This window comes from Melopsittacus undulatus, chromosome 8 (assembly GCF_012275295.1).
Source record: "Melopsittacus undulatus isolate bMelUnd1 chromosome 8, bMelUnd1.mat.Z, whole genome shotgun sequence".
Lineage (NCBI taxonomy): Eukaryota > Metazoa > Chordata > Aves > Psittaciformes > Psittaculidae > Melopsittacus > Melopsittacus undulatus.
In genome coordinates, this window is record NC_047534.1 from 51,161,825 (window position 1) to 51,233,913 (window position 72,089).

Consider the following 72,089-nt stretch of genomic DNA (forward strand, 5'->3'; position numbering starts at 1 on the left):
CACCAGCCACCAACCCATGACTCACCCCACCCTGCCTGACCGAGCACCGACCGATACCTCCTTCATCCCCCCCAGATCTCCAGCCCTTCCGGGTAACTCTCGGTTACCTCCTGGGTATGACGTGCTATGGTATGGAATACGTCTTTGGCTAGCCTGGATCAGGTGTCCTGTTTCTCTTTCTTCCTGGCCTCCCCTACTCCCTGGCAGAGCATGAGCTCAGAAAAGGCCTTGGACAAACCAAACATTTTGAGCAGTAACTCAAAACATTGGTGCTATCAGCAACCGTTCTCAGCCCGAAAGTCAAAACACAGCACTGCACCAGCTACCAAGAAGGAGAAAAAATGACTGCTACTGCTGAACCCAGGACAACTCATCAGCCTGGACAAGTTCCTGTGTGATGTACTCTAGGTTTCCCTGCTCTTGCGGGGGGGTTGGACTAGATGATCTTTCGAGGTCCCTTCCAACCGTTGGGATTCTGTGATTCTGTGATCAGTGAATCTCTGAGACATGAAGATTGATTTATAGGTTGGACATCTTATTCTGCAGCCCCAAACTAGGAGAATATTATTCAAGAATGTTCTAAGGTACACAGCTTAGTTGATTGTTGAATGCATTTTGCATCATACACAAAGTGTCAGTGTTTAGAGTCATTGTGGATCTGTGTTAAAGCTGAAGCTGAGTTTCTGACTTTCAGTGAGGCCTGGGTTACCAAACAATGTTTTAGGTCACCTTCTTCCCCCAGAAGAATAATCTCTAGAGTTCTGCTCGAGTTTTGAATGCCCATGGCAGGGGGGTTGGAACTAGATGATCTTGAGTTCCTTTCCAATCCTAACTATTGTATGATTTTGTTACAGACATTTCATTGTGTTACACAGATCAGGTTGTATTTCCCCCTTCTTACCTTTCTCTCTTTGTTTGTTTTTTGTGTTTTTTTTTTTTAAATTCCAACTGCAAATTGGAACTTTGATCTAAAATTTCCTGATGTGGGATTTTTTTTAATCCCATGTAGCATGAGAATCCTGGGAATTTAGTCCAGCAGGTTGCTGTTTTTCCCATTTCTTTTCTTTCTGTCACACTGACAAATTCTAGGAAAGTTTAGCTTCGATCTTCAGTCCTGAACCTGTCAACAGAGAAGATCTGTGAAAGGAAGTGTGCATCCTGCTGTGGGCATTTTATTAGTAGCTGTAGCATAGAAAGAAATCTGAAGTTATAAAGGTTTGTATGTTGTGGTCTCTTTTTTTGGCTTGAAATTATGATAAAATGGGAATAAGTAAGTGTATGCCTGAAGTTTAAGCTTCGTTAAGTTTTTACAACAAATAGCATGAAGCCAGGCAGCTATTTATTCCTCATCCAGGGAAACTCTATTTCACAAAAAGCATTCATGGAAAAGTCAGTGCACTTCAGTCTTAGCCATGATGCAAAACCCTGCTTGGTTTGTTGATGTCAGTGTTTTTGTGGTGGTGGTTTGTGAGGTTTTTTGCCTTGCACAGGGCAGAGTTTCTGAACAGAGAGACAGCCTACAATTTCAGATCTACATTTTGGTGGCATTCAGTTGAAATCTGAACTTCTATTTTCATTATGGTTTAAAGTCTTTTAGCTTGTGAATATTCCTGCCTCGGTAAGGAAAGAGGGAAAGCAGAGGAAATTAGGTTTTTTGCTGACAGTTAAACTTAAAACACGAGCTTTTGATGAAATGGTGAAGCAAACACCTTTGCAGAGGAGCTGAAAATCAAAATGCCTTGATAAAATGTGCATGGGGATACTGTGCTGGTATCTCTGTGCTGCTACTGACCTGATTACTTCTTTGTGACTGGAGATGCCACTGGAGGCATTTTCATCTTAGAGCAGAAAGTATCAATTTCTCGAACTGAGAAAGATGTAAATGTATAAACTTCATGCTTCAATATTCTTTTGGGGTTGTGTTGCCCAGGGGCTGGTTGCTGTGTGACCATAGTACTTCCTTTGACTCTGGGACTGTCACTTAGACGCTGTACATCAAAAAGGTGTGATCAGGATGACTACTCTGATAGTCTAACAGTTCAGAATAAATGTTAACATCAAGGACTGTCTGCGTACATAAGTGAAACCCAGGTCTCCGTACAGTCCTTAATATAGTAGAAGTTGCTGATAGTTAAAAGATAGTAAGTGATCAGAAGTTACCTAACAAATGCTGCTGCTTCTCCATTAGTGAAACCTTCATCAAAAGTGATAGTGAGAGGGAGAATTGCCTTCTATTGGCAGTGGAGGATATAAACACGGGACAAAGATTTAACCTTATAGTAAAAACATTTTTAAAGTAAAAAAAGCATTAAAATAGCTATCAAACATGTTAATGAAATTCAGTCTTTAGTAAGTGGAGAATTGTTTTGTATCTGTGATTGTTTGGCAGTCTGATTGTCTGGTATGCCCTGTAGCAAGCGACTGGGCTAGAACCCAGAAGTTACTTAAAGGAAAATAAAGGTTTTGTAAACTCCTGTAAAGGCCCCTGCTATTCCAGGGTTTACTGCTCCTTTTATTACTGGGGTATTTTGAGGTTTGTTTGTTTGTTTCTTAAGACTTCTGTAGTTCATTCCTATAATTTGTCAGGAATACAATATAGTTTGTGTGTCTCTTTAAGCTAGTTGAGAAGAGCTGTCTAAAAAAGCCATCAGTGTCAAAACCCATATAATTAGTGTTATGTCAGCCCATTTTCAAGCGTTGTCAATATAATTTCTGCCCTTTTGCTGACAGCATTTATGCTTTAAGACAACAGCAGAATGACTGGCTACTGTGAGGTAATAACAACAAGTCTCCAGAGAAAAAGTTTTTCTGTTTTATTAAACAGTGATACTCACAGCTGGGATGCAGAGGTTTCTTGTCTTTTCATTTATCTACTTATTTAAATGATGGCAGGTGTAATATAGGTTTTTATGAAATAATTTTAAAAGCAGGTCTGTATTGTACAAGCACGTAAAATGTATTTTCTGCCAGGGTATCTTCAGGATTTGGAGGTTCAAATGCAGATGTGTCATAACAGTATCTTAGGTCTTACATTTTCATTTGATGCATGCATTTATATTAGAAGATAACATAAATAATAGCAAAATTACAAGATCTTTTCTTCTGCCTTTCATTTCACAGATAATCTAAGATAATAATCTAAGCCAAAATGTTCTGTCAGTTAATGACAGAACTTGAAATAAATAAATAAGCAAGCTCACAATTACACTAAGATACCACTTCCTGGATTGAAAAATTGAATTGCAGGCTCGTAGCTCCCTGGAGTGTTTGGAAAGAGAATAGCAGCTCTTAATAACAGAACACTTTCCTGTGAGAGGTGGATGTATGTGTCATTACCAATTCTCTGGCAACTTTTCAACCACCAGCAGCAAAAGTTTTCACTGATTGCCTCCTACAGTAAGTCAGTGATGATACTGCTGTCTCTTTCTTTAATGAACTGCAGGAATTGGAGAAAATGAGGGAAGCTGGAGATATTATATATGGATAAAATACAGTGCAGACTGAGCTATTTGCTATGTCACTGCATGAGGTCTAGCAGGCTAATTTTTATACATCTGCACTAAATATAGAAAATAGGTTTTCCAGTTGAACAGTGGAGAATCCTAAGTTAAGGAGTTGCATACTTGCTATAGAAAGCAAGAATGTGCTGTGGGCACCTTTTCTCTGAAAATCAGACTGCTCTTGCCATGACCCATGTAGAGGGGTTGCTGTTGTTGATCAAGAAGGCTTTGTGCAATTATTATTGGGTCTGGGGTTACCATTTTGTCAATTGTTGCAATCCAGTGAATGGTGAGGGAAGACAAAAGCTATCTGTGAGAAATATTGGTACATACTTCGTTTGAGTGTGTTTGCCCTATGAAGATGGCTCAAGCGTAGGAAGTAGATGGCTGTAGTTGTGGTTATTAGCATTAGGATTGCACTGAGCTGTCAGAAAGTGATCCCTGATGTCTGACTCGGTCTATTTATAATTGACAGGAAGACTCCTTTTCATTTTGATGGTGCAGAATCAAGTGCAGCTGGAGGGAAGGAAATGGGGAAACTTGAGACAAAGTAGTAATGGAACATAGGAGTTTGTGCATATACAAACCTTTGTCATAAATCAACAGTTAATTGTTTTTCATTCATTTTCATGAGTTGGGATTGTGAAAATTTAGTACTTTATATTTATTAAGGAAGCAGAATAGGGATATAAATCTATGTCTTAATATAGGAAGTGCATTATGATGCTGATCATCTCTTTGACTAAGATAATGAATTTAACCTTATTTGTCTTTACCTTTAAGGATGCTTTCATCTTATCAAGTATGCATAAAAATTCTGCAGATAAGAGTCTTGTCATTAATTTTTTTTTGTGGAACAAAGATATTTAGTTGTCAGTGCCTTGTTCTCCAAATTACTGCTATACTGTTTACCTTGCATATGAGCTCAGTGCTGTTGGAGTAAATATATGTGAAAGCTAATTAAAGTATAACGAGTTTAGAGCACTTGTAAATCTCAAAATCAGAAAATCCTCAATTAATACTGTAGTGACATACAACTAGTGTGTTCATTTTTAGCACAGAACAGTGACACGTACATAGATGGTCTTCTCTGGCTTCTCATTATCACAGTCTGGGTATACATAACACTTAAACAGATTCTAGAAGGCACATAGAGGGTGTGCACAGACAGTGAATAGAAAAACAGTACTTTTAAAATTAGAAATAGAACAGCGGACTGAGTTCACCTTATTGTCTTGTCATCTCTTGTAATATAATGCAGAATAATTCCACTTGCCAGAAGTACAAGCAACGTGAATGAACCTGGAATGCGTTGAGTTGTAGGAGTTCGTTGAAAGGAGTTGAAAATAAAAGAAAGTAAAAGAAAAAAAGAAAAAAAAAGAACCTTATCTACCACTATTGTAGTAATAGTGACCCAGTGGCTGCAGATCCTGGAGCTTGAAGTTTAATCAAGATGGTATTCCAACACTTATACTCAATTTTGCATTTCTTCTTGATAATCTTATCCATTTTCTGGAAGCCTGTATGACACAAGAAAAAGGAGAGGACCATTTAAAATGTAAAATGAACCTTTGATTACTTGAATCTCTTATTTGGGTGTTTAGCAGTGCTAGGTTGGCTCCTAGTCCTATCCAGTTCCTGATGGGGGAATACATTATCATCATCATCATCATGGCTTACTTCGTGAACAAAGATTTGGGAAGGGCTTTACCCATGCATACTACAAGCACACTGATGACTAAAAAGGCCAATGTGGGATAGGCAAATCTGGTTGCAAAAAGCCCAGTGAAAGGTCTCCTTGGGTGGTATAAGCAGGGTGCAATTCTTTCTATGTTGTCTTTTCTCCTTGAGACTAATTCTGTGCGAGTTCTCAAAGGAGACAATGGGGTTATGGAATGACCAATGTCCTGAACTGCCTGCATGCAGGGCTGGGTCTGCAGCTTCCAGTGCACCTTATCACCTGCCGTTTTGTCCCTTGCCTCTTGCTACAGGGCTTTGCAAGTGTGGTAAACCCTTCGGGCCTGCACAGTGGCTTTTTTAGGTGAGGCACAGCGTGTGCAGAACTGGCCCCAGCCTTTACACCTGAGGTTTATCTGCCAGGGCTTAGCGAGCTTGGAACGTGACAGCAAAGTCCTCAGGTTTGGTTAGAGTATCCTTCTCTTAGATGGATGGCCTTATAGAGCTAAATGAGCTCCATCTGCCTGGGTTTGAAGTTAGAGTTGTCCTTCTCCTAGGATGGTTGCCCAGAGGCTAGTGAGCTCATCCTGCCCATGGGCACACTTTGTCTGACCCTTCAGCTGAGACCTGTCTGGCATGGGAGACCCCACCGAAGGCATATTGCACCACCAGCATAGCTCCCAATCTCAAAAGGGCATGCAAGCTCTTTCCCCGTGACAAGGGGGTGTCCGTGAAAGAGACATTATGGTAATGTAATAGTACAGTAATGTAATGTTTAGTAATACATGTTATTCATTACTATTCCAATTTACCTTTAAAAAAAATAATTAAAATGGTACCTAGGATTGTACAAGATGCTTCCAGAGCAATCTCAATAGAGATGCTTCCTGGTTTCTTATGTTGAAACTGCTGAAACCTTGTCTATCTCCAAAGACTCAGCTACTGTTTTTAAAAGTTAATTTATCTTATTCTTAGTGTTCATTTTGGTTTAGATAGATTCACACTGAATGAAGTGCTATTCAGTAACAAAAATGTGATTTGCATTATGTCATGCAAAAATGAAAAAATAATTGTAAAAATATTTCCAATTAAACTTCTATATTTAATTTGGGAAAGGCTGCATAGTTTATGCTTGGGGTCTCAGTTTGAACCTGGCATTAATCCTGTTTCTTTTATTGTGAGACACTAATATCGATGTCTTGGCATTATGGATTTGTGGATTGATGTTTCTTTTATGTTTACAGCATGGGCTTTATGATCCTGCAGATGACTTGAGCTGAAAAGTATGGAAAGCCTCTTATATGGAAGTTACAGTGTTTCCTTTTCCTTCTTATAAACAGACTGAGTCAGTTCCAGGTAGTCCTGATGGTTGTTCTAGCTTAACTATTTAAAGAAATGATTGAAATACAGTTGTGTGTGCATACACATGTGTATTTTCTTAAATTACTAACTATCATCTTTTTTAGGATCTTATTTTAGTCTTGATACATACATAACTATGTACATACACACTTTCAAACTTCCCATGTTGAAAGTGAAGATTTTTAGCTGTCACCCACTGTAAGCAAGCCCAAACAAACCCTCAAGCTTTGCAGCTTTTAGCATGGGCACTCTTTGTATGATCGTTTCTCCGATGCTTGTAAACTCAGGATTAGTTGTTGGAGGAAAATACAAAGAGATCAGAGGAAATACAGACATATGGAACATGATAAATCATATCTGGACAAAGATGAATTGGAGTGGTATAAAAATGAAGTGTTACGTCTTTTGTGCTGCCTTGTAAACACCCTTAATTCCATCCAGAGGTAAATAAATTCTATTAAATATTTATTAATTTAATTTGCGCTGCAATACAGCAGTCCATTTCCTTGTCTTACATTTCAGCTCTGCACTCATACAGAGCAAAATTATACATAGCTATTTTCATGCAATTAAGCCATAATTTAAAAAAGGAGTATCTAATCACATAAATAAGGAGGGGCAACAGAATCAGGATCTGAGGGATTTTCAGAAACACCTGCAGTCTCTTACAAAAGCTTTCCATGCAGTGGAAAGTAGTTTATTTCTACAAGGGATGGTTTAAGTTTAGTAACACTGGTATTTACAACAATGAAGCATCAAAATCTGGCCTTCTTACTGAAGTAAAAAAAGACAAACAAACAAACAATAAGAAAATAAGACAAAGTAAGATTTTCTAAAACTTACCTAGAAGTATGGGCTCTAAAAAGCAAGTTGTAGGCACAGGTTTGACCTTGTCTGACCTGGGCATCAGTGAACTAGGAGGTAAGAGTTTGAGTAGAAGCATTGTCCCATTCATTCTCTGGTAGATACTGTGCTGTACAGATTTGTCATTCTTGAGTCAAAAAAGGATAATCTCACAAATCCAACTGAAATATTTTCTTTTTGACAAATTTAGGGTCTCTCTTTGATCCTGACATTTTTGAAGTTTATGTTCAAAATGCCTGATACAGGAAGCAAACTTTTTTTGTCTATGGAATCATAGAATCAATGAGGTTGGAAAAGACCATTATCTGCGCTGTTTTATCCTTCTTTTGGCTTTACCAGGTCTATCTTATTAATGTGTTATGAAATTCTTTCTCATTTTCCTTACTAGCTGATTAATACAGGTTGTTGACTGAGAGGGTTTTTTTTTGTCTAATATTTGTATCTACTTAATTTCTGTGGTTTCAGTCTAAAATTCAGGGTGGTTTTCAATATGAGCATGGGAATCTTGTGAGCAAAATCACAAGAGAGGCAATTAACTTTAAACAGACCAGTGTAACAGGTCTGGAATATATTCTAGTTAAGTATTGTTTCTGCTTACCATCACTTTGTAAGGACCGGTTCCTTCTGGAAGTATCATATTCTGTCAAACACATGTGTTTCACTGATACTGCTGCTATTGAAATTCATTCTGTAATTCTCTAACAATTGTGCTACAAAAAGAGGTAAAATTTAGCAATTACCCTGTTCCAAAATTGTGGAACTAAACTCTACAGCATTCCTTCTCCAGTCTGCTCTAACCTAGGGTCTGGACAAGCAGCTTTATAAAAGAGGAATTAATTTCATTTTCACTTTAGTACAGTTCTCTGGTACATATCACATCTGCTACGATTTCTGTAATGATCAGCTTAAAAGTAACACACTTAAAAATAAATAACATCATGCTGCTGAGCCATGTTAATGGCTTGCTGGTTAATCGTGTGCCAGTTCTTCTATTTGTCAGTGTTGGAGTGACTCTCAGATGTACTAGGAGTTACACATAGGCACTAATGCTGCAGCCTAAACCCAGTGAGGTAGTGGCAGAATTTGACTTGACTTCTCTGTATAAAACCAGGAGAAATTGTTAATGGTGTGTGTGCAGGAAGCAGTCTCCCCTTAGTGGTGGTTATACCCCTAGTGCAGTCGGTGAGGCTGTCATACCCTGGTGCTTGGCTGTGCTAGGCACATAGAGGGAGGAGTGCAGTACATGTAGGGTCCCACCACCACTGATGCTGTGTCCCTGCCTGGCACATGCTGTCTCATGCCGTGACTGTGTGGTCAGCCAAGGAGCTCCCTTGGAGAGAGGTGGTGAGTGGAACTGGGTAGCACAAGCTGTTCTTCAGCCTGTAGTTTCTGACACTGAAACTCCCTGGCTTGGAAAAGGAAACTGTCAGCTTGTGCTCTGCCATGAGCTGCAGGTACAAGCTGAGCTCCAAAGCCCTTCCTTGTGGATGGGTCCCTTTCAGTGATGTTCAAATAGCTTTTCAGGGTGCTTTGTTTAAACCATGGATGTTTTGCCTTGGTGAATATTAGTTCTTTGGGTGGGTATGTCAAGTGATGTGCAACTTGGAAAGTGATGTCTGTTGGAAATAGTTCTTCTCTGATGACCCTGTAAATGAGTCCCAGTGCAGTGAGGAGTTCTTAGTTTAAAATTCTGCTGCTGAACCAAAGGAAAGGTTGGAGTAATTTGCTGTGTAATGTGGAGGTTGTTCTCTCTGTTAAACCATCTCTGACTGAAGAAACATTAATGTAAATGTTGGCAAAAACAATTTTATTCTTATGGGATGGGTCAGCCTGTATTTGATGGTGGATATTGTTTTGAATACATTGCAGCGTGTTCAACCCGCACAGTGTTGTTCCTAGCCACGCTGTTTCATGCTACCTTTCCATTAAGTGATAGTGATTTTTCTAAATTATTGACTTTTTGGTTTATGAAGGCGAGTTTATTTCTTAATTCTGCAGGGGCTATAAAAGGGCATTAAGTGGGCAAGTCCTTTAATTTAAAATATACAATTGCATTGCTGCTCTTGTTTTGTGATGAATCAAACATTGGGTATATTGATACTAGTAATGGAACATAATGACTACATGTCAAAAGTAAAGGTAATTATTTCAGGAATACAAAACTAACCTTGACAGATAATTGCTTGTTGAAATCTGATGCGGTGCAACAAATGGGGGTTATTAACATCAGACTCCCATGTTCATCAATTATTTCATTAAATCCTGTATGCTACAATGATAGGGCTATCATTGCATTAAAAGCATACCCCTTTTCTGGGAGATGCATGTTGATCCTTGATTAAGGATTTTTGATTGCATGAGAGCTGTTCTGCCCTTAATAAATCATTGTGTTGTCATTCAAAATGCTGGGAAGCTCTGAGTAGATTTTGTCAGATGTGGGTTATATGGGTGTATATTACTTGTTGTATAAAAACCAACCCTTGTTCCATTTCTGTGTTTCTGACTTTTTTAATCGTATGTTCCCTTAAACTCACAAAGCAGGTGTGTTTTTTTAGGCATTGAGAGATTTGTAAAGATTTTTTCCTTTACTAGGAAAAAGTGTGACTTTTGACACGAACTGGTGAAAAGAAAGTGGAAGGGAGCAAGCATGCAGGCTAGGGAGAGTCTTCAGATTACATGAGTAATGAAACCCAAAAGAACTTTGAAGAGATATGTCAGATTTCAGTCAGTTGAAGTCTTTAAATCAAGAGCAAGCCTTTTTGTTCAAATATATGGTGTACCTTAAATCAAGCAGCAGTCATTTAAACTTTGGGTTTTTGCTATGAACTACGTAAGACATCTGTTTATTTAGCTTGAGGAAAATGATTTGGCTGAGAACCTTGAATATGAGGAGTGCAGTGCTTTCAGTGTCTGTGATTTTAGCTCTTAGGTTTTCAGTTCCAGGTTCAAGAGTGAGCTAGCTGCTACGTTTTACTGACCAGCAGTTCACTTGCTGCTACAACCTGCACTGACTTCTCTTCAAGTCACAGATGGATCTTTTGTCTTGTGGACCAGGGTGATGGGATGCTTCTGACCAGTGACATTGCTATGTGCTGCTTGTCCTCTCTTCTCACTCTCTCTAATGTGCTTTGAGACTCTGTAAGTGATACACATAGACCTGAAATGGTTTTCTAAGGACTTCCCTAAGCATATCATTTCCCAGAGCAAATCTGACTGGGATAATTCCCTCCGAAACAGGTTTTCAGAAGTCTGCAATTGTACTTTGAAAGATGGTTGCAAACATTGACTGGGAGAATGTCTTACAGTGATGTCTTCCTTTACACTAAAAATATAAAAGTTCAATATCACTTCATTTTGTGACTAAAAAGCTGAACTACATTTTTCATCATTGTGGTTGATGGTAAGAGTATAATGTTACTACAGTCAGTTTAACAGTTTTCATCAAGAGTAGTCCACCAATGCTACTCAAGGCTATGGTGGCAAGGATAAAAAGCACTAAAACATGGAAGTTTTCTACAACAAATTTTATTAAAAAAAAATCTATCAAAAAGGGATTATTTACCTAATCATCCATGACTGAAAAGAAGCACATGAAAATTTGCCTTCTTTCAAATGACAGTGAAGTATTCAAAGAATATATAGTGTCATTTCTCCACTCTCATCTGCTTTCTCTCTCTGACCTGGAAAACTGCTGTCATAGCTGTATCTATTTCCTGTAGGAGCTATTAGTCAGTAGCATTACATCTGCCTAAACATGATCACTTTTCTGTATGTTACTGATGCGCTGTTATTGCACAATACTTTTCATCCATCAGAGGTTGCTGAGTTCTCTTGCTGATTGTAGAACAAAGCACTGAATGTCCTCTTGAAGTCCAGAGATACCAAAACATTTTAGTAGCTCTCTATTTCTGCCATGTAGCTCATGAATGTTACAGAGGACAACCTTCTTGTGGTATATTTCCGGGTTGTAACATGAAATGCTTCTCTGCTTTCAATTCCTAAGCAAAAGTACTTCAGCCATCAATTTTGAGCGTAACCAGCTCAATTCCTCTTTATTTAAATGGCAGATTCAATAGAAAACTCCATCTGGCTTCCATAGGAAACTTGCACAAGTCCTTTTTATTTTTTCAGGACACAAGGAACTGTGGCCAGGATTAGAACCTCTTCCTCCTGCAGCATACTTGCCAGATGACAAGGTTATTGAATCTGGTTTTAACTTACTATGGCTTAAAGGAATGAACACAGCTTAGGGAAGTGGGTGCTACTTTTCTACTTCAAAGGTCTCCTACAAAATCAGCCTCCAAAGATTTACATGCAGAGTGTGGTTTTGACTTGGGCAGTCTGTTGCATACCTCTCATTTCTTTCAGTGCTTGAAATAGAGTTAGAGAGTGCCACAAACCGCTTTACAAAATCCCAGCAAGTTCAAGATCAGCAGCATTGGGTGAACGTTGTTACAAAATCCCAGCAATTTCAAGATCTACAGCGCTGGGTGAATCTTGTTACATGGCTAAATTCAATTTATATTTTTTCTTTTACAATTGAAGCTTCTACAATGTTGTAAAGTCTCTTCAAATGCTTGTTTTCTAAGTAAAACATGAAAGTATTTCAAATCCACTGGTGTCACTTAAAATCATCCTCATGTGTTGTCCTCAATGAAATATGCACTGTGCTAAAAACTGTCACTTTTGATGAACAGAATTCAGTTTCATCAGCTTTCAGGTTTGAACTGGGGAGAAACGATCATGCTTCTACTTTAAATTTCTTAAAGTGGCTTCTACTAATTTGTTAAAGTGGCTTTTCTATTTGTAAAGATCATTTCTTGTTATTCAGTGAGGCAAATTCTAAGTTATTTTATGAAGGAGTCCTCCTTTTTCAAAATGTAGATCATTGTTTTGCATTTCTGTTATCTACAGAGATACCAGATTTTAATATTACAGTATTTTTTTCCCTTTCTTTTTCCCCAAGAACAGAAGACTGCTCCTGTGAGCTGATGCCAAAGTATTTCAGATTCTGCAGTGTAAATATTAGCCTTAATCTTTCAGATGCAGAGCAGTCAGGATGCTGACCTCTGCTGAGGTGTAGCTGTATGCAAAGTCTCAGACATTCAGGTGGCAATGCCTGTCATAATTATGCATGTACTTCATTAAGCCGACTGCGTACATAATAGCATGCAGTGTGGGCCCAGATTTGTAAAGCAAAGCATATAAAAATTAACACAGTTGTGTAAGATGAGGAAATAAATAATTCCAACTTAAAATATCCCGGGTTCCTGTTTTCCACTTTCACACTTTAGCTATACCTACTATTTATATACACTCTGTGTTCTATTTGCTCATTTTACTGGAGGTGATTTCATGTCTCTGCCACTGTGCCAGTTCTTGCACTGCATGATCTGTTTGTGATGCTAAGGACACAGCCTTACTGGCATTACAACTTTTCACACCGGTCTTAGAAATAAGGAAATATTTCTCTGTCGTGTAACCAGCTTTATATGAACCTCATTTCTTTGCATCAGTGGGTTAAAGGTAATTTTTTAGTCTTGAGCAGTGAATTTTCAGTGCTGGATATGTTGTGAGGAAGTTTTCATAATTCTAGAATCAGGTTTTTATGTAAAATAGTGTGAGGAAATTTATTTGCTTGCACTGGGAGTGGGCTTGCTATTTGGGTATCCCTTTATTCCTCTTGTTGACAAAACAGTTTGTTGGAACTTCTAGCAGTGAATATTTGCCAGGCTTGCCTTCACTTCAAAACAGACAGAGGGACTAGGAAACTATTTAGAATTTATTATGGATGCTCAGGAAACTTAACTCACAAAAAAAAGATGGTGATAGCAGCAGAATCTGAAGTAATAGTTTTCTTGGAGACAGGGGTCATCAGGACTTAATGCTTTTCTATAACTCCCCAAAAGATTATTGTTGGCTTTCCTTTGAATGAACTAAGTTGGAGCAAACTCACCTACTGTATTACTTTAGCACTTTATTAAAAGTTTATTGCAAAATATATATAGAAAAAATAATGGGCCTCTGTAAATCTCATGGATGTAATTGCATCTAGGGGTACTGATGTCATGAAACATTACAAGGTACAGTGTTTCTGTGGTATTTCCAAATGAAATTAGAGGTCTCTTGTTTACAGTTTGTTTGTGGTCCTATCCATTCAGTAAACCAGTGTATGGATCCAATAATAATAATAAAGAGTAAATATGTGCTATAGCCTGATGCTATTTTGAAGAACCTTTGGTATTATATCCCTAATTTTACTGCTGTATTACCATCATTTCCAGTTGTCTCTGGCTTGATTTATGATATTCTTGTATTAGTAACATATGGAAATTATTGTTATTTTCATTTGTTCAGCAGATGTGTAAATCTTTTATATGCCTTCCTCCTTATCAAATCAGATTAAATGATTCAAAATTCTGCACTATGCAAGTATTCTTTTCTACTTGAGTACTGACTGTTAATGCAGGTGAAGCTCAACAGCAACAGTTGCGGTATTTCATTTCTTGTGAGTGCAACAAATATCACTTTGTACCTTTCTTACTTATCAAGCATTCTACTGTGATCATATTTGCAAGCAGTAGAATTGGAAGGGAAATACTGGAAAGGGGGAGAGAGACGATTGAAAGTGACCTGGTAAGATGAGATCATCTGAAGAAACAGGCATCTAAATCACAGTTGAACCCTACTAGATGTAAATGTCAGAGGGTGGAAGGAATTTGAGAGAAGCAATGGGTCAGTCACAGCCAATGTATTAAAAGTAAATGTATGTTTCCCAACCCAGTTCAGGCAAGTCAGTTCTCTGCCTTCTCCTCTGTCATATTCAAAATACTTATAAGACTTTTATATCAATTTTATTTAAACATTTCCCATTTTCAGAACCAAAAGTATTGTACTGTTTAGAAAGGGAGGGAGCCACAAAAGGACTCTTAAGTAAGAGAGGTTTTATGTAATCCAACGAAATGTGTGCAAGGCATTGCTATATTGCTGTGTTTTCTCTCAACAGAGAGTGCATTTAGGCTTTTAAAGTATGATTTCAATAAAAGGTTTTTCCTTCTTTGAATATGATCTGTGAGATAATGGAATTACATCTGAGAGCTCCAAATATGAACTTAAGTACAATTTGACAAGCAGAGCTTCATTGATGGGGCTTTGAGCAGCATGGTCTAGTGGAGGGTGTTCCCTCCACTTCTCATGGCAGGGGGGTTGGAATTAGGTGATCTTTAAGGTCCCTTCCAATCCAAACCATTCTGTGATTCTGTGATTAAGAGTTCTGCTTGAAATAAGCCATGTTTACAGCAAAGCAGTTTAGTTTTCATATGATTTTGTAACTTGAACATAAACAAGAGGCCAAATTTTTGGTGGCTGTGCTCATGACTTGAGTGCAGTACAACTGTATTTATATACACCACGTGAGGATCTGCCTTCTTCCACATCTTTTTTAACACTTTCTTAGTCTTTGGAGAATGAACCCCTTGGATATTTGGAAATGCATCTTTTAAGAAAACGCCAGCACAAGAATCTTTTAACTGTGAGCACCTCTCCTCTTGTGTGCTTTGCTTTGCAGCTGCCTTTGGTCTCTACTTCCCCAGGAAAGAATACTTGGAAAATGTTTACATTGATGAACCAGCAGGTACACCACTTCTGCGCATCCACACCTTGAGGGATTCACATGGAGAGGTGGCCCACTTTCATCTGTGCCAGAACCTCATCATTTCTCGAGCAAGATCACATGAAAACAATTGGTTTCAAATCAGAGAAAAAACAGGACTTCTCTACCTCAGTAAAAGCCTGGATAGAGAAGACTTCAACATGCTGTGTAAGTATGAGAAGACTATCTTTTCTTGTTAAAGTATGTCTTGTTAAAACAAAGTACGATTAGATCATGAGCTCTGTCCATTACCATATGAGCATCAAATCTGGAGAAAAAGGTATTTTCCCTTTTAAAATCAGAAAGCAGACCCAATGAAACACACAGCAAATGCAGAAAACCATATGCCAAAGCAATCACTGCCCTGGAACAGATCCAGCTGCTCACACTATGGACTCTAGTATGGTGGGAAAGTTGCATTATTTGAAATGCTTTTTCAGCATTTCACAGCTGTGTAAGTCACAGCCGTGCATTGAGATTTGTAGTTTGCTCATCTACTGGTGCAAATTAAACCAATTCCACTGTGCTAATGCTGGGCATTTAGTGCTCAGACCAATGTAGTTAGATTAGTTAAACTCTTACCTATAATGTCCTTTTATTGGTAATATGGATTCGCAAGTACCTTTGCATGTTACACCAAGCAGAAGCCCTTGGAAGGAATGGTTATCTCTCTCCCTTTCCTGAGATTTGGCATTGTTAGAGAAGCTTACCACTGAACTACAGAAATGAATTATCTCTTTTTTTTCCCCCATCTTCTTTTATACTTCAGCAGTAAATTGGTTTTGGTGATTTTGATCTATGAGGAAATTAGGTATCATTAGACAGTGGAGGAGGAAATGGGTGAGGAGTTAATGGCATACCACTGTGATCAGTTGCAGAAATTCTGCTGTGGGAGAGAGCAGTAGCTGTCTTGAGTTTGTAAGAGCCATATATCAACACTACCCTTTGACTTAGGTGCCTTGAAGTTGAAATGTTCAAATTCAGACACACACTGTTATATTTTTAAGGGCTGAGTGCTTGATGTCTCGCTCATTTTTGCTGCATTTTTGATACTCAGTGTTCATGACTATCACTTTGCTGTTTGTAACTGAACAAAGGAAAAACAGCTATCCAGAACTAGAGAGCCTTGTTTTGTCCGTATGGGTCAAAGTGACTTAGAGCATCTCTTCAAGTGAATTAGATTTGCTATATAGAAATACTGTAATTCCTTCTGTAGTAAAACCAAGGTAGTATAAAAAATTAAAAAAAAAGAAATAAAGCTTGAGATTTTATATATAGATGCCCCAAGTTGATGTCTATGTTCTTTTGACTAGCTCTTTATACTTCAAAATTATAAAGCAATTTGTCCTGTAAATGTAAATACTTTGGCATATATCCTCAACTGGTATAAACTATCAGACTTAAATGACAGTAGTTATGAATCTCTCCTGAATATCTATTCCATTTCATGCATTTTTTTCCCTGCTGCCACCCCACTCTGTTGTAGTCCTTCCAAAGACCAGTCCTATCAATAAGCTGATTACTAGTAGTGACCTGGTTTATGTCAGTGTCTTACAGACAGAATATATCATTCTGTGAGATTCTGATAATGTAAAACTGGTGCTAACACCTATAGTTTTTTGTCTTACTAGGGTTATTGAGATTAAGATTAAAAGTCTTCCCACCGACAACTTACTGAAGAGTTGCTTCTGCATAACAGGACTATATGGTTGCTTGTGCAATAATGAACTAGAGTACAAAATGACTAAAAAATCTTGGTTTGTCACCTGCAAAATATTTCTTTTGGCGGTTTGTTCTTTTATTTTTTCCTCTGAAGCTGTAGGAAACTGGATGCCATTATCAAAGGTGATGCTGTATGTCTTCCTTTCATCCCACCCCTTTCAAGAGAAGGAATGTGACTCGGCTACACGCACCACAGTTTTCCTCTCCTTGATGAATGCTACTGCACCAGCTTGCAGTTCCCTGACAGCAAGGCAGCTTTGCTTCACAGAAATGGATCTCTCCTTTCACATCAAGGAAAATAAACCACCCGGCACATTTCATCAGCTCCAGTTACCCTCAATTCATCATCTGTGTCAGAATCTTAGCATTTCCTACAAATTGCTGGCAGGTAAAACTAGAACTGAGCCACTCATGTACCAGCAATAGATGTAAACAGCTGCACTCTGTTAAGATCTCTTTTGTAGTAGATCCTCTAGATTGATTCTGTAAAGGAAATTCTATTGCAAATGTGAACTCAGCCTGAAGATTTTTGTCTTTGAGATATATAGGGATGGGAAGAAGGTCTGTCCCCTTCCCTAGGGATAAGGTTGGGTTTTTAGCTAAGAACAGACAAGGAATATCCTGTGTTTTACAATGTGCTGCTTCTAGATCATAGAATGGTTTCAGTTGGAAGAGACCTTAATGATCATCTGGTTCCAACTGCTCTCCCATGGGCAGGGACATCTTCCACTAGGCCAAGTTGCTCAAAGGCCCATCCAGCCTGGTGTTAAACACTGCTAGGAATGAAGCATTCACAGCTTCTTTGGGCAGCCTGTGCCAATGCTTCACCACTCACAGTCAAGAGCTTCTTCCTAATACATAATCTAAATCTTCCCTCTTTTAGTTTAATGCATTTGTAAAAATTCTCTTTCCAGATTTTTTATAGGCCCCCTTTAAGGCACTGAAAGCTGCCCTAAGGTCTCCCCTGAGCTTTCTCTTCTCCAGGCTGAACAAGCACAACTCTCTCAGCCTGTCTTCATAAGAAAGGTGCTCCTCTTGTGTTGGAGGTCCCAGAGCTGAACACAGTAATGCAGGTGGGGTGTCTACCCTAATATAACCACACAATTCACTTGCAAGTCTGCCTTTTACCATGCAGTCCAAAATGGATTTACTGGGTTGCAAAAGAATATTAAAGAAGAAAATCATCAGAGTCCTGCAATAGGAAGAGATAACACCTATTTATACTGAGGCTCTGTTTTTCAGCTGAAGGTATGCCCTTCCGATACAATGAGAACACCACTGGTGTGAGTGTGACGCAGCGCCTAGATCGAGAAGAGAGAGAGAGATACGAGCTGATAGCCAAGTGTACCGTGAGAGAGGGCTTCAGGGAGATGCAGGTGGAGGTGCCTTTCCTGGTGAATGTGTTAGATGAAGATGACTCTCCGCCCTTTCTGCCCAATGGCACTGATACTGCAGATGCTGTCGTGGAGTTCAACAGGAAAGAGGTAATTTTCTTCTTTATCTAGTTCCTAAAGTAGGATCACAGCAGTGGGAGGCATGCTCTGGTAGTGGATCTTGGCAACAAGCAGATCACTGCATCACACCCTACAGCCCTGTGATTGTAAAATGCCGGATTTGTAGGATTCCTCTCTCCTGAGTTGTACCTTACTCAGACCCCAAAGAAAGAAGGGAATTAAACAGGGTAAGGACATGTCAGCAGTTCCTAAGGCCAAGATGAACCATTGCTGAGATTGTGGTCAGCATCACTGTATCTCCCTATACTGAGGTCTGCTCTGTATTTGTTATGGAATTGCTTCCCTCAGGTAACTAAAACCGAGTGTTGTTAGGGCAACACTCAGAAGGACGTGTGCGTGTCCTTCCCATATATGCAGATCTATGTAAGATACCACAGCTTTACTCAGAACATTTATTAGAATGCTATTACCATTAACAGAAAGTTAAAAGAAGTGGTTGCCTTCTGCAGACAAACATTGTACCTGGCAGTGGTGTTTTTAGGGCTGAGCTGTTAAGGGACTGCTCCAGGATCTTACTTTAATGGTGCCTTTCCACTTTTCCTTTGCCATCACCTGTCCTAGTGACCTTTCAAGAGGTCTTAACCCCTGAGTGTCTTTGTGTCTGCCCCCAAACGTGTACACCCATGTACATGTACACTTCAGTAGGAAAGTATACAGGTGAGTTCTTTGGCTCTTCAGTAGGAGCAAGAACACTTTATAAGTCAGTGATATAGAGAAGTCACTTTGGTGGCCTCAGTGATGTGTTTTTCTTGAGGGGACTTCTGTTTAGTAACAACATCTGTTATTTTTGTAGTCAGATTTCCCTTCAAAGTACCTTTTGCTCCTATTTGTCTGGAAGGGGTAAGATTGATTTTGGGAGTTTGCTGCCACCTCCCGACTAGAACAAGTGTTGACAAGACACTTGTGAACACATCACATTTGCCTGGGTATAAAGTAATTCCTTTTTACTTCCGAAAAACTTGAGGTGTGGGAGTTTTGTTTAGCTCTGGATGACAGAAATTGAAGAGTTCCTGAAAGTGTTTTATAAAGTAAAATGTATTCTTTGAAATTGTGTGCCTGCAAAGTATTTGGGACGCAGTGAATTTCACTGGCATTTTGAAGTGGAAAAAAAAAAGGCATCATATTCGTAAACTTTAAAATTGTTCTAATACCTAAGTGAACTTGAAACAAGAGAATGGCTAATAGCAATCTTCAACGTCTTGTGGCTTCAGTGTCTCAGTTGAGAACAGCAATCTAGTAGACTAAGGAGAAGACGAACAACCCAGGTAACTTTTGTCATTTGGGTAGTGAGTTTGACCTGTCTGAATGTATTTCATGCCTATTAAGTGTGCATATTACTTACCTGTTTTTTTGTTTGTTTGTTTTTAGTAATAGTGTAGAATAAATAATGTTGATTTTTAAAAATTAAAAAAAGCAAGAGCTTTCATGTGCACTCATTTCCTACCTCAAAATTTTAACACTGTATTTGGATATAGACTGATATGGTGATATGACAAGATGATAAGTTCTTCTTAACTGCCATTTTCTTTTGATCTTCTAACTCAGATGCAAATAGGTGTGAAACAGTGATAACCTGAAGCTTACAATGAATTTGAGTGGAAGTAGGGTTGAGAGAAAGTTGTAAGGTTTTAGTTGGCCAATATTTCAATCTCACAAACACATATCAGATGAAAAAAGCTTTGGGTAGTTCAGCAGTGTCATTTGTTATTTCCTTCTAGGGAACTGTTCTTGCAACGCTAGCTGTATACGATGCAGACACAACACCTATTTATCCCCTTGAAAGCAGCAGAAAGAAATACACAGGAACCATTATTACTGACGATCCCTGGATGAGTGAGACATTTCGGGTAGAGCACATCTTCGATGAAATCCACTTCAGCCCAAATGGCAGCCAAGTGAGGGGAACTCGACACGAGTACAGTAAGGTCTCTTTCTTCAAATAAAGAAGTTGCTTGGTAGTAGTTGACCAGTAAGCTCTTGAAGTTTTCCAAATGTTCTGTAAATATTGAGCCAAAGAAAGCTGAGAAATTTCCAGTTAAGCAAACACTGAGTTTTAAAAATGTACTGAAAAAACTGAGTTAGTTCATCTCTGGATTAGGGAGCTTGTGGTGTGATGTTGTGGGTACTGAATAAGCAATAAGTTCTGATTGTGGGGTTCCCACAATCCCACAGGTAGAAGGTAAGAGGACTTCTTCAAACATCCTGAATGGCACAGAGCATAACTCTGTAGAAGCATATTTTCATTTTTAACTTGCCTTCTGTTTCCTGTTAGGAATAACTTTGATACATATGATTTTTATATGTATCATTTTGCTGGAATTGCATCAAAATTCTGGGACTCTGTTTGGGAGACCAGGTCTACTGGAGGCTGGTGGGGTTGGTCTGATAACAAAGGGGAAGAGAAGTTTTGGTAGGAGGCTTGCCAAGAAAGCTTTAAACTAGATATGTTGGGGGAAGGGGGCATCATTCCATCCCAACACTCCCAGTCAGTTGCCAGCACTTATAATAGATGCTCGGAGCAATGTAGAGATATTTCAGCTCCTCCAGCCAATAACCAGCTTCATTTGGAGCTCGGCTCATGTGTCTTTATACAAACGCTCATAGTAGGGGGAACAAACAAAAGGAATTAGAGATATGTGCACATTTATGGGGATATGATGTAATATGTATCACAGAAACATGGTGGGATGGCTCCTATGACTGGAGTGTTGGAATGGAAGGTTACAGGCTCTTTAGAAAACACAAGCCTGGCAGGAGGGGAAGGGGAGTTGCAATTTATGTTAGGGATAGGCTGGAGAGTATGGAACTCTGCCTGGGGACAGGTGAGCAGTCAATAGAGATTTTGTGGGTCAGGGTTAAAGGGAGAACAGCGATGGGGGACATTATTGTGGCGATCTGTTACAGACCGCCTGATCAAGAGGACTCTGTGGATGAAGTGCTCTATAGACAGATAGGAAGAGTCTCATGCTCGCACGCCCTTGTCCTTATGGGGGACTTCAACCACCCTGACATCTGTTGGAGGGACGGTACGGCCCGGCACAAGCAATCCAGGAGGTTCTTTGATTGTGTGGAAGACAACTTCCTTCTGCAAGTAATAGAGGAGCCGATAAGGAGAGGTGCCCTGCTTGACCTTGTGCTCACTGGCAGGGAAGGGCTTGTTGGAAATGTGATGCCCAAGGGCAGCCTTGGATGCAGCAATCACGAAATGCTCAAATTCGAGATCCTCAGGACAGTGAGAAGAGCGTGCAGCAAGCTCACTGCCCTGGACTTTGACAGAGCAGACTTTGGCCTCTCCAGGAAGCTACTTAGTAAGGTTCCATGGGATATAGCCCTAGAGGGCAGGGGGCCCAAGACTGTTGGTTGATAATCAAGGATCACCTGCTACAAGCTCAGGAGTGTTGCATCCTAACTAGAAGGAAGTGCAGCAGGAGGGACAGGAGACTGCCTTGGATGGATAAGGAGCTGCTGAGGAAACTTCAGGGGAAAAAGAGGCTTATAAAAGGTGGAAGCAAGGACAGTCAGCCTGGGAAGAATACAGGGATGTTGTCTGGGAAACGGGGGACCAGGTTAGGAAAGCTAAGGCCCAGTTAGAATTAAACTTGGCTAGGTATGTGAAAGATAACTGAAAGATACCAACTAATAAGAACGAAGCAAAAGCTTTCTTGGGTGCTGTGGAGTTCTGGAGGATGCACATTCCCAAATTACAGTTTGATTGTAAGCCCTCTCTATCATGTGACCCGGAAGAAGAATGCTTTTAAATGGGGCTCTGATGACCCGGAAGAAGAATGCTTTTAAATGGGGCTCTGAGCAGCAACAAGCCTTTGAGCAAATTAAACACGAGATAGTTCATGCAGTAGCCCTTGGACCAATCCAGACTGGCACAGATGTAAATACAGGGATCCAGAGGATCTGAAGCCAGCTATACCTCAACTGAGAAAGAGATACTGGCAGCCTATGAAGGGGTTTGAGCTGCTTCAGAAGTGATTGGCACTGATGCACAGGTCCTCCTGGCACCCCAGTTGCCCATGCTGGGCTGGGTGTTCAAAGGCAGGGTCTCCTCTACACATCATACAGCCGATGCTACATGGAGTAAATGGGCTGCACTAATTGCACAACAAGCTCGAACAGGAAATCCCAGTCGTCCAGGCATTCTAGAAGTCATCATGGACTGGCCAGAGGGCAAAGATTTTGGAATGTCACAAGAGGAGAAGGTGATGCCTGCTGAAGAGGCCCCACCATATAATAAACTGTCAGTAAGTGGAAAGCAGTATGCCTTGTTCACCGATGGGTCCTGCCGTATTGTGGGAAAGCATCAGAGATGGAAGGCAGCCGGATGGAGTCCCTGATGACAAATTGCAGAAACTGCTGAAGGAGAGGGTGAATCGAGTCAGTTTGCCGAGGGGAAAGGCATCCAGCTGACCCTGGACATTGCTGAGTGAGAAAAGTGGCCAGTACTTTATACTGATTCATGGATGATGGAAAATGCCCTACAGGGGTGGCTGCAGCAATGGAAGCAGAGCAACTGGCAACGCAGAGGTAAACCCATCTGGGCTGCTGCACTGTGGCAAGATATCGCTGCCCAGGTGCAGAACCTGGTGGTGAAGGGACACCATGTAGATGCCCATGTACCCAAGAGTTGGGCCACTGAGTTACACCAGAACAACCAACAAGTGGATAAAGCTGCTAAGATTGAAGTGGCTCAGATGGACTTAGATTGGCAACATAAGGGTGAATTATTTTTGGCCTGGTGGGCCCATGACACTTCAGGCCATCAGGGCAGAGATTTAATCTACAGATGGGCTCATGATCACGGGGTGGACTTAACAATGGACGCTACTGCTCAGGATATTCATGAATGTGAAACGTGCTGCAATTAAACAAGCCAAATGGTTAAAGCCTCTTTGGTATGGAGGACGATGGCTGAAGTATAAATATGGGGAGGCCTGGCAGATTGACTATATCACACTCCCACCAACCCACCAAGGCAAGCACCATGGCGGAAGCAACCACTGGATGGCTGGAAACATATGTTGTGCCCCACGCCACTGCCTGGAACACTATCCTGGGCCTTGAGAAACAGATTTTGTGGTGACAGGGGAAAATCGAATGGTACAATGGACTTTTAAAAACTACACTGAGAGCAATGGGTGGTGGGACTTTCAAACATTGGGATACACATTTACCAAAAGCCACCTGGTTGGTCAACACCAGAGGATCTGCCAACAACAGCCCAGTCGGAACTTTTACATACTGTAGAAGGGGATAAAGTTCCAGTGGTGCACGTGAAGAATTTGCTGGGGACGACAGTCTGGGTTATTCCTGCTTCAGGTAAAGGCAAATGCACTCATGGGATTGTTTTTGCTCAGGGACCCAGATATACTTGATGTGTAATGCGGGAAGATGGGGAAGTCCAATGTGTACCTCAAGGGGACTGGACTTTGGGGGAAAACAGCCAATTAACTCAATTGTATGCTGTTGCCTGCGCTTTTATAGCCCACCACCTAGATATCTTCAGGTCACCAGCAACCGGCCCTGACTTCCCTCCAACCATCATCCCAACAGAGAATCAACTTTGGTAAAACCAGATGAGTTCTGCAGTATCATGCAGGGATGTTGGAACTAGATGATAAGGTCCTTTCCAACCCTAACTATTCTATGATTCTATGATCATCAGCAGGCAATGATCCAACAGCCTCTCCTGCTCTGAAAGACTGTTACAAGAGATAGAGCCCAACATCACTGACCGAATGAACACAGCAACTTCATAGGGATTGGTCCATGCGCTAAGGAATGATCTCTCTCTCTTTCTTTGTGCGTGGATGTATATATACATATTATATATGAGACAAGAGTGATGGTATATTGAAAATGTGGGATCTGAGCATGACGTGAATGGTATGGAATAAGGGATGCATACTGTCCTAGGTTCAGCAGTAGCAATCATTTTTCTCCTTAGTAGCTGGTGCAGTGCTGTGTTTTTGACTTTCAGCCTGGGAACGGCGCTGATAACACTGATGCTTTTAGTTGTTGCTCAGTAACGCTTACATCGACCACGGACCTTCTGAGTCTCATGCTCTGCCAGGGAGTAGGGGAAGTCAAGAGGAAGCAGAGACAGGACACCTGACCCAAAATAAAGAGGCATTCTATACCACAGCACGTCATGCCCACTATATAAACTGGGCAGTTACCCAGAAGGGCTGGATCACTGCTTAGGTCAGGCTGGGTATTGGTCAGGAGGTGATGAGTGGTTGTATTCTCTCCCCTTGTTATTTCCCTTATAATTATTATTATTGCTGGTAGCAGTAGTGATCTGTGTTATACCTTATTTACTGGACTGTTCTTATCTCAACCTGTGGGAGTTACATTCTTTCAATTCTCCCCATCCCTTAGGGAGCGGGGGGAGGACGGAGGAGGGAGTGAGCAAGTGGCTGCATGGTTCTGGGTTGCTGACGGGGCTTAAAACACGACAGGCATCAATTTGACAGGTGGACCACTTGGTGGATAAAGAACTGGTTGGATGGCCGCACGCAAAGAATTATGGTCAATGGCTCAATGTCCGGCTGGAGACCGGTAACAACTGGTGTCCCTCAGGGATCGGTGTTGATACTGGTCTTGTTCAACATCTTTGTCAGTGACACGGCCAGTGGGATTGAGCGCACCCTCAGCAAGTTTGCCGATGACACCAAGCTGTGTGGTTCGGTTGATACACTGGAGGGAAGGAATGCCATCCAGACACACTTGTGAGGTGGGCTGATGCCAACCTCATGAAGTTTAACCATGCCAAGTGCAAGGTCCTACGCCTGGGTTGGAGCAATCCCAGGCACAGCTACAGGTTGGGCAAAGAGGAAATTCAGAGCAGCCCTGCAGAGAAGGACTTGGGGGTGTTGGTCAATGAGAAAATGAACATGAGCCGGCTTCCGTGTGCGCTCACAGCCCAGAAAGCAACCGTATCCTGGGCTGCATCAAAAGGAGCGTGACCAGCAGGTCAAAGAAGGTGGTCCTGCCCCTCTACTCTGCTCTCGTCAGACCTCACTTGGAGTATTGTGTGCAGTTCTGGTGTCCTCAACATAAAAAGGACATGAAACTGTTAGAACAAGTCCAGAGGAGGCCACGAGGATGATCAGGGGACTGGAGCACCTCCCATATGAAAACAGGCTGAGAAAGTTGGGGCTGTTCAGCCTGGAGAAGAGAAGGCTGCGTGGAGACCTCATAGCAGCCTTCCAGTATCTGAAGGGGGCCTACAAGGATGCTGGTGAGGGACTCTTCATTAGGGATTGTAGTGACAGGACAAGGGGTAACAGCTTAAAACTTAAACAGGGAACGTTTAGATTGGATATAAGAAAGAAATTCTTTACTGTGAGGGTGGTGAGGTACTGGAATGGGTTGCCCAGGGAGGTAGTGAATGCTCCATCCCTGGCAGTGTTCAAGGCCAGGTTGGACAGAGCCTTGGGTGATATGATTTAGTGTGAGGTGTCCCTGCCCATGGCAGGGGGGGTCGGAATTAGATGATCTTAAGGTCCTTTCCAACCCTAACTGTTCTGTAATTCTATGATTCTAAAATATACATATGTGGATAGGGTAGGTCAGTAATAAATTAATCTTTTCCTTTGCAGAACTGGTACTTAATAAAAGCATTTCAGTCACAGAGCATCGTTCCTTCCTGTTGGATGTTTTGGTGAATGACACAGAGTTTCATGGCCCAGAAAGATCCGTGATGCTTCATTTCAATGTCTCCATCCTCCCTGTGAGCATTCAGTTTCCAAACATGACCTACCAGTTCACAGTCAACAGAAATGCTGAACGCTTTGCACAAGTAAGAACTATGTTGATTATACTTTCATTTCAGACAGATCTCAGTAGATAGATCACTGAGACAAGATGTGTTGGAGCATTGGTTTTAGTGGTTTTCAGTAGAATCAATGAAAAATATGATATCAGTATGATTGTTGCTGGGTGTAGTGGATAGCAGGTAGACTGGACACTAGCTCTTCCATCAACAGAGGAGGAGCCACACATGGAAATGATGTGTGTTATAGACAGGAGGACTTGCAACCCATAGGCATAAGTAACTGGAAAAATATCAAGGGCAAAAAAAAGAAATTTGTCCGAGCTATTGGAGTCACAGCTTTACATATTGCAGTATGTTAATAGCTTTTCTCTAGATAATGGCTAGTTAGTAATTAATGTGTTTCCTAATTTAACCCTCATTTTAGCTTAATCACCACTATGGCCATTAATAATGTCTTCCAGAAACACTTTCTAACAGGTTGATATTAATCAGGTGAAAATTACAGTGTAATTTCTGTGGAACATGTACATTAATAAAGAACTAGTTTAATGTAATTAATATTGTGAAATTGAATATTAAAAACATCAGTGATGAGCCATTTTTGGAGAGCTGCTGGAAAGTATACCTAAAAATTAAAGTTATAAAACTGCCACTGTATTTGTAGCAGAGTGGAGGACTGAGACTAAAATATGATCATCCCAGTTGCAGAGAAACCCAGTTCATTAGAAAACTTCTAAGAAATAATTCAGTTTTATTAATCTTCAAGCTTCTGGCTAGAAGTAAGAAGGAAGTTAGATATATTCTGTGTTCTTACATTCAATCTGATGAAATGTGCTATGGCTTGATAGCTCTTCAGATTACAGAATGGGCCTTACAGAACCAATAATAATACCACACTTCATCAAGAGATATTTTACCCACAGTCTGCACTAAATATGCTAAATAAGAGAGGGATATTATTGGTGTACTCACATAGTAGGCTCTTTACAAAAGGCTACTATTTATATAATTTTGTGATGACTTGCAGCTGCAACTTTTAAATCTGCAGTCTGTTAGAAACTGCAGCACATAATTCAGTGCTTTTTGTGCAGGTCACAGTATATTTGATGTTCTCTTTGGGTTGTTTGTAGCACCAGATTGCGAAAGCTTTATTCTCAGTAGTGTAAAAAAACCTCTTGCTTGAAGACAGGGTGAAACCAGTCGGTTTCCCCTTAAAAGTAATAGCATAGGTGAACAAGATACTTATAGCCTAGCTCTTAGCATCTAGAAATAGATCCCAACTCTGTGTACGTCATGATATGACTGTAACTGTAAAAAGCGAGGAAACTTAACTATTGGGTAGATACAAATACAGGTTAATTTATTGCAGTTTTTTGTGTGTGCATATATGTGCATGTGCACACAAATTTTATATATAGATATATGCATCCCATAATAATAAGAACTAATGAGTTCCAAATTAAATTTGGACAAACTGTGTTTATCTGTGCATACCCTAGATTGCTTAAACACATTTGTTTGAGGTCTGGGGGTATATAGTTTTCTAGTTCCAGAATGCAAAATAAAAAAGCAAACCAGCCAACCATTTGACTTTTAAAGCTGCTGGTTTTGCTCTTGTCAGGACAGTCAAATGTCTGAAAGGGAAACATCTGAAAGGGAATTCTAGGGTTTCTGGAAACAGTGGCTCTTCCCACTAACTGTGCAGTTTCACTGGGTGGCAGTAATAGCAGAGAAAAACGTTCCAGGCAAGAACTCCAAGACTCTGGGAAGAGCTCTTTGTGCTGCCTAAACACAAATTCACAAAGAGTGTTAAGTGGTCTAAATCTTGACCAGGGAAATGCAAAACTCATCCTGGCTCTGGAAATGGTATTCTCAATTAGTTAAAGTGACATCCACTTACTTCCAAGACAAGGTTTGAATATATGGTGTGCTCGGCTTGGAGCGCAAGTCAGTGTAAGCAGCTTAGTCCCCAGCACTTCACATTATTGAAGTTGTCTGCATAATTAGCCATGATGTGCCATGGCAGTGAGGAAAAGTACTAGGCTAGATAAGTATGAAGGCTGAACTGTCTCTTGCCCTAAGGAAAACACAGAGCATGAAGAAATGATTAACTGCTGGGCTGATGCCATTTGTCTATTTGAGCAGCTAAATGAATTGAATAATAGAAGCATGGCCTGACAGTACAGGCTTGCCCAGTGGCATTTAACTTTTCAAAGGACTTAAAGCTCTATTGACATTTACTGAGACAAATGATGAATAACATTGTCTGAGATTTTTAGAAAGGTTATATGTCCAAATGTCCCTGGAATTCAGTGAAGAGGTACATTATCCTTATCCAGACTTTATTAAACTCTGGAGCTCAAAAGATGTTTTTTTCTGTTCCTATTTCTGGTAATGGTATTTCTGTGTTAACTATTTAGAGTCTTGCAACAAGCACCTTTGTAGGTTCCTCCTTTAAATGTTGATGTTAATCCTGATTACCAGCCTATTTTTCACCATCCTTATGAGACTGAAAAACTTGCTGCTTCTACCTCCTTTCCCTGGAGCTGTGCTCTGCTGCATCTGGGAGCTGTCCTGACTCCAGAACCTGTGGTGCAGAGCAAAGTTTTGAGCTTGGGCTTTCCCTAATGGAGTTAGTCAAGAAGAGAAAGCTCATCTTTTGTGTAGAAATGTCTTTAGGAGAGCATATTTAGCTCCTCAGATTATGCAGAGAAAGGAAAACTGGCCCTTATGCTCTCTGAAGGATGACATGGTTCTGGAAAGGACCTGGCTAGACCTTGTGTCTAGACAGAGTTTACGAACAGTTGAAGTCTTGTCTTCTTTTCCTTCCTGCCAGTCCGAGCATGCTGTAGAGAAGAGATGGCATGGAAGAAATGGCTTAGCTTCTGGTTGCTTTAATAGTCTTTCTGTGTTATCCTGCCAGAAAACAAGCATGCAAACAAACACAGCCTAACAAACCCCCAAACCAACCAACAAAAAAACAAGACAAAAGCAAAACCAGCAAAAAATTATGTCAAATGACCAGTGAAGTGAAAGGGAATAAGCTAAATTAAGTGGGACTATCCTATGACACAGTATGTCTTCAAGGACTGCAAAAGCTTCCTCTCTGACTTTAAATAGTCTAGATTCATAGGAAGAGATCACTGTATAATTTTTTTCTTTTTTCTTTTTTTTTTCACTTTCTTTAATAAGAATGCTAAACCCAAGATCATAGAATGGTTTGGGTTGGAAAGGACCTTAAGGGCATCTGGTTCCAAGCCCCCTGCAATGGGCCTGGATGCCTCACATTAGACCATATACAGATATGCTTTTACCCGTGGTGGTGTTACTTGAAAATACATTTTAACTGCAGCAATTGAAAAGGATCCATCACCAACTTCCCTTCAATAACACTCCACCCTTCACATTGTGGCTTTCCAGGCAAGAAAAGCCAATGCCTCTGGGCCTGATCTGAATCCCACTCTTGTAAATGGAAAATCCAAAGTGAGCTTTGGATCAGTTCATATAGGAGCTGAACAGGAGATGGGACTTTACATTCCTATGCTTCTTAAATAAATTGTTTCAGACTGAAAAGTATTCTAGGACAGATATTTTGGCAGGCAGAAGTTCAAATAAGGCAAACCAGCATATTTCATTTTTAGATTCAAATGTTTTAGAAATTGCAAATGGAAAACAATGAAGTCCTTATTCCTTTTAAGGCTTCTGAGAACTCTGCTGGCCAAAACCTTTTTGACTGTAATATTATGAAAATTATGTATTAGTAATTTCTGTCTTACTTGAAAAGAGTCTCAGCTTTATTCACACTGATCTCTTTGCTTTTTTAAGCAAGACCAAAGTGTTTCTCACTGATCAGCCTGGGACAGACCAGGGGCTGAATTCAGACTTTCCCAAATCACAGTGTCAGTTCTCACTTAACACTGCTGACCAGATATCACTGGTCTCTGGGTCAAGTCTTTTTGCATGTCCACTGCTAGGCTCAAGACAATGGTAATAATTTATCTCTCATTTTTACTGAGGGTAAATCGCATTTGAAGAATCTACATACTGTGTTTGTAGTAAAATATCCAATCTGTTGTAAACGTGAGATAAATGCTGAGCTCTGCCAGCTGTAAAGTGCTTAATTGTCTTTCAGATGCTTTTGGGAAGCACAGAATGTTTTTGATGTATAGCTGTTTTTCTTTGGGTTTGTTTGTTTTTCCTGTTGTCTGTGATTTCTTTTTTGGTGTTTTGAGTCTAGATAGGAAAAATCTGCATTGAAAACTGTATGAAGTTCCGTGGTGTGAACATCACCTACAAGTTACTGTCCCCCAACACAAGCTGCTATGCTGTCAGCATACTTCAAGGCCGAGAAGACAAATATGGAAGCCTTTATGTGAATGATTCCTCTGTGCTGCGCAGACCTGAATGCAAGGAAATACAATACACTATTCAAGCTACAGACAAGCAGAGCAGGAAACATACCAAAACCCTCCTCACTGTTTTCTTGGAAGGAACTCGTAAGTACCTGATTCAATTAGAACTATTTACTTATTCGTGAGAGTTACTGGTATTGGGTGATGCGTTAGTAGGGTAATATATAAGGTGGTGGTATTAACAATGAAAATGAGTCTGAGCTGCAAAATACAGGTCACAAAGTTTGAGTTTTGAGTTTTGATTCAGACCTGCCTGTAGCAGATACTTGTTTGAAGAACTAATTCAAAGGAATGTGGTTTAATATGCGCAATTTCTAATGTTCATGATGTCATTTGATTTATAAGAATCTTTTTTTTTGTGTGTTTGTGATATTTTTTTCAAGAAAAGGAAGGGAAAAAAAAGTGTTTATATATGTATGAAGCCACAAATCTCTGGTCTATGTATATTTATTCAATCATCTTTCTCTCCACTTCTCTCTCTAATTTTTCCTTTTAAAAAACCAAAAACCAAAACCAACAACAACAAAAAGAACCACCACCAAAAGAAGAAGCTTAACATTCATGTAGGGCTTTGTTTTACTGAAAAGTTTGTAAGGGCAGAATGTTAGAGATATCCTGTAACAATCACAGCAGAGGAGAACTACACTCGAAACAATCATTTCTCTCCAAACTATATCACACTTTATGCAAAACCTTACAGTTCTACCTGATAATTGCCTCTCTTTGATTCTGTGACATCTGTGCCAAGAGAAGATGGCTTGAGGAGGAAGAAACAAAAGCCTGCCGTGGGCATCTCTTTTTGCAAAAGCCTTATGCTGTCTGAAATCATCCATTTCTAGCTGCTGCTTTTTGGGCAGCTACTGCATTAGCCCATGTGCGAGGTGTTCTCCCTTAATTAAAAGTTTTGTATGAAGCTATAAGTACATATGGTCTCTGGGATTCTTTTTGTTAGTATGTTACCATATTTCTACAGTTTTAGTCATTGACAGTGCTCTTAAGTAAAGATGGCTGCTGTCATGATCTTGCTGTTTATTTCACAGAAGAGAAAACATGGACTTCTCTTTAACTGTTACCTAAATTTACTAAACGTTGGGTCAGTGTTTGTCTTTCACTTCTTTTTCCATCTTTCTTTCCTTCCTATCTATCCCTAAAAATGAAATTTTCTTTCTGATTTGAGCTGACTTTCTTGTGTGTTCATCTCCCTTATACTGAACTCACAGCAAACTCTTTTCCCAACAGTTTTAAAGAAAGAGGAGGACTGTCCTGACTCTTGTGCTGTGAGTAAGCATCATGGTGAATGTGAAGAGTGTGGTGGCCTGGGGGTGCTAACAGGAAGATGCCAGTGGAGACAGGGGAGTGGAAAAGGTACATTTCTGTTGTGGGAAATCAAGCTTCTGTTTAGTTGTAATTGTGCATTTTACTTCTACAGATAAATGATTTATTCTGGCTGGACAACATGGTGCAGTAAACTACACTGAAGTTGAGGCTAAAAAAAATCTATCACAATACCCAAATTAAGCACAGAATCATGGAATGGTTGGGATTGGAAAGATCATTTAGTTTCAACCCCTGCCATGGTCAGGGACACTTCACACTAAACCATGTCACCCAAGGATCTGTCCAGCATGGCCTTGAACACTGCCAGTGATTTACCATTTCTTTGGGCAACCCATTCCAGTGCCTCACTACCATCACAGTAAAGAACTCTTTCCTTATATCTAACCTGAACTTTTCCTGTTTAAGTTTAAACCCATTACCCCTTGTCCTGTTACTACAGTCCCTAGTAAAGAGTCCTTCCCCAGCATCCTTGTAGGCCACTTCAGATACTGGAAGGCTGCTATGAGGTCTCCATGCAGCCTTCTTTTCTCCAAGCCGAACAGCCCCAACTTTCTCAGCCTATGTTCATACAGAAAGTGATCCAGCCTCATGGCCCTTCCCCGGACCTTCTTCAACAGTTCCATGTCCTTCTTATGTTGAGGACACCAGAACTGTACACAGTATTTCAAGTGGGTCTCACAGGGGCAGAAGGGCAGGGTCACCTCCTTTGACATAGATGAAGAAGAAGTAAAAGGAGGTTAAGTTGGAATAGTAATTCTTGATCTTGCCACTGGTGATGTTGAACACAGGTGGTGAACTGGATTTGCAGCAGTGTAAATGGAACAGATGATTTATAGCTCGCAAGGTAATCTCTGCAACTGTGGCTTGAGCTTGGAATATAGCAAACATAAGCCTGTGAGCAGGTATGCCCCAGCAGACAGTTAGTGAGCACAGAAGCAGTGTCTCTGTTGTCTCTGTTTTCTCTAGGCTGTAGCACAGATCTGACAGGTGACAGCATTCGACTCTTCCAGAGCAATATCACAAATTCTCTTTGACTATTTGTAACCTTCATATTCAATTATGTGTGAAATTGTGCAGACATCCCTAGTTGTGAAAGCAACTCTTCAGTCTCAAAATGGTCAGCTACTGCTTTGTCAAGTAATACTTACTGTAACTGCAAGTGACATGCCCAGAGGGTTGTTGAAAGGAGAAGATATAGTAAAAAATAGATTTCTTTCAGTTGCTTTTAGCAGTTGTCTTGCATGTTACTTTAGCAGGTGATATTTATATTCATAGAAGTTTATTTAAGAAAAAAAAAAGTAGCCCGTGTGTCAAGGTGCATTTAGAAAATGGAATAAGCTTTCCTTCGAAGCCTGTGGTATTTGTGCAGCTGTATATTTCTGTGTTAACAGGGATCACCACAAACTATTCCACATGCACCCCGAGTATCAAGACTTGTCCGGATGGCATCTGTGATGTGATTGAGAGCAAAGATCCAGCTGTGTGTCCCCAAGACTGCACAAGTATGGGAATGTTTTAGGATGGGCTTTTCTATGTCACTGCTGACCGCTGTTCAAGTTCCAATTTTCTGATGACAGATTCTTTTACCAGCTCAACATATTTAATATCTCTGCATTATCATGCCTGCATTTCAGTCATACAAGAGAGTTAAAGTTATGGGGGCTAATCTTGTTCTTTTTTAGGCTAGTCAGACAGCATCTGTTGGCTGACAGTAATGGCAAGATAATGTTTTCTCAGTAATTCTCATTCCTCTCCCCTGTTAATTCACAGGTAGTGTTTTTTAGCGGAGGTGTTTGCTGAAATAAGTATAGGTGTTAGGCAGGTTAAATGCCCTGTTTCCAAACTTAACACAATATAATAGAAACCATGCCTTTTGAACTGAAATTTAAATAAGTAAGAAAAAAAATCCATTTATAATACATGTGATTGCAGAGGATCATTTGGGGAAATGCACCTGGCCTTATTTGAAAGGTGACCATCAAAATGATCCAATGCCTTATCTATTTGAAGATACAGGGACAGATTCATAGAAGCAGCATTTATGAAGGAAGAATTGAAAAGCATTTGGGTTTTTTTTCTTAAGTATGTATTTCTACATTCCACTCATATACCTGCTCGTACCTTCAAGCTTGCAAATCACCGTGAAGATATAAAGGTTAGGAAAAGAGTGTATTATGCTTGAGCAATTTCAGTCTTTCATGAGATTGTAATTTTTAAGTGGATCTTTTTATCTATTGGTATCTAATTCAGGAATAAATACATAGATGTTTTTTGAATAATTCTTATGTCTCTGACATAGTATACTCCAAGTTTACATTTTAAACTTGAGTCTTAGAGGAATTCACATTTACTTACAGGCTAAGACTTACGATCTTCTGTAAAAGGAATTTATAAAGAGGCATCTTTGTATTTTTTACATGTAAGAATGGGACTGTGTATTGTAAACGACTCATTGCAAAGATAATTACTTGATTAGAGTGCATAAAAGCAATCAATCCTGTGAGTGGCAGAAATGCTTGAAGTGAATGCAGGTAACTTCTCCAATCATCTGAAAAGAATTCTTTATTAATAATTGACGGAATCTGTTATCATTCTAGAAGTTGAAATATTTGTGCCAGAGGCTTCAATGCTGAAACATTCAGTATGAAACATATGCAGCCTCAGATGTTTTGCTCAACAGAAGCCTGAAAGAAATAGTGTCTTATTAGATAATAGAAGCAGGCAACTAAGACAAACTTTCAAGATGTTATGTATGCCTTTTTAATACCTGAGTTTGATAATATTATTCATTATTTAATGCAATTCAGAACTTGGGCTGGTGTCCAAAAGCAGTGTGTTTACAGACAAAGAAATTAGTGTGGTTTAGGAACTTAGAGGTACAGGAGTACCATTATATCATTTTTTATTGGCAGGGGACAGTTCTTTGGGATTGGCAAGAAATAAATAGAAAGCCCCTAATGTGTTTAGATCAAGGATATTCTTTAAGTACAGACAGTTGCTAAAATACTTTCTTTCTTCTTTTTTTTTTGTAATTGATCTGTCATTATGATGGCTGTGTACTGGAGCCCCAAAGTTTCTTTCTCACACTAGCAATGTGAATAATATATTCAAGGGCACTCAGCTGAAACAACTGGTGCTGTGACTGTGGCTATCAAATAGAGGCAACCTAATTGCATTCTAAGCAAGAGACTTTCTTGTATTAAGTGGCTGCTTCTGAGCTGACTGCAGTGGAAGAATCTGGTTATGCATTCATAAATTATTAGTCTTTGTAGGTTACTCTGAACTTTGGCTTTCTGATAATGGAGAAGACCCATAGTGCCTAGGCTTCTGCCTTGCTTTGTAGATCTTTGTTTTCAGTGGTAGTCAGATGTTGTCTTTGGTTTTGTCCAACAACCTGTGTTTTTAACTTTCTGAATTTCTGGATGTCTATGTGATGTAGGATAGAGCCACATTTTAGCTTTTTCCAAATGACCCTGAAGCAGAGAAAGCTCTTTCCCACCACAGGGCAAGGGAAACAGCTCATGATTTCAACAAGAGCATGTGAAGTGCCACACAATTCAAAGCGGTATTTTGGAATTTCCTTACCAGCAGTGCACTGGTAAAAATAACATTTTTGGGTCACTGGAGTGCATATAGGAAGTTCCAGTTTTCTGATACACACCTGCAGTGACAATGTACTCATTTCCTTGCTGTGTAAAACACCTTTGTCTTCAAATACTTTGCTCAAGAACAGTTTAGATAGGACCTGTTCATCCCCTGCTTCCCCTTCCTCAGGCCCTCAAACATAGGCAGATATAGATAAATATGTAATATCTTTCTGAGGCTAATGGAAGACTTAACTTCATCAACTCTCCACAATAGAGAAAGTTAGCTGGTGAGGGGATATTCAGGAATTGTTGGGAATGCCGACTCTTCTTCAAACAAGTGTCAGCTCAGAGCAGTGACTCAGCAGAGTCTCTTCCAGAATTAACCAGCTGAGCTGCATACACTTTGGTAGGTGTGGCCTCTCTAGAAAGATGCTCAAAATCTATTTTACTTAAATACTCAAGTCCCCATTACACTCCTTCCAAAAATGATATTTGCATTTATGTTGCCAAAAACTGTCCTTTTCTTCAATTCATGTTAAACATCTAGAAAATGTAAAAGAGTCATTCACTGTACTGTTGACTTAGATGTGATGGAAGAAAATGAGTTAAAACCAAGACTATATTGAAATAAATTCATCTTTTGGATCCCTTTATAGTTTAGCCAGTTTTTCTAAAAGGCAGCTAAACTTGCAGAACTTGATTGATTCCTGTCTATAAATGCTGTTTGTGATTACAGGCAGTTTCTAAATGAAAAGTGTCACAGCTAATGGTCATTTTTAAAATACACGCAGAAAAAAGTTATTTAATTGGAAACACAGTTGCAATTATTTTGCTTAAAGATGCTTGAAATCAAGAGCAGTTCTGCATAATTGAATAATTGAAGATTTATTTTTTGTCACTTACACTTGGCCCTTCCTCTTAATGCTTTCGCTAGACTATCCCATGGCATTTTACAGATGTGATTAAGTATTGTCATCTCAGTTTGACAATGGAACAGATGATTTCTAGAACAGTATGCTGACTTTTCCAAGGTAAGAGGAAATTGGCATCAGAACCAGGAACAGAACTGAAGTCCGTAGACTACTGGTCTAAACCACTGGACATCATCTCAGGACTGAAAAAATACCAAAGGCAATGGTGGAGACAAACTAGAATAAGTAGACTAGAGAAGATATTTTAGGGAGAATTTTAAAATGTAAGATGACCTCACTGATACAGAATAATAATGTTTTATGAGGAAACTGAGTCAGGACAGCCAGGAGATGATTGTTTGAGGTAGATGTTTGGCATTAAGTACTGGGGTTCTATATAAAGTTTCAAGGGGTGCATGAAATTAGGCAAGTAACTATGCAATGCAAAGAGAACTATCATATTTTTATTAGAGATAAATTTTGATTGAGTCTTCCATAGTGGGAATAGCTGCTAATCAGGGCTAATGTTCAAGCAGTCCAAGGTCCCCTTGTGTCAGAATTTAGACTGTCCCTTAATTCTTATGATTCCCCATCTTTATCAATGCACTGTGCTGTTCCTTGTCAAATTTCAAATGCATACTAAGATAAACCCATGGGATTTTTTTTCCCCTTTAACTATATATCAGTACCTTAGGTTGTGTCTGTATTTGATTAGGTGGAAACATTATTGGTGGTCATGGGAAAGGCATTGGAAATCTTGGAATTAAGTCTGGACATGGCATTTGTTACTGCTTCCCAAGACAGAACTGTTACTGTGAGAAAGATGATATCAAGGGTAAGTCTAAGCATTATCTGTCGTTCTTACACTAATATTTCCTCTGTGTTTACCAATGATTGAAACTTGAGGGCATGTTCATGGTCAGAGACTGCTAATATAAAATTACTTTAGAACCAGCAACTTGACTTCTGCTATGGAGCATGAAAATTTCCATAGGAGGTTATATCTAGCCCTGGTTAAAGGTTCTTTTTTAGCCATTACTACATGACAAACAGGTCAGTCTTCCTTTCGTTTCCAGCAGCATTTCCATTTCAGTGAGACTCACCTGCTATTTGCAAAGACAGCTAGGACAATTAGAATAAAGACTTCAGTTACTTTCATGTAATTCTAGCTTCTTAATCATTTCTGAAAATCTTGACTTCAAAATGTCAGAGTAACCAGCACCCATTGTGTTAGGAGGAGTGGATTACTTTTTTCATTGACCTTTGTTTAAACAGCAAAACTCTATGCAGTTGTTTGAAACAGATTGATGGGGATTTAAAAATGGGGTTTCTTTAAATATTTTTAGTACTAATAAACGTAAAATATTTTGCATCTCTAAAACCAAGTTGTTTAGAATATATCTGGATTTGCTTTTTTGAGTAAATTTTCTACAGCTGTAAGACAAAGAAAATAGTTTATTGCTGTATTTTTTTTCTTTTTTTCCTCTATTTTTTGCTCCCTTTTGTAGAAGGATATTGGGCTGTTTCTATTAATTTCCACTTATTTCTGAGGTACAGCTTGCAGATGTAGCTAAATTAATTGTGTATCTGAAGTCAGGATTATCTGATTAGCAAAGGACAGTATTTTGGATCTCTCAGTTTCTTCAGGAAGTGACCTCCTAGGGATGCTGTCCAGATACCCTTAGAGCTAAAAAGCTTAAAAGGGTGAGTAAAAAGAATGCTTATTACTTTAGAAGCAGTTGCAGCATTAGGCAGTGTTTTTCAGAAACAATTAGTTAAACACAAAGTAGAAATATTCTGTTATTGTATAATCTAAAAAGATGAAGAGAAATATTCTGTAATAGCTAATAATTGAAATAATAAATTAAATTTACATTTGAAGGCTTTATTTGATGGATTGAATGACCCTAACATAAACTGTTGTCAGCAAACAAAATTCAGCATAGGTCTTCAAGTGGTACTAGAAGATGAATACGTAGTAGGCTGGGTCTTAAAGAAGAGTGGCAGAAGTAGCCTACATCTATGAAGATGCAGAACACGAGATAAAGCTAGCTATCCTTACATTTACACAGACAGTTAGGCAAACAGTGCTGGTGTCCAAAATAATAATAATAAAAAAGAATTGGTAAGTTTTCCTCTAGGTTTTTAACTGATTTTGAGTTACATTTCTGTCACCCCTGCGTGCATTATATGCACTGCCTAATTGGAAGAAGGAGACAAGTTCTGAGAAGCTCTTCTTGATCCACAGAGCCACTATGTGATGATGTGTGCAAGACTGTGATAGCAGGAGCAGTGCTGCTGTCCTTCATCATCTCTGTGCTGCTTTCTACCTATTTCATCCATCGTTACCACAAGAATTCTCCGAAGCCACCTATTGCCTCTGCAGAAATGACGTTCCGGCGCCCAGCCCAGTCCTACCCCATCAGTTACTCTTCTACTAATGTCCGCCGGCCTTCTTTAGATTCTATGGAGAACCAGGTGTCTGTAGACACCTTTAAAATACCAGTAAGTCTGATGTCATTTTGCATGGTTTCTTTTGATGTCTGTCTTGTTCCTAAAGAATGCTGCTTACGCATGCAGAAAATGTTTCAGAAATGCAGTCTATTCATAGAAATATCCAACTCAGAAAGATAAATTGAGAATCAGTGTACAGGCAGGAAACTGAAGATATTTGATGAGTAATTGAATAAAGCATATAATTTATAAGGCTATATATATACACATATATATATTCTATATATACAGATATATAGAATATATATGTATATTCTTACACTTTTGTTATGTTTTAATATATATTAATATCTTAGCTCTGATTTGATGTTTTTTTCTAAATGTAACTCTGCATTTGACACTGGGGGGGGTTTACTTTAACATTGTCCAATTAAATACTAATAATCAGCAGCTTCATAGTCTCTGTGGTATAAGCCATAGTACTACAACAAGGCTATGTTTACAACAGAATCAAAAATCCTACTGAGATGTGTTCTGTCTGTTCCTGATTTCTGATATACAAACTGTAGGTGTCAGTTGGAGTGGTATTTTTACCCACATTTGAAATTTTGTTACCCTTCAGACTATCATACCTTTAATCTAGTTTCCTCTGTGTTGGATCATGTACTATCCAGGATGCTTGCCAGCTGGTGGAGAAATACTGCCACTTTATATGACATGTGGCAACATCAGATCTATATGAATTTTAGATAGTGAAGTCTTCACAGACCTTGTGCTCAGTTTGCTTTAATTTCTTGTCTGGTTTGTACATCTCTCATCATTTTGCAACTGTAAGGCTTAATAACACTGATTTCATAAGAGGAGGATTGTTGTCTCTGATGAATTCTTAAAGGGAAGCCTTATTCCATGAGTAAAACTGATTTACTTCTCTGTGAAGTCCAAAGTCATATAGTTACTCTCAAAGCAAGTATTTATACTGCACCACTTTATTTTTCATGTGTACCCAATTTTCCAGACCTGCAAATATAACCCATTATCCATAGACTACATGTGCAGCCTGTTTTGAAGGAGATGTTTTCAAGGTAATGGAAACCTCTTGCAAAATACATAGAGTTTCAGAAGCTTTTATCAGAATGCACTGAGACTGATAAAAAGAGCAGCCAAACATCGTGCATTAAAGTGTACTTATTCCTAAAGAATGATCTCCTATTGAACATTAATGCTTTGAGTGTAGCTAGCCATTCCTTTTCTTGCTTCATCGTATAAGGGTTCCTTTTCTCTCCTGCAGGAAGATCCAAAATGGGAATTTCCTCGGAAGAACCTAGTTTTGGGCAAGACTCTTGGAGAAGGAGAATTTGGAAAGGTTGTCAAGGCAACAGCATTCCGACTCAAGGGAAGAGCTGGCTATACCACTGTAGCAGTGAAAATGTTAAAAGGTACATTTCCATCGGGCTCTGAAATCATTTAAAAATCTTTTGTTGTGACCTCTGAATGGATTTTAAGCGGGGCTAGCATTAAAGTAAATGTCAGCTAAAACCAGCCAGTACCACAAGCCAGTACCACAGGCTGTGTTACTTCCAGCATTCTGTTATATGCTGGTAGATTTCTGACTGTGAGAGCTATCACAACATTGATCTAGGTAATTTCCACAAGTAATTCTAATTTGTGATGTTCAGGGAGCCTCTGTCTTAACATAGCAAATGTATTTAATGTTGTTTGGCATTGATGGAAGTATTGCAAGGCTTTGTTACAGCTTCCTGACTGGTCTTTTTTCTTTTCTTCTCTCTACCCTGTTTCCTTTGACAGAGCTTTTAAAGTAAATCATGTTGTAATCACATCAAGAGACACAACAGACCTATTAAGTTACTTTTCAGTTTGAGAATTCCATCTACTTTTATACTTTATGATTTGCTTTTTAATTACTGCCAGACTGGCATGAATAGACCAGTGCTGTCTCCTGGTGTCTTCAGTTTTCCCTAAGACTCTAAAGCTGAGGAAAACAAAGTATGCCTAGATAATGTTAAGATGATAGCACGAGGCCTTGAGCTCAAACCATTCAAACCATATGGCATAGAGAGGAAGTCTAGAAACTAAGTTTTTCAGAAGACTAATTAACTGTTACTTGTAATAGTCAAGTAATGACCTGTAAGCGATTATCAATAGAATAGTCATAGTTATTATTTAATTTCATATATATTTGTGCATTCAGTGTCACTGTTTTTTCTAGCACATTTTTACCAGCAAGATGTGACTGAGCTAGGATTCCAAGACATTCAGTTTTCCCTAGCTATTATGAAGGACAGAATCAACAGAATTGATAATGTGAAGGAGTAATCCTTTATTTTAAGCCCCTTATTTTAATAAATTGATCTGACATTTACAGTAATACTTCAGGTTCTAATGAATCCCTTTGTAATGTAAATTACATTGCAGATAGTCACCTGAAATTCCATTTCCCAACTCAACTGCAGAGAACATTTGTCATTCTACAAATATTCATCTGTTGTTATTGGTTTAACTTTACTGTTAACACATGACAACTGAAGCATGAGAAACACTGTATTAGTCCACTGTGGTCTTTATAATACTGTCAGGAAGTATAAAGGACATTTACTTTGGATTCGGTCAATATTACCTATTCTTTCCCTATAACAGATGCAAAGGGGGTAATTTGTCCAAGTATTAGGGACTCTGTGCTTACCAGTCTTTAAAAAGGGCATAGTATGTATACCAGCATGTTAATGGAGAAAGCCTCTTGCTTATTGAATGAAAGGTATTTTCTGTCTGAGCTGTGCAGATGGACACAGTCTGTGGTTAAAAGCAGACCAGGGCAGAACTCTCCCTATGTTGTCAACTTGGTGTTATACACTGGGGAGGGAACAAAGAGCAGTAAGTAATAGCAGTAAGTAATAGTCTCGGAGCTATGAATGGATGTGAAGGAACAGAGGCATATTTTTTCAGACTGTTATAACTGCTTTTCTCATATGAATTAAATCTGATCTCCTGCATGATGTGAATGCCCTAATTACAATAAAATTAAAGAGGAAAACACAAAATAATACATCACTAGACATGATTCACAATTTTTAGAAACAAAGGACATAAGGTTTCAGAGCCAGTTTTCTCAATTCATGCACTATTGAAGTTAGTTTTCCCAGCAGACAAACAAAAAATAGGACTTTCTCACAGGCATTAAGTTGATGTTGTTCATTTTTGGCTTAGGTAAACATATTTTTTCCATAGTGTTTATCAGTAGTGAGAGAGCATCTGATATTGCACTCCCTGGGATAAAAGACTCTGAAATCTCAGTAGAGGTTCAGACTATAAGATAACACATACAAACATATACCACCGATACAACCATACAGTAGAACAGAAAGTAAAAAATACCATGACCAGGGAGAACTATTAGCACACATATTTCAAATAGATATGTAAATAAATCCTTTTGTGGTTACAGCCTTTATGCAAAAACATGCAATACAGTACCAAAGAGCAGAAGCTGAGTTTGTGGACTTAAGTAAAGATGACCACATATTTGTCAGATGCCCAGTAATAATACTCTAGGAACTGTCATGTTCTGTGTGTCAGAGAGATTAAGGATAAGGTAGAAAAAGGGTTATTTCTGACCTGTGGTGTTGTTATAACTAGGGATCTACTTCAAGCCCCAGTGCATTCTAAGAGGAAGCTTGTTAGTCAGAAGACTAAAACATAAGTCAGAAGGCAAAACATAAGGCTTGAAAGGCTAAGAAACTCTATAGGGGTAGTATGTTGTCACATGATTCCCACCAGAGAAGCCTCCTTACATGTCTCCCAGTAAAATCAATCTGAACTGTACATTGGCTTTAGAACCCTAAATCTGGATGTGTGCTACAAGTGTAAGCCAATAGATTAGTGGATTTTTACACTGTCAGAAAATGTATTTTTGTCTTCTTTGGTTGGTCAACATAAAATCTTGGGTTTCAGATGTTTCTGAAGCTTCACCTGCACTAATTCACCCTAAAAAGTTACTTTAAAACACTAGAAAAGGTCTGTAACAGTTTCATGGCATCTGCAAGACATTACAGACTCTGGTTGATTTTTGGCTGACCTGCTGGTTCTATCATCATTTGTGTCAGGGAAGAGTAGCTATCCTTAGAGCAGGTTTCCAAGCCAGAACAGGAGCAGTCCTATTCACTTTGTTCTGATCTGAATGACTGTAGGACAGTGGAGATGGGGAAATTTCTTTCCAGTGGGGAAGTACAGAGTTTTCCAGACTCTTGCTTATTCCAGGATAAACAGTTGATCTCATACTTCAGAGATGGTACATAGAAAACTCTTGAGTAATGCTTTCCTAACCACAACTGTGTTTGAACACTTTCTGCAGAAAATGCTTCTCAGAGTGAGCTGCGAGATCTGCTTTCAGAGTTCAACCTTTTGAAACAGGTTAACCATCCTCATGTCATCAAACTGTATGGAGCCTGCAGTCAAGATGGTAAATATTGGAAGTTCTTTATTAAGATGAATTAAAAAATAGTTCATTGATGGGTTTGGATCACTGCTTAATGTTTGCTGAGCACCTTTTAAATTTGCTGCTGGCTGAAAAAATGAGGGCTATATAAGAAAAGTGATATTTGAAGGGAAGAGGAAATGCTAATTCACTGTAAGCATTCTTCCTGTGGTTTTCTTCAATACATGTTTTGATTTAAATTTAACCAATCTATTACCGATTATCTTCCAATGTATATTTTCATATTATGTTGATGCTCATTCAGTGCTTTTAAAAGTGGATAATATTTAAAGTTTGAGTTTTCATTATTGTTGTTATTCATACCAAACCAATGCTTTGATGCCTGATCCAGGGAGCAAGATCTCCTTTTGGGAGAAAAAAATAACAACCCCAGGATCAGTCAAACAAACAAAAGATAACTACAGATCCTTTTGTTAAAATATAGATGGATAGTTAGATTGATACTCATTTTTCCTCCTCTGTCACAAAACTGTTGTCTGCCTCTTGTAAAATAGCTGCTAAAAGCTACAGTCATTGAAAGGTATGTTTTAAGGGGGGAGGAAAGTTTCAGATTCATCTATTATAAACTGCCAGTGAAGCAAATTTTGATTGTTCTGAGTAGGAACTGATATGAATAATTTGTGTTCATTTTAAATGAACTTGCATGGCAGCATCCTCTTCCTTTTGTATCTGTAATTATGCAGCCTAAAATCACAGTCTGCATGTTGCCACCCTGAGCAAGGGTCTGCCATCTTTGCCCCCCCCAGTTCTGTTGAAAGTGTCACTTTCAGTTGAGAACAGAGAATATAATTCAGGACTGAGTCATCTCTGGGTTTTAGTAAGGTAATGAACCAGTGGGGAGGGATTTTACTTTTTTCCTTTTCAGTACAATGTATTTTTTCATCCCAAAGGAAGTGAATTGTTTCTGAGTTACAGGCTTTTAATAAATATCAAGTTAATTCATTAGCGTGTGAGGTGGGAGGGTTTTGATGTGGCAGACAAATGTATGTATCATTAAAGCAGTGAGTGGGTATTATTCATGTGGGTAATGGGGAGGAGAAACTAATGGATTGAAATGTCAGAATGTTTCTAAGTGGTCTGAAAAGGCACCTTAAATACAACACTAGAATTAGCAGATGATTTGTGAGCTCAGTGACATACACTCCAGAAATGTGATTTTGTAAGTTTCTCTAAGTTAGGCAGTTTCACAGATGTGACTTGTAAAAGGGTTGTCTCTTCTTTGTTCTCAGATTATCTAGATGAGGGAATACAGGCAAGAGCCTGAATTCTGCTTTCATTTAGGCTGAAGTTCACTCGCTTTGCTTAGAGGATGTAAACTGGAAATATTCTATGATTCCATGGTTGATTCTGTGCCTTTTACGTAAAGGCCAGAGGTGTCTGGACTGTTAAGACAATGTGTTGATTAGAAGAGGGGTTTTTTGGAGGAGGGGGGGAAGAAATGGTTATCTGTTAATATGGTTATCTGTTAATTGTTTATTTACCAGTGTGTTTGTTTATTTCAGGCCCACTGTATTTAATTGTGGAATATGCTAAATATGGCTCATTGCGCAGTTTTCTCAGGGAAAGTCGAAAAGTAGGACCAAGCTACGTGGGTAGTGATGGCAACAGAAATTCAAGTTACTTGGATAACCCTGATGAGAGAGCCTTAACAATGGGAGATCTGATCTCGTTTGCATGGCAGATATCACGAGGGATGCAGTACCTTGCAGAAATGAAGGTAAGGCAGCATAATAGTGATCTGAGTTTGTCCTTTTGATAGAGAGACAGGTCAGCAGTTGGATCCTCCACAAGAAGCATAAACACTCTTGTTGCTTTCTTCCAAAAGCTCGTCCATCGTGATTTAGCAGCCAGGAATGTATTGGTGGCAGAAGGGCGCAAAATGAAGATCTCTGATTTTGGCCTCTCCCGTGATGTGTATGAAGAAGATTCATATGTCAAGAGGAGCAAGGTACAGTGCATATTAAAAAACAGTAGTGGGAATTATTACCTAATAAAGAGAATGAATCTATACTGCAGGATTTGAGCTCAGAAGGAAAAAATAATGGCCATTTTTTATTAATTTAGAGTAAGTGCTCTATTTTAAAGAAATTACAATGAGGTTGAAGCAAAATTATGAGCTTAGTCATTGGAACAGTAATATATACATATATATGTAAAAGGTGTACTAAATTTAAGTCACCATTACCTCCTCCAGCTCTTTTTGTTGACTTTTCAACAAAACCAGTTCATTTCTAATATGTAGAATTTACAAGTTAAAGAAGGGTCACTATGATGATTAAGGCCTTGGAGCATCTGACATGCAAGGAGAGGCTGATACAGCTGTGTTTATTTAGCCTGGAGAAGAGAGGGCTCAGGGGAAACTTGTTGATGAGAGGGAATAAAGCCAACAAAGCCGGCTCTTCTCATTGTGGCCCAGTGACAGAACAAGAGGCAATGGGAGCTATTTTAAATATGAGTAAATATATTTAAAGGGAAGAAAAAGAAAACATTTTTACCCTAACAGTGGTTGAACACTGGAACAGGCTGCCTGGAGATACTCAAAACCTGGGTGGAAATAACGTGGTGTGGCTGACCCTGCTCTGAGGTCCCTGTACACCTCAGTGGTTCTGTGATCCTGTGAAGAGTTGCAAGACAAATATGTAAAGAGCAGAATGAGATCTGTTGGTTTTTTCAAAAGCAGTGTGCCAAATGGGCTGTAATAAGTTATTTCTTTTTCTTAAGGTGAGAGAGTTCACACAGGATGATTAAAAATAGCATGTTTGGTTAACATAAATACAGAAGAATGGCACCTTTTTGAATTGCAGTAGCTTTTAGCTTAACTATTTTACAGGCAGAGAGCAGCCCAGTTTTAAATGAGGTTTATCTAGTTCCTCGTCACTCTGCTTGAAAACACAAGCATAAACCACCACCATTTTTCTCTTTTCCTATTTATTATTAAAAACATAAAGAATTCCCAAGGAGTTGGAAAATAAAAAAATGCAGAGCATTTCTATAAAAATCAGTAAAAATGTCAGTAATTACTACATCTATGCAGAAGACATGAAGCAAAACCCTCCTACACATATTTCCAAAAGTATGAAAGATACTGAATCATAATCAAAATGGTTCAAAATCACAGGTCAGGGTACATGAGCTAATGATACCCGCCAGAGGTTATTTAAAGCAATTCCATGTTCCTTGCCACAGTAAATTATTGTCACGTGCCTAGTTACAGTTCTGTCTGCTCAGTGCTCACAGCAGGATTCAGGATATGATAATATTTCATCTGTAGCTCTGTGCAAAGGACATATGATGGAAGGATGAGTTGTTGAGTCACATTGCTACCTTCCTGAAAAGGAACACTTGAGCATAATAACTTTGAGATTGCAAAGACTTGTCATTTATTTATTCTTGTAAAAAATACATACAGTGAGCCAAATCCTACTTTCTGCCTGTTTGTATCCACCTGTCACTGACATCAGCAGAACTGTTACAAGTCAGACCCAGGCCAGACACTACTTTCTATTCATTCTTCCTAAGATGAGTAGTGTTGGTTCAGGTCCCTTTATGACTTAGTATGAAAGAGTTGCCAACGGATCTTTTTTTTTGTGTGTGTGAAAATGTTAGAATTTTATGGAAAGATTTCTGTAAATACTGTGAATTTTCAGTTTATCTTCCCCTGTTTTTTTCAGGACAGTTTTTTGTGCATGTTTCATAAATCAAAGTAAGTTGGAAAGGAAAAAAACACTTCTGGAAGACATGATCATATATTAAAGGGCTTTGCTGCATTCATTTAGCAGTCTTGTGATGTACATGCTTCACATTGATCTGTACCAGTTGCTCTGTATTTTAAGAATGATGCATTACATGAAGGCAGTTTCATTTTATTTGGCAGGGTGTTAATGTACTGAATGGATATTTTCTCTTTACTTCTGAGACACTTGTCACTGTAGACATTCAGAGCCTAAAAAGCATCTGTCTACTTGCATTGGGAGATAGGAAAAAAGATAGGTTTCAAATCCTTCTGAAACAGTTGTTGCATATATATATATGTATATATATATATATATATATATATATGAATTTCATGAGAAGAAGTAAGTCATATGAATCCTAGTGATATTGTGAAGGTTCTGAAACATCTGGGACATTTTGCAAAGCCAGATTTTCATTAATACCTGGGGCAGATTTCTCAGTGAATTTTTGCCAGCGGAAACTACCAACTTGTAGATTCAATCGAGTAACAAGTAACCGAATATGACTATCCAGATACAGTTCTGAGACCAAAGATATTTTAACATATAAGTGCTTCCATTTATGCATCATCTCTGATACAAGAAAGATAACTCTTCTTTAATTATCATTCCCCATTATTTTTGCACTTACATGTTTCCCAAGAGCAATGGGAAGCAGATATTCATGTTTGAAGATCTTTTTGGATGAAGCTGTTTGTTGAGGAGAGTTGAGTTTATCTGATGTAAACTGGTGACTACCTGGAAAAAAAGTACACTGCCTTACTGCATGTAATTATATTACTGAAGTGTATGGAATGAAATTAATAAGTGAATTTAAAAACTTACAATTGTGCTCCTCACTGTTTTTCTTACAAAATGCCAAATTATTCAGTACACTGGAAAATGCTAGAGTACAATAGAGTATCTGTTACAGTGTTGAAGATAAACACCTTGGTTTTCCACTTGGAAACTTAGTTTTCTGATGAGTAATTGCATTGTTGCTTTTTTTTCCTCCTAGGGTCGGATACCTGTTAAATGGATGGCCATAGAGTCCCTATTTGATCATATCTATACAACACAAAGTGATGTGTAAGTGTAAATTCTTGCCTTCTTCATGTTTTATATACATGTTTAAGGTGATGAGGGAGGAAACACATCAAGGTACATAGGAGCCAAAGCTGTTACTCTTACAAAGAGACATGAAGAACACAGACTGGATATTAGCTGGCAATGATATGCAAAATTATTATAATGTTGAATTAAATCTGGAGAAAATATTATCAGAGGCATTTAGGTGCCCTCAACAGAGGTATTTAGGTACAATCAGGTATAATTTAGGTACAAGGGTTGGATCTGTTCATGTGACATGGTTGCCTTCGAATTGACACAAATTATTATTCTTTGCTAAAGATAATGATTATACCTGAACATCCAGTTCCTGTTCATCCCTTGTCTGGAACACTTGCTGGCAGATGAGGAATGGGTTGGGGAAAGAAGGAAGATTTTAATGCCTGCCCTAACTTCTGTTGAAATCAATGACAGAACTTCAGTTGATTTCAATGACAGCTACCTCAGACCTTAGAGGAGTACTCTGGTTCCAGTGCCAAGATGCAAGTTCATTTGCATGATTAAGAAAACAGGGATCTTGAAGATAGATATGCTCCTATCTCCACCTGGGATGATTAAGTGGCAAAGCAACCACAGCTAAGCTGTTTTCTCATCTGATAAGTAAGGGGCTAGGCAGAGGGTGTGTATGTATACATTTAACTCAGGATCAGATACTTTCATTTCTTTCTCTCTGGGATGAATGATGTTTGTGACTGATCACCAGGTAGACACTAAAACTAAATATTATTTATTTAGGAGAAAAACCTCTTGGAAACTGCAAAAGGGACAGTACTTATTCCTGATTTTCTGCTAGGTAACATTTTGGGTAGCAGTTTGATACCTTCCACGTTTCCCTTTGAAAGAGGATATGATAAAATTAAGGTTTTCATTAAACTCGAAATATAAAACATACCAATCACAATTACATTTCACTCTGGGGAAAAAAAAATACTTTGATAATAACAATATGTGCAAATAGGAAGCTTTTGGCTTATGCTTCTAAAATTATTTATATTCACTTTTTACACTTCTCTCTGCAGGTCAGAGTAGTTCTAATACAATAGAATACTTTGCTTGCCTTGGAAATTCCTTACAAAATTAATTTCCAAAACTGTTTCATTTATTTTGTTTCACTTGGAGTAAGAAAAGAAAAAAAGACTGGGGTAGTTGTTGGGACAGCATCACTTTTACTTGGGATTGGTTACAGGTTTTTCTGGGTCTCTTTTTAGCCTCCTCAGGGTATCCGTGTGCTGACATGCTTCTCTACAATGACTTTTTCCGAGAATTGTTATAAAGAATAACTGTTTTAGCATATTTTTCATTTCTTAATTTTCTGCAAAACAAACTTGTTGCTGTGGTTTGGGGCCAGAACAGATTGTGTTGTTGTGTAACTGCCTCTTCTTTGATTGTTGATTAATCGTCTGGATCCGATACGTTCCTCTCTGTTTTCCTGATCAGCTTCTATTAAGCCCAAGAGCCCATCTCTTGTATGTGTGATACCAACACCATGCAGAGATTGCCCAGCTGTCTGGCATTGAGAAAGCTAGCTCAAAGCCCTGGGCAGCATGCTGGTGCTGTGTAGCTTTACTGATGCCCAGATCTGTATTAGTATCTCTGTGTAAAGCCATGCTGATTTACCAGCTTTCTTGGAGATGCATCAGGTTTTCATAACAGAGCGCTGCATTGTGCTTTGTAGGTCTGCTTCAGTACAGTGGCATAAAAGGTCTAAGTATCTGCCACACTTACACAGTGCCTTTGATTCACTGGTGAGGTCACCTTCACTGTTTGTATCATTATACATGAAGTAATCTGAGAGTGTTATATAGCAGCTCCTAATTTAGCCAAGCCTCTACAGGACAGTACTGAGACACAGGGTTGCAAAGCAAATCCTCTGCAGCGCTAGGTTTTGTGAATGCCATTCGAACAGCAGCAAAGTGGTAAATGAAGTACTTGTTTTTGCAGCACTGATTGTTATATTAGATAATTAAAGTAACTGAAAATATTATTTTATGAATATTCTTTGCTTTTTTATAATGCTGCTGTTATATTTTAGGAGAATGTATATGGAAATATACAACAATTCCAATATAGTCTTTTTTTATGATACTCTCAGTTTCCATTTTCCAACCTCTTCCTTCTAAAGCCTTTCTATATAGTTAGTGGTTAGCAGTGCCTAATAGCAGTACCACTTGCCAACAGTTACAAAACCCCATTTTTGCTTCAGAGGTTGGTGACATCAGTGGAAAGCCTAGCCTACTGTCTTCCTTTTCACATATTCTTTTTTCCTAACTTTTATCACATTTGTATTCAGCAAAATACATAGCACAATGGGAAATTTTTCATCTCCTGTTCCTCCTCCCATAGTGCTTAGTTTGTATAATGGTTTGGAAGTGCTGCAGCATTCTACAGGATTCTATTCTAACACGTTGTTTCACTAAGAAACGTTAATGAAGAAATTATTCATCTGATCCATCCTTCCATATTCTGTAAAATTCTTCTTAAACAGGATTATTACAAAAAACCCAAAAACCTGCCATGTTACAAAGTGTATTTGAATTAATCATGGACAGAATTATAACCTGATGGCAGAGCATAATTGGCTTCAAAAGGGTATGAGAAGGTATATTAATAAAGTATATGAAAATGCTATAAATATTCATTAGCTTTCAAGAATGTGCAGGGTGATTAAAAATTAATTCAATGAATGGCATTAGGGAGAAAACCGGCAGCATACCACTTGGGACTGAGTAAGACTCACTTTGGCTTCTCTGGCCATGTTGGAAGTTTTATCGCTGTACTTTTGGGGTTGCCATTGTTGTTTAAAATGCAAGAAGCACAAGTGGAATGTAGTCAGACAGGAGATGAGATTTGTGGCTAACTTTTTGAGATGGAATTTTCTAAGGGAATTACACTGCTGTTTGGTTTGGTTGATGTGTAACACTTCCTACAATCTTCAAAGTGGAGTTTTCACAGAAATTACCCAATGATGAGAACACAAAAGATATAATTTGTCACGAACTGCATATAATTTTGCTTGCAGATACATCCCATTGTGTATTCTGTTTGAGTGAAACAGCGCTATCTAGTTTCTTTTATTTTGAACATCCAAATTTTGGCAGTTGTGTCAGTTGAGCAGATTTGGAGTAATTTGTAGCTTGGGTCTCAAAAAAGCCTTCCACTAAAGAAAGAAAAATATTTTTGCATCTCTTCTCCTGGCATGCCCACCAAAACCAGACTAATTTAATCTATCTAAGTATTTCCAGCCCATTGAGTAAGGTATTTTGTTTGAGCTCATCAATAATGTAGGTTAAAAACAAGTCTTTATTTCTTCTGTTCATTTCAGAAATCGATGTCTTCTGTTCTATGCTAAGCTATGTTTTAGGCATTTGGTATTTGCAGAATAAATTATTTCCTCTTTTTCATCAAGTCTGGGAAGAAAATTAAGTCCTGAACCATTGAAATGGCCTAACAGAGCAGCTGAAATCAAAGGTGCTGATTATGGTTGAAATGAACATACAGAGAAGCACAACCTCATAGTCCAGACAACAGATCAGTTCCTTGGTAACTTGTGGATCCGGCCTGTGTAAATTTAGACACTTATTTCTTAATAAGACCATAAGAGCCAATTAGGGAGGTTAGACTCCCTTTACTGTCAAGGGAGACACCTTCACGAGCACTGTATGGAAGAGGAACAGCCTTTGGACCAGACAGCCATGGGAGAGACTTTCTTTTTCTGCTGTCTAGAGAAGATGGGCCTTCACAGGATACAGTTAGCTTTTGTCAGTGGAGAAAAGAGGGGTATCTCTTATCTCTACTGTCTTGATTGTGAGCCTTTTAAATAATATTTGGAAACAAAGATGGCCCTATGGGCATCTGTACAGCCCCTTTGGCTCAGCAGTGTCTTGAATTTGGTTGGGTTCTCAAAACACCAAAGATTTGTTGGGTGAAAGCTACACTGAGTTCTTGAAACTACCACTCATTTCTTCTTTTTCAGATGGTCATTTGGAGTTCTGCTATGGGAGATTGTAACTCTGGGAGGCAATCCCTACCCAGGCATTGCTCCTGAAAGACTCTTTAACCTCCTAAAAACAGGCTATAGAATGGAGCGACCAGAAAACTGCAGTGAAGAAATGTAAGTAGCTCTTGATCAGATTAGATTCATAAACATCTCTTTAATAAATACAGTAAAAAAAAAGTTTAAATAAATACTATTCTTTATATCTCAGAAGTATAATCAAAATGTGTAGTCCTCAAAAGAATGTAGTGAAATCAGTGTACAGTGAAGTGCAGGAAAAGAATTGCCAACAGAATGCTTGCAGCTGCACCTACAGTGTTTGTAGGATATTGAATAACCAACTTTCCAAAAAATTAAAAGAGTTTGAATATTCAAAACTTTTGAGGGAGGAGGAGGAGAAGAATTTCATAAAGCACTGATAGCTGAAATATTCAAGAAGATGTTTCACTGCTTTTCTACAAATGCAATAGTTGTTCCATCCACAGTCCTTATTTATTAGTTGTCCTCGCATTGCATAGGATAAATGATACCTTAACCAAGAAATCTACACCCTGAAAGACACAAATTTTTGGTGATTTGTTAAGCCTATGGCAATTTCTTTTATTTTTGGTGACAGTTGTTTTGGCTGATTTATTAAAATGATCAACATGAAATATCTTCTTTCTGTGGCTGCACCATGGCAGCTGAAGATGAAGCATGATTTTATGTTCAGTCTGCAAATCTGGTCATGGTCACTTTGTTTTTAGAGAGTTACCAGAGAGTAACCACTGTGATATCTCTTGATTGATTTTCCACATGAAAGATGCTTTGGCCATATCTAGGCTGAGATAATCTAGTATAAATAATATAATTAGTTTTTTTAATGCTATAGATATAGAAAAAACATTAAGGATTTCTGAAGTTAGGGTAGAAATGTACAGGTATCACTGGCAAATATCCTCTAGCAAATACTTAATTTTTTTTTTGTTTATTTCATTTCAACAGGGAATAAGACTTCATTCCTCAAAGATATATTACATTATTGATAATTTTGAGGTTAGGCAAGCTGACCATGCTTGAGTTGTTTGTTTTTTTTTTTATTCAAACCAGATCATGGTTTTCTGACTGGTTGAGATTTTTTCTGTTTTACCCAGAATTTTTTCTGACAGCCTTTGAGAGCACACTTTAAGGACCGTTTTTCTTAGTGTTCTCTGATTTACTCAGTCAAGTGAGAAAGAGATCATGGATGAGGTCAATAAATAAAAGTAACAGTAAGAACAGTAATCAAAATAATGTTAAATTGTGCAAATAGTCTTAGTTTAGTTGTGGTTTAATCCCAAGCTGCACAGCTCGTTCAGTCACTCCCCCCCTTGCTCCCCCAACTCCTGGAGAGTTAGGAAGGAGAATCCAAAGAATGTAGCTCCCACGGGTTGAGATAAGAACAGTTTAATAACTAAGGTATAACACAAATCACTACTGCCACCACTAATAATAGTAATAATGATAAAGGAAATAACAAGTGAAGAGAATACAACACCTCACCAGTCACCGACCCATAACTCACCCCACCCTGCCTGACCGAGCACTGACCGATACCTCCTCCATCCCCCCAGAGCTCCTGCCCTTCTGGGTAACTCTTGGTTACCTCCTGGGCATGACGTGCTATGGTATGGAATACCTCATTGGCTAGCCTGGGTCAGGTGTCCTGTCTCTGCTTCCTCCCTGCCTCCCCTCCTCCGTGGCAGAGCATAAGGCTCAGAAAGTCCTTGGACAAACCAAACATTTGAGCAGTAACTCAAAACACACGTGGTATCAGCACCGTCCCAGGCTGAAAGTCAAAACACAGCACTGCACCAGCTACCAAGAAGGAGAAAATAATGACTGCTACTGCTGAACCCAGGACATTAGTCTTTGCTTTGAAGAAAAGTTTACAGAAACTTTCCAGAATTTAAACAGATGAAGTACAAAATTCTACTTTCTGATATAACAACAGGAGAGTTTTTCAGGTTTCAGGGATGCACATCAGTGATGAGATACAAATTTCTTCAAAGTCACATGCAAAAGAAATCAATCAGGAATCTGGCACACTGTCTACACATGAGGTAGTCCTTTGAGGAAGTGAAAATAATGAAAGAAATCCAAGACTGCAGTCCTTCGAGGACAGCCCAAGTGCATCATCATTTAAACTCACAGGGACTCATGAGAATAAAAGCCCATTCTTGTGAATGTCAGTTTTTGATTCAAGGGAATGTTTGACAGAAGACACAACAAAGATTGATGTACTTCTGCACAGCTGTCATACCACAGTTGTACTAACTTATTTGAGCAGAAGAATGACTCACTTCTAAGAATAATAGTTTGTTGTTTTTCTTTTTCACTTTGTGGCGGGTCACAGGTACAACCTAATGTTACGCTGTTGGAAGCAAGAACCTGATAAAAGGCCGACATTTGCTGAGATCAGCAAGGAACTAGAGAAAATGATGGTGAAGAGTAGGGTAAGTGTGGAAAGGCATGAGGTTTTGAAAGTTTTTGTGATCATCTGAGCTTGAATATATAGAAATAATGATATTTTGTTGTGTTTTTTTTTAAAGCTGAGTGATTTACTTTTTATTAATCTTTGAAGCACATACCTAGTTTCTTCCAAATGCCTCCAGCTTTTTGAGAGCAGTACTACTACAGTGTCTTTAGTAACTTCAGCCCTAAAGGCAAATGACTTATTCTTAATTGCTTTAGCACTCTTAAATAACTGTAGGAAGCCTAGAACTAGAAGAATGCAGTATTTCCTCGAGCTGGATTTAGTTATATGATGATAGCAACAGAGATACAAAAGTTGTACGATTCTACCCGTCTGAGTTACTTTAAAACTATTATAATCCTATATAGACTTTCTTTGAATGAATGAATGCTGAGGTCAAGAAATAAGTGCAAGTTGCATATATTTGTAAAATACATACATACCTACTTACACATAAACACATTTTTATTTTTTTAATCTAATATTTACGGCAAGGGGAGCAGTTACAAATGAAAACCAGGAAATACCAGATTTGAAAACATGATAGCATTTACATTGGGTGCAAAAAGGACCAGGTAACAAATGGGAACACTTTTGCTCAAAATGTGAGTGTAAAAATGAGTTCTGAACTAAAAATGGCAGAGTGAAAGGTCTGGGCTGTGTACATTAAATCACTCTGACTTGCACAGCTAACTTCTAGCTGCTGAGGACCAGTATGCACATGTTCTATGTGTCCAGTGACAGACTTGTAATACAGAGCTTGGCAAAGTTTTCTGAAATTCTCACCGTAATTACAAGCAATAGAAAATAGAGCTTGAAAAATTAGTCATCCTTCTTGCCTTTCTAAATGCAAAACCCTGAAGATTCTTCACTTTATAAAATTGTGTAACTTTCACTTGTTAAAGTTTTATTTTGGTCAGTTTCCAAGGGAAAGCCATTTTAAAGGAAAAAGTGTGCTTTAAATGAGTTAAAAATGCTTCACATTTGGTTTTTGCATCAAAGCAATTCAGCAGCATTGATGAAAACCTACGAATTCATGTGGTTGACCTAAATATTTAGTTTTAGAACAATGGCATCAGAAGTTTTATTTGGCAATATTTACACAGCTAATTTTATACATGATTATGTAATAGCTTTTGTAAAAGTGATGAGATCTGAGTACCTTCTCCTTTAATCACACATATGTATCTATATATTTCAAGCATGCATATGTATTAGGCATAACAAACTGAAGGTCAAACAAATAAATCAGCACAGCACTTTAACTTCTTATTTTACTGATGTGCAGATTTAGGTAAGGGAAGTATTAATATGTCTCCAGCATGTCTAGTGTTCTGGCAAATCAGATACTTCCAAAGATGCTATGGTTGCAGAAGGGAAAAGCCTATTCAGGTGCTAGAGGTACTATCAAAAGACAGATGTAGTGAGGCCTGTATTTACTTGTGTTAAAGGTACCAGATGCACATAACAGCCTTTATACCCAACCAGCAATTCAGCTACATATGTTAACCCAGCTTTTTCTGTGTTCACTTCTTAGGACTACTTAGATCTTGCAGCTTCCACACCTTCTGATTCCTTACTTTATGATGATGGGCTCTCAGAAGAGGAGACACCTCTCGTGGACTGTAATAATGCTCCCCTCCCTCGAACCCTCCCTTCCACATGGATTGAAAACAAACTCTATGGTAGAATTTCACATGCATTTACTAGATTCTAGCAACACACACACAAAATTTCTTCTGCACTGTTCTCAGACTCTGTAACCCCATTACAGTGTTTCTTGTTTGAATGGAGCCAGTCAAAATTTGCTTGGAAGCTTCTTTTGGGTTCTTTTGTTTGTTTTTTATTTTGGTAAATGTCAAAGTTTGCATCAGGATCATCCTTTAGTCATTTTGCAGCTGTGTTTAAAATGAACATTTTTAAAAGGATGTGAAAATACGTAAAATGACTAGATATCATACAGTAAAAGAAAAAAGATCAGGGATGTAATCTCAGGGGAAATATAAAATGCTAATGAGTATCTAATTCAACTATCCTATTGGGGGAGGTTGGGAACATTTGAAATATGTTTGATTCTGCAAGTCCAATTTAAGCAATAGATGTTTTTTTTTAAATACTGAGTTTTGCCATAGCTCAGTCATAGGACCCATCTGCAACATTTTTCATATATCAAGATGGATTTCTATATTTCAGCTGCTGTTAATGTGTTCTGGATCCATAAGCTGAAATGTCTATTTAATGTATCATAGAATGAAACCAGAGTATAATATACAGAAAGTAGAAATACTGTATATAGGTATTATATACAGACTAAATTGACATGTAAAGTCCTTTGAATATTGAATTAACAATGGGTATTTTGAAAATACACTCAGCTGTTTTCACGTCCTTTGATTTATTATGAAAATGTCAGTACTAAACCTTGATTGAATGATGTAGCAAGTGTTTTTAAAAAGAACATATGCTTTCATATTGTGATGGTGAGATGGACAGTAAAAATGGTTCTTGCCAAAACTCCTACATTTTGTCTCCTGATTAAATACTCTGCATGTTAGATACTTACTAACATCACAGATATTTTTCCCATTCCTCAGGCAGTATGACTTTCGAAAAGTTGGATCTTTTAGCTTTAAAGTTGCCATTAATACATGGCTTTGGGTCTATTTTTGATCTCTACCTTAGTTCTCATTTTCTTTAATAGGTTCCCCCAATTCACATTCACTTTGGGGCACTTAGTGGCCGGATTGTTAACACAATAACAGGAAAAGTTGCCACCAAGGCCAATGGCAAATGCTGAATGCTTAATAAACAACAAAATCAGATTCCTGTTTTTGAAAATCTTGACCCTAGTATGGTTCTCTGTACAGCTGGATCAACATGGTGCTAAGCACTCTGTTTCCATGTTAGTGATCACTTGTGCTAAAACTGAGAAGGAGTTATTGGACTCAATGCAAGTAGTTATATGCCTGAAATACAGATTTAAAAGCTGAATCAAGACAAGAGTGCTCAGGACTTTGCTGAACTTTACTCAGCTGTGCTACTGGGGTTGCCTAAAATTAAGCAGGGGATCCCTGGAGAGGGGATTAAAGTGTCCCCAAAACTTCACTAAAGCCAAAGGAGAGGTGCCCATATAAGTAAATAGAAATACTCTAGGCCATTGGAATAGACTTTGGATCCTGTCCCAGATAAGTTTATTAATTCTTGGAGCACTTCCTGTACAGCAAGAACTTCCTCTTGCAAAGCTGTATATTGCTACATGATTGTTAAAAAAGAGAATAATGGAAAGTTGGAGGCTTATCAGAAGAGAAATTACTAGCTTTTCATTATGCATATGTGCACGCACACAATTTTTTATCAAGTAAGCACTTTATTTTTTCAGGGTCTTTGCTTACATTTGAATCTGTGCTTCAGGGATTTTGAAATATCATTTATATTAATTGATTTGGGACAAAATCCAGTGGACTGGCTTAAAATACTGAAGGGAGTTTTGCCAAGGGCCTTACTGTCTGCACATGAAGTTATAGTTCTTCAGTGCAGAAAAAATTATCTGTTTTCATTTTTAGGCATGTCATACCCGAACTGGCCTGAGGAGAGCCCCGTTCCACTCACAAGATTCGATGGCACTAACTCTGTGTTTTCAAGATATGCAAATGATAGTGTATATGCTAACTGGATGGTTTCACACTCAGCGGCAAAATTTATGGACAAGTTTGATAGCTAAAATTTTCTATGTGAAAGGTAATGGACTCCTGAGGGGAACAAAGATGCAAAGAATGGAAAGTCCATTGGCTCGTTCTTTGTACAATTAACAACCAACTTTTAAATTGGCAAAACCTTTTATTGGTAGTTTCTAAAGTGTATTATTCATGCTGAAGACTATAATTGGTGATTTCCCCATTCAGAAAACATATCATGCTGGATAAGAGTTGTAGTTCGAGTACTTCTTTCTAGATTGCTGTTTTGGAAACGGTTCCATTTGGCAACTTCTTACTGGAAATGGCTTCACGCTTTATTCTCACTGTTTTTTAGACTAACCATCCTGTGTTACAGCTTTCTTGGATGGGAAAATGTACTTGAACTGCTACTGTTATAATGGCTGTTAGCATATGACCACTTGATCTAAGCAGGAAGCACAAACAATATATGGAAGGGAGGGGGGAAATAGGCTCCCAAATTACTGAGCTTGCTATCATATGAGAAGTGTAACAAAGCCTCTTTCTTGGTTTGGAAGCAAACATGAAGTAACTCAATAAGAGGACTTGAGAGTCAACATTTGAAGTCTTGTAGAATGTATTGTTTTGTCTTAATGAAAATTTGTTTTATTAGTCTTAACTTCTCTTACCTTTAGCACAATGGCGATAAATTTGATACAAGATAAGCTGTATAGACTGATGGCAATCGAGTGTTCACCTGAGTCAATTTACTTTCTGTCACCTTCATTTTACTAATGTTAAAATGTACATCTTGTACAATCATAATTCCTCTTATGAGTTCAGAATAGTCTGTACAGGATTTTTAGATTGAATTCAAGTAAACAGATTTTGTTTGCAGTCATGTTCAGAGGGTTGGAGTTCTCTTCTCAGCTCCAAATTGGATACACTGCCATGCACAGGACACTGCCATGACAACTTCAAGTAATCCTATAACTTTGCAAGTCATGAGTAAACAACACTTGCACAGCAAAATTGGTGTAAAAATCTACAGTTAATTTAACTATACAAGGAAAATGTCATTGGAATTTATTAAGGTGAAGTATAAAAATGTTGTGCTTACAACACTGACGGTATTTGGGAGAATTATCAGACTGTGGGTCATGTTCTAGATGGAAGAGTAAATGATCAGCTCTACTTTTGTCTTTATTTATAATCTAATATTGTTCAAGGTAACTGTTTGCTACAAATGTTGGGATGTAAATCCTGAGTGACCAGTTGTTAGCATTGTGACGGTTATTCTAAATAATCCAGTTCTACCAAAGCTTGCTCCTGTCATTTACAATCCATTTTAGCTGTTTTCAGATGTTGTTTTGTGTATCAACTTTATGTTTCCATTAAAGTCTGTGATTTCAGAAACAAGATCTTGAGTCAGACTGCCAAACTCAAACACAGGTTTTCATTTGACAGAAGCTGGGATATAAAGTTCAGTGCTGGAACTTAAACACCTTCACTGTTGGATATCATACTTGGTCCTATCCTGGTTTCAGACTAGCACTAAGCAGTGACTTTTGCTTTGTACAAACACTCTGTTTTGTAATGCTTATGTATAGTGAACAGATACCACTATGTATACGAAAGGGGTTTGGCTGTGATACATGGTGATCTTCACTGGTGTGACACAACTGTCAGAATAGATGAGCTTCTTTTTCTACTGAGATACCTATGAAAACAGAAGAGAAAAATGGCACTTGTAACTTTTTGCTTTGTCCATTCCTTTTCCTATATGTTATGTGTGTAAGTGGGAACTCTTTATTTGCCACAGACAATCAAGACATCAAGATTTTGTTTAATTTTTTTTTAATTCTTCCTTAAATTAAGAATTTCTTTTTGTCAGCAATCTTTGCAATAGCACTAAACTGGGAGATGTGAAGCACCCAGTTTCTAACCTGAAAAGCCGTGTGACAACATTGCTGTACAGTAGGTGAGTGGGATAGTAACTGATGCTGAAACAAGTGGATGCAGGAAGTATTGCATACTTTAGATTTCCAGCATGAGTCAATGTTGTTTCAACCATTAATTCCTGTGAAAAAATTCACTAATAGTTATTGTCACCTGTGTTACCAGACATAGATTCTGCATATAAAATACAAGCACAGATCATAGTTATAGTTGCCATACATAATTACTTGCATTAAGTGCAATTTAATGAAAAATTTTTAACAGGTGTTTCCTAATCCAACTAATTTTGACTCCCTTCCTGCTTGTGAATGTTGGTAAAATATTATTACGTACGGGTATTTATTTGTAATATGAAAGCTTCTTATATATTTGTGTATGATATTTTTATAAGTATTTCCCTTGAAGTGCTTCCTAATTGTTCTGTGTTGCCATTAGTCAGAATGGTGTCAATCTTGTTTCAGTTCCCCATTATAGGGTAAATGTACTTCCCATGTGGGAAAAAAGTGATACTGCAGATTATTATTTCCATTGGTGCTAGAAATACTTATGCACTTGGCTGCCCTGAGGAAGGAGAATTCAAAAGGAACAAAATCTCTGCCAACCTTTTCTAAATATCTATGGAGATATTTAGAATGGAGATGATGTGGTTTACCTGGTTTGTGCTTTATGTTGTGAGAGATGGGAGAGAGAATGAATCTCTTGTCCTTTCAGTCATCACAGCAGCACAAGGAAGTTATCATAATACTCGTTTCTGCAAGCTTTTCCAGAGGTATGATACTCAGAACATCTGCTGTGAGAATGAAGATATAATCTGCAGACAGTGGCCTGAAATTTTAGAAATTCAGACATTTTAAAAAATCTTGTCCCATGGATATGAGGTACATAATACTTGAATTGTGGATTTATCTACAACTTGTCATGCAAAATATGCATGAATCTCTATGGTACACTCAAATAGACCTAAGTAATTCTCAAAAATTTACAGTAAAAGCAATTTATTATTCCTTGATATTTTATAATTAATCTCACAAGAATAATAAAACCCATAAAGTGTATCTGAAAAGGTTACTTCTACTGTAATTTTTGAAAACCCCTCGAAGAATTGCTTATAAATTGGAAATGTTTTTTTTTTCTAAACTCAGCCCACCTGAAAGCTCCCTGTCTGTCACTACAGCTATAATGGTAAATTTATGACAAAATATAAGAGATGACCTTCAGCATCACCAGTTCTTTGGGAGCATCAGGCAACATTCCCCATAAACAAGATGCAGAATTTCCATAGTGAGATGTCTTGACTTTTTCTGTTATCTTTCTGAAAAAGAATCCTGTGATTCCCTAAAGATGTATAAAAGTATGTAAAAATAAGAACACTTAAGCTGTTCAGGTCCATTGCTCTAATCTAAGCAGCCTCTCTGAAGTCAGTGTTTTCATTCATTAATAAATTATTAAAAAATTGCTGGTCTAAAATCAAGTATCCCAATAGTCTGCTAGCAAAAATATGAAAGATGCTATCAAAATATGGGGAAAGTAGCAATAGCCTGGTCTACCCAGCCCTAGCACAATATTGTAACTTGTCTATCTAGTGGCAGTATTCAGAGGCAGGTACTAGACACTAGAAGGTAAGCATAAATGTATCTCTAACATACATCTAGAAGAGACAGTCCATGAAATATTTTTCAGTACTTACCAAGTTCTTCAGTCAATATGAGTTGTCCATGTAAGCTGTAAATTGTATGTGTTTCTCGTTTCTAATTCTTCGGAACAGCATCTCCCAATTTCCCTAGACAAATATATATTCCTAGTGCAGTTTGAGAAGATGAACAGTTCCTCTCTTTTCGTAGTGTGTGTTTGGGCTTACCTGGTATTATAAAGCGGTGTATGGTATCTCAATACATTTCTTGCTAAAAATATATTTCTTTAAGCTGTTATGAAAGTTCATTTTGCTGATAACATTCTGAAATTAAGTAAAAAGTTGTTGCCTACCTGAGTACAGACAAGTACACCTCTCTGTAAGCTCATCTGAAATAATCAGTTCCTTACTTTGGGCTAATAAGTTAGATTTCATAAAAAACCATCTCATCTGGAAGCTGTTGCATATTATTACAGGTCAGTCCAAAATGGTATGAGTCATTTAAGAGCACTGCAGTTGTACTTTACATGTCAAGAAATAACTTTCCAAGTTTCACTATTAGAAAAGAGAATGAAAGAGTGCTCATCTCCAGAGTTGTTAAAAAAATCAGTAACTTTTGAAATCAGTGACAATGTAATGATTGTTGTCACTAGGTATCAGAGAGTTTGATTCTGTTCTTGCTAATATAAGCAAATGTGTATTAACATATAAGATGACTGGGTTTAGTGCATTTTTACCTTGGCACGAGTAAAGCTTTCTGCTTAATCAGCTAAGTACAGAAGATTGTAGAGGTTCAAACCATTACATCGATAGCAAGTAATGTGCATATTTTGAATAAATAGTGATGTTTGCAGTAGGTGTTTCTTTTGTTTTGTTTTTTTTTTGTTTGCTTGTTTATTTGCTAGCAAATATAATGTAGATAGGGTATTCACAGAGCACTCAGCTTTAGCCAAGGTTACCTTCCATTACTGCTTTGATAAACCTCTGCTGATTTTACAGAGAGAAAATACAGCCAGTGGAGCAAATCTTGACTCAAATTATTAATATAAAATGCCTGTTTTATCACAATATTGATGTAGTGAAAAGATCCATTAGTTGCATTGTCAGAATTACTGAATGTAGTTGCACACAAATGGAATGTTTTAAAATGTGAATAGAGTAAAAGCGAAAGGCAAAAGTTAAATGCAGTCATTGTTCTCATCTACTCCATAGATAGGGGGGTAGGGTCCCATCAGCCTGGTACCTGCATAAATCCCCATGGGAAGTTCGGTTAGCCTCACATTCTGTGTAAATTTTCTCTTGTATTTAGAAGATGATATACAACTAAAGCACTAAGTTAGAGATTTGGGGGAGGGTTGAGCTGATATATCAACCTCATTTTCTCACCCTCTTTGCAAGAGATTGTTATTAACAGAACCAGATATGATTATATCTGAACTTCAGAAATGTGTTGGCATGTCCCAAAAGAGAAATAGAGATCACAGAATCATAGAAAGGTTTGGGTTGGAAGGCAACTTAAAGATTGTCTGGTTACACCCCCCCTGCCATGACAGAGACACTCTCTGCTAGACCAGATTGCTCGAAGATCCATCCAGTCTGACCCTGAACACTTTCAGGGATGGGACTTTCATGTTCTTATACCCTGCAATGTAACAAAAGCCATCTGAAGTTACAGAATGGAGGTAGCTTTAAAAGTATAATCCTGATCTGAAAAGAGAAGTTTATGTACACATTGCCTCTGATGTTGAGAGGGTTGGCACCTCATAAGTATAGCATGATTTGTGATTGTATATGCCCAGAGCTCCAAGGTGGTTATGAAAAGAGCAAATTATCCTTACACAGAATCATAGAATCATTAAGGTTGGAAAACTCCTTTAAGATTATCCTGTGGGGTTGTAGCTAACACATCTCCTCCCACAGAAGTAGCTGTTAAAACCCCTTTATACAATTCTCTCTTAAATGTGCCATTATCACTAGCCGAATCTCAAGAAATTCCCAGCAACAAAAGGAAGGTTCAGAAATGCCAAAATAAACCTTCTGCATCTTCAGGGGCTTCAGAGATGTGGAACAGATCCAGTCTGTGTACAGACACAAATGGAACAACTTTGGCTGGAGCACATACACATTTCTCTGGGGTTTTGCCTTATGCTGGTAGACATCTGATGTAGAACAAGAAAGTCTGGACTGCCAAACCTGAATTATTTTGTCCCATGATACAGCCACAGATTTGAATTCCTGCAGAAACTCAGCCTAGATCTGGTTATCAGTCATTTTCCAGTCTGATTTTTCTGCATTCCACAGGTCACAAAGGTACTTGTTAAAACACTTAGGTAATTTTTCAGCTATTTAGGGCTTTCCCTCCTGACATGATCATAGTTGAAAGAGTTTGATGTGTGCACTGATTTTCAGTTGCAACATGTGCCATTTTTATAGCTCCCTGCCAATGCAATTTCCTGTCTGAATTTACTATGCGTAAGGATGGAAGTACTTCAATTTTTTAATAAAACTATATCAAATTAATTTGTATTTTAAGTATTTGGTTTGCTAAGAATCTTCCTTCCCTATATTTAGATAAATTTTAAAGTTATTTTGCAGAAAAAAACCCAACACAAATAATTCATTTCCTCTTTCAGTTTTTGCAAAGTAAGGTATAGCCCAATGCAAATCAATAAAACATTAGAATATGCTGATCCTACTTGTTTACTGAATTGCTATAAATAACAAGAATAGTATCCATTTATTTACAAGTATTTTCAAAAAGGGAAGAAATTTTGAGTAACTTTGTTACAACCTTACCTCAGTTGAGAAGGAAAACCTGGAAAAGGTTGAATCCCAGGTAAGTGGTGCGTAATAGACAAGGGGGGTTGTTCTCATTCCCTGAGAAAGCTGGTAAAGGGTGCATCTACTGAAGATGATTGAAAAGTTTGGAAGAGCATTGTTAAAACTGAGGTATGGGGAAAAAACATGGAAATATCCAGGAGATAAATACCAGATTTATAGTGTATTATTTTAATGCAGCAAGAAGTGAGCAGGGGTCACTCCTCTTCAAGATAGTTTTTGGCTGGTCAGGACTGTTGGTGATTGATTTGACAGCAGAGGACAAGAACAATTCTTTCTGCTACAGGGTATAAATAATTGAGAGATTTTAGCCTTGAGTCAGGAAATCATTCAAACACTTACTTAACTGGTTTTCATGTGCAGAGACACTTTCTGAGCAGTGGCCTGGTCTAGATACAGCAAATATAAAGGCATTAAGTTTATGCTTATTACAAGGATTTATATTTTAAGAAATGACTGTTGGAGGTATCATCCAGTGTTGCTCTTCCAGGATCATTTGCTAAAATGAACTGTGACAATTTGTTAAATACTGAGCAGAAACAGATATGTGGATTTTTGTAAAAACACTACTGAGCATATTTTAATTTATACTGAACTATATTTACCACCATTTTTTTACATACACAGAAAGTAAGCAAATTAGATTGCAACAAGTTGTCAACAGAGAAACCTTTTACACCAAATAGAAATAATGTTTTTTGAATTCTTTTTATTTGCTTAACTGACTCTCTGTTATGGTTTACTAATGTTATGTGAAATTAATGTTTTGAAATACTAGGCCTTAAACTAGAGATTACTTATAATAGTTACTATTTCAAATTATAATCACATATTTATTAGGCAACACAAAACAGAACACTGTTCATGCTGTTAGACCTTGAAATGCGGTAATATGAATAGCACGTATTTTCTTTATTGCTATAAAAGGCATCAAATGTACAGTAAAGACCTTGTCATACAAGATTTGAACATAGGGGAGCAGAGGGAGAACATACAGTACTGTACCTTACACTGACCCTATAATTCACATTATGACAGCATACAAAAATATCACATCCCCCTCACCAGTTAAGCATCTCTTCCATATGTATCACAGGTAAACAAAAGCCCCTAGTTAGTCTGGATATTGGAGTTAAATTAAAAACTGACATCAGATCTTTTAGCCTCCTAGCTTATTCCATGCAGCCCCTCAGTGGCTCCCCATCCCCAGCATTAGGTTTGCTGTGCAGCAGAGAGGTTGCTGCTGGCCTGGGAAGCTGGGGCAGAACGTTGTGCCAGTCCATGCTGGGCTGCTGCTGCAGTTACCTGTCTCAGGCAAGGAATGCCCAAGGACCCCTTCCTTTGGCACCACCTCATCTTTTCACAATCCCAGCACTGATAGGTTTTCCCCATGTAAATAGCCTATATACAGAAGCATAAGCTGACATCATCCTGAACCAGATCTGCCTTGCGTCTCATTATTAGCTAGAGGATTCAGGACATGCTGCTTGTGTTTAGCCCAGGTCTTATCAAACCTCACAGCTGCAGCTATCAAGCAGCTGGCTTGTGACCAAGAGATCAAAATTGTAGACACTTGCCCCACACAAACATACAAAAATTATCAGCAGCTCATTAGCATTCACAGGTTAAGCTATTTTTTTCACCTGTTACATGGGGCTAGGTTTTATAATTTGCCTTCATCTGCATTCATGAAGAACACCCTCATGTTTTGAGTGTTAAAAGTGTTAAAGTTACAAGGTTAACTCATTTTGAGTTAACTTTAACACAGGTTGCACACCATTTCTGTGATGCCTGAGTTGCAGAAACAGTCAATTTTGAAGGCCTTTCATCTCTGTGCTTATACTGTCATAGATAAGATTTGGTTTTTTTAAAATACTACAAGTTGTTATTTATCTAGCAGTCACATAAAGGGTAGCTGACGTTCTTGAAATCTGAATTAAAAAGGGAACGAGAATGGAACAGAAATATCATTTATAAACATTCCATTTAATCTGAACCTTATATTCCTTAATTTAAATGGAGAGAAAGCTACTAGATCATGTCTTTTTCATTCTAGTTCTAAAAATAGAAGCAGGAAAGGAGAAGTGGGAACAAATTTTTCTTGCTCTTGAGAGGAGTTGGAACAAATTCAAGTGAATTTCAAAGCATCTTGCTGTTCAGCTCTCCTATGTTTGCATTTGTAATGTAAAATCTTGCTTTCAATTAATTTGATTTGGAGTTCTGTTTTACTGACAGATGGGAGCCATCATGAGATTTGCATTAGCAAAGATTTTTCTTGACAAAACTAATTGTTGCAGGTCAAAAGTTAAAGAGGAGCTTGTGACACTGCTAGGAATACAGGGCAGTAACTTTTGATCCCAGCTCTGAAAATCAGTTCATCTTTACCAATTGCTTTTACAGTAACAGTGGACTCTCAATAGCATGCTTTAACACACTTCTCAAAATCAGCCACCATTTTTATGCACCACAGGAACAGATGCTGATGCCCATGAAAATGTAAATGCAGTATTTTCAACTGCTCAGTTGAGGTATGGTATTTTTTTCAGATTCTCTTTGATATTCTATATTAGCCTCTTGATGAGGGAATAGTGTACATCTTGCCTTCCCTTAGCACTCTCTTGTACTGTTTCAACACTGAGAATTTTTCAGTAAAGTACTACCAATAAAATCAATGTCATGTGATTTACTACTATTTCCATGTCATTTTATAGGAGGAATAGTTTACAAATGCAGAAGAAGTTGCACTTAAAAATGTTTTAATGATGTATACGGAACAATGATAGGTACCAGAAACAAGAGAAACAAACGTAACTTATGAACTGATTGGAGTCTGGACTTAGAGAATCATAGAATCATAGAATACTTAGGGTTGGAAAGGACCTCAAGATCATCTAGTTCCAACCCCCCTGCCATGGGCAGGGACACCTCACACTAAACCATGTCACCCAGGGCTCTGTCCAGCATGGCCTTGAACACTACCAGGGATGGAGCATTCACAACCTCCCTGGGCAACCCATTCCAGTGCCTTACCATCCTTACTGTCAACTTCTTCCTTATATCCAATCTAAGCTTTCCCTGTTCAAGTTTTAACCCATTACCCTTCTCCTATCACTACAGTCCCTATTGAAGAGTCCCTCCCCAGCATCCTTACAGGCCCTCTTCAGATACTAGAAGGCTGCTATGAGGTCTCTACGAGCCTTCTCCAGGCTGAGCAGCCCCAGCTTTCTCAGCCTGTCTTCATACAGGAGGTGCTCCAGTCCCCTGATCATCTCCGTGGCCTCCTCTGGACTTGTTCTAACAGTTCCATGTCCTTTTTATGTTGAGGACACCAGAACTGCACACAATACTTCAAGTGAGGTCTCACGAGAGCAGAGTAGAGGGGCAGGATCACCTCCTTCGACCTGCTGGTCATGCTCCTTTTGATGCAGCCCAGGATACGGTTGCTTTCTTGGCTGTGAGCGCACACTGAAGCTGGCTCATGTTCATTTTCTCATCAACCAATACCCCCAAGTCTTTCTCTGTAGGGCTGCTCTGAATCTCTTCTCTGCCCAACCTGTATCTGTGCCTGGGATTGCTCCTACCCAGGTGTAGCACCTTGCACTTGGCATGGTTAAACTTCATGAGGTTGGCATCAGCCCACCTCACAAGCGTGTCAAGGTCCCAAGGGCTTAGAGAGAGATGGTTTTTTGAACAGTGACAGACAAGCCTGTACCTGATACTGGGAACACTGGCCTTGTATTAACTGTTTGTTAATCTGTTAGCATGTATGATTATCTCTGTTCTGTATGCCTGTACAACTTTGTCTTTATTTTGTGTGGAAGGTGGTGGTGGGTTTTTCCTGACTACTGGACAAGCTCAGTGAGTACAACAGGTTACGCAGTAAGGTGTATTAAATGCTGACCTACCAAATATTTTGTATATAACATGAAGCATCTCAGATTAATGAAGCTGAAGTGCTTCCTTCTATAAAGATATTGCATTTAATGTAGATATTTATCTGAATTAATTCAAGCTTTGGTGCATGAGATTTTCGAGAACAAAAAGAAATCCAACCACATAAACAACTAAAAAACCTTGATCATTTATATCGTTATCTTCTCAGACTAGGAGTGCTCATGAGAGATTGTCTGTCCTAAATCTTATGTATAGAATGATGTAACATTTCTTTTTCTGCATCCTTGACAGTGAAAGCTACAGTTTAAAATGTATTTTAATAGGATTCATTTTAAAAGTATTACCTTATGGCTTTAACATCTTCCTGTTCTACAATACCAGAGAAGTTAAAAAAAAAAAGGAATGTGTAATTTTTGGTGTTTTGGATAATATTCAGTTCTCTAGTCAGTCCTCCTAATTTGTTTTCCATTCTAGGTACAGAATATGGCTGCTTAGACTTTGTTTCAGAGCTGCTCTATAGTCAATATATTTGTGACAAAATTGTCTTCTCTTTTTAGGAAAATACCTAGAGCACTTCTTGGTGTCATTACACAGAAGCTGTAGAGTAAAGGTGTCTTGGAATAGTCAGAAATAAACCAATACAGAATTCTAGCACTACATCTGTGAATTACTTTCCATATGTGTTGTTACTGGTTAGTCTGGTGTAATACCCTGGTACAGTTGCAAGTGAGCATTGAAGACTTGGGCATATAACCCATTGCGCCTGCCAGAAAAAATAAGGCCATGCGGCCAGGAAAGATGATGAGCTACTGCTGCAGAATATTTCCTGCAGCTCCCTGCAATTCCCCTTCTATGATCCTGTTCAAACCAAAGTGACACACATACTTCTGGTACAGTAATATTTCTCAGATCCATTTAGTATGATGAAAGAGCTCAGCCAACAACTGTTGCTAACAGTGACTACATACTAATTGCGAAAAGAAAAAGTTTTTAAGACATTGTGTCCAAATAATTCAGATGTATCCTTCCATACACTTTTCCAGATGCCAGTATCATTGAGAAAGTTAAACTAAATTATCACTACTCAAAGAAAAAATAGGTGGACTATACTCTTCATTTTTGTTACTCTTTCCCAGACAGTAAATAAAATTGAGTTGTATTTACATTCACTTACAGCTGTGATTGTATTGATTATCTTTTCTGGTAAGGAATTTTTTCTGTTTTCTTGAATGAGTACAAAATTTACTGAGTCTGCTTTAATGTATGGAAGAACCCTACAGATTTGAAGTCAGTTAATACTGTGGTTGATATAGTCTGTACAGATTGTTTTCTAATGGGGATTTCTGAAAGGAAGTAATTTAGCAACTGTGATCCCAAAACAGCAGGAAAAAACAATCTATAGCAGTTCATTTCCCAAACATTATACAAATTACATGCTTCTGGGTCCACAATTTAGTACATTATAATACCCAAAAATAAGTATTTATCTGATACCAAACCACAATGTAAATATAGTCCTTCAACATTCAAAGGAATAGAGGCCAAGTCTAAGCATTGCCAAAATCAAAATGTTGCTGCAGTGCTAAATAAACACTTAACAGTTTATCATAAATATAGGAACAGTAACAATAAATATGGGAAGATTACTGCATGGTAGAGTTGCTGTGGTGTGCTGATGCAAAGTAAGTTTACATATGCACTGTCTCTCCTAAACCTATCCTAAGTCAAGAAATTATTTCAGCCTCTAAATCAGTAAAATATCTAGACTTTCCAAGCACCCTTAATACTCATTATAGATGCTCTATGATAATGATAAAACAGTAATAGTTTCCTTTTTACTTTGGAAGGTACACATAAAGCAAGTCCTAGGTTAGGCTTTCAGTGACCTGGTTGATGCTCACACTGTGGTGTCATCAGCAGAGCCTGAGGTCAAGGTTAGCATTCCCCAAGCAGGACTTAAGCTAATTCTCCTATAGTGCACCACCCCTCCTATGACCCCTTATTTCATAGCCCATAGCAACAATATGTATTTGGACAGGACCAGAGATAAATTAGAATATAATTTAGAATAAAATCTTGCAATGAGGACTTGAGGGGAAGAAAATTTAAATCCAGATGATTAAAATACTATAGTGTGGTTTATTTCAGGCTATTAAAAAGTCTTTATACTTTTGGTTGCGCTGTTCAATATCTGTTATAAAGAATTTGCAACAACTAAAACAAGGATAAAGAAAGCAGCTTCACAGGGGTTTGCCTTGGAATTGTGCCATCAACAAGGCTGAGCTGTGGTATTTGACAAAAAGCCCTGTGTAAAGGCAAACTAATGACTATTGTTTGGCAATTAAAGCTCTGAATTTTTAAGCAAAGTAACAAACATTTTTTTTTTTTTTTTTACTAAACATGCATATTTTATTTCAGCTTGAGAGGATAAGAGAAGAAAGATATCCACTGCTGAAGTATTGCCGTTTTCTTCCCTGCTTTGGTCTCATTTACATTACTCCTTCACTTAGGCATCATGCTCTTAGATCAGGTCCTCTCTTTTTTTTTTGTTGCTTCTTCCCTTCCAGCCCACACATATGCTTAAAAAAGAGGAAAGGAAAGGAAAGGAAAGGAAAGGAAAGGAAAGGAAAGGAAAGGAAAGGAAAGGAAAGGAAAGGGAGAAAGGGAGAAAGGGAGAAAGGGAGAAAGGGAGAAAGGGAGAAAGGGAGAAAGGAAGAAAGGAAGACCCACTTGAGGTTGGAGCTAATGCTGTTCTGGAAAATTTGTTCTTTTTTCAAATAACCTATTGCCAGCCACTTCCTTTCCCTTAACTGCGCCAATTTAAGAACAGCATTTCACAAAGTTTACCAAAACATTTTAAAAGTCTGCCTCTGTCTCTAAAATAATCATCCTATCCATCATATTTTAACAAAATTAAGAGCTGTGTCCCCTATGTCTATATATATATGTATATACACACGCACTTACTGCTTTCAGATGCTAGGAAGTCTGCCTACTTTATTCACAAACAAACTGGGAATTCTTCTGTAGGCCTGCAAGATGAACATCAAATAGGAACTACAACACATGTCAGCATAAATATAGGTCTGAGTTATGAAGGAATGTCTAATCTTGGAATAGCTCATACTAATAGAAGTGTCAGGAAGTTATACACAACATCACTGCAACAACATTGTTTTTCCTGTTGTGAGGTAAACCTCTCACACAGTGATGACTATGAGTACCCAAGCTGTAGAGTTTAAGAAACCTATTCTTCTTTCCTTCCCTCAAACTGGGGGAAAAAACAGAATAAATCAAAATAAAGGAACTCTGATAAATGAAGGGAAAACTGGCACTTAAGGAAGAAAAAAAGTATTTTGTGTACTGTATTTTGTATCCTGTATGGCACTGTAGACATCTCCCTGCATAGTAGCAACTATCTTTTATGCAGAAAAGCAGTACCTGGAAAGCTTTAGAGTAGAGCTGCTCTCTGTAGAGCAAGTAGTGGGGAGTGCA

At 38.4% G+C, this 72,089-nt stretch overlaps 1 protein-coding gene across 1 annotated transcript; it reads left to right on the plus strand.

Annotated features, from left to right (window-relative positions):
• Nucleotides 1-14,976: 14,976 nt before the first annotated feature.
• RET (ret proto-oncogene) lies at nucleotides 14,977-57,208 on the plus strand. The gene is made up of 18 exons (XM_034065845.1): nucleotides 14,977-15,222; nucleotides 16,871-17,164; nucleotides 18,019-18,260; nucleotides 20,009-20,210; nucleotides 25,904-26,103; nucleotides 30,317-30,575; nucleotides 31,731-31,856; nucleotides 33,221-33,331; nucleotides 37,043-37,162; nucleotides 38,576-38,832; nucleotides 40,070-40,217; nucleotides 43,148-43,255; nucleotides 44,794-45,008; nucleotides 45,117-45,239; nucleotides 48,023-48,093; nucleotides 52,106-52,243; nucleotides 54,501-54,600; nucleotides 56,158-57,208. Exons 1-18 carry the CDS (start codon nucleotides 15,216-15,218, stop codon nucleotides 56,335-56,337), a joined length of 2,901 nt encoding a protein of 966 aa, XP_033921736.1. The 5' UTR covers nucleotides 14,977-15,215; the 3' UTR covers nucleotides 56,338-57,208.
• The last annotated feature ends 14,881 nt before the right edge of the window (nucleotides 57,209-72,089 follow it).

Bases quoted from the DNA above. Each gene is read 5' to 3' on its own strand.
- RET (XM_034065845.1), top strand. The intron at 20,211-25,903 runs GTAAGGTCTCTT...TTTCCTTTGCAG, and splicing joins GGGAACTCGACACGAGTACA to AACTGGTACTTAATAAAAGC. The intron at 26,104-30,316 runs GTAAGAACTATG...TTTTGAGTCTAG, and splicing joins ATGCTGAACGCTTTGCACAA to ATAGGAAAAATCTGCATTGA.